This window comes from Nycticebus coucang, chromosome 17, assembly GCF_027406575.1.
Source record: "Nycticebus coucang isolate mNycCou1 chromosome 17, mNycCou1.pri, whole genome shotgun sequence".
Taxonomy (NCBI): Eukaryota; Metazoa; Chordata; class Mammalia; order Primates; family Lorisidae; genus Nycticebus; species Nycticebus coucang.
In genome coordinates, this window is record NC_069796.1 from 29,270,677 (window position 1) to 29,342,765 (window position 72,089).

The following is a 72,089-nucleotide window of genomic DNA, read 5'->3' on the forward strand; positions in this document are numbered from 1 at the left end:
CTTGAGGAGTTTTTCAAAATCCCCGTGAACGTGCCCGCTCAAATCTATTACATAAAAGGGTCTGGAGATGAGACCCAGGCATCAGTAATCTGTAAACCTCCCTAGACTGTTGTACAAAGAATTCTTCTCAGCAGTAATCAACATAATGTAAAATGCCCCTGAAAGGAGTAAAGCCTTCCTTAATCCTCCATCCCTCTCCATATCTTTGCTCCTTTATAAAAGTTTTCTAAATATTGTGTCCACTTTCTCATCTTTCAATTATGAGCCCATTTCCCTCTTGTCAAGGTCACTAAGGATCTCGACTTACAAAATCTTACAGGCAATTTCATTTACCATCACACTAGACCTCTTGGTATCATTTGCCACAATTGACCACTACCTCCTTTTAGCAATAGTCTTCACTCTCCTACCTCCCTGGATCTTATTTCTCTTTCACAAGAAGCCTTCAGTTCCAGACGTCTCAATGGGTTCCCTTCTTAGTCCTCTAACAATTACAGACATTCCCTGGGTTAAACCAACTAGATAGGTTTTGTACGTTTGTTCCTAAGTTGAATTTGTAAGTTGAGAAACAGGTACATTTATCTATTACCTGTGATAACCTCCATTCGTATGCGAGAGTTGAACATCATTCAGATATTTGTAACTTGGGGACTGCCTGCAATCTCAAGTGTCCTTATTAAGAAAAATGACACCTCCTGCACTGCCTTATACGATTACACTTTACCACTTTATCTTGGCAAAATTAATGGTGGTTCCCATTAATAGTGTCCTATTCAGTACTTTTGCTATGAAAGACTGGAACAATTGGTGAAATCAAAATAATGTCTACAAATTAGACAATATTATAGTTTTGAAATCATGTTAATTTGCCTTTATAACCACAGTAAAATTATCAAAATCAGTTGGTCTGGGAGGGACCCCAATAGTTTGAGTTTCTAACACGTTTTCAGGTGATCCAGTTTCTGCTGACCCTGGAACCATACTTTGCGAACCACTGATGTAAGGTAATGTGTTAGAAGGAAACAAAAACCCCACTGAAGTTTTTAGGGATATAGAGTATCATGTTTGCCACTCATTCTCATGTTAGCAACTCATTCTCAAACAGTTCAGAGGGAAAAAATGTCCACATGTAGATGAATAGTAGAATGACAGAATAGGATAAAGCGATCACAGCAAAATGTTAACATCTGGCAAATCTGAGTGAACGTTACATGCAAATTCTATGTATTATTCTTGCCACTTTTCTGTAAGTCTGAAATTGTCAAAAGGTTAAAGCAAAAAATATGCCTCTGGAATGGTGGCTAGCTCAGATGGGCAGATGGCTTCCCACGCTAGGATGCTGGGATGCCTGGGTGAAGGGGTGCCAGACAGGGCAGCGTGCTGCTCTGAGCCTGGTGAAGCATCCACGTTGGGGTTCAAGGGTATCTGACTGTGAACACATAGATGGTGGCAACCTGGCCTAGGCCACTTTATTTGAGGGACCTCCAGAGAGCCACAGGCAGCCTTTGGCCTGTGTTCCTTTGCTGGGAAGTGGAGATATTCATTAAATGGATTTGTGTTCAGTGATCATCGACTGTATGCCAGGAAATTTTTTTTTTTCCAGTTTTTGACCGGGGCTGGGTTTGAACCCCCATCTCCGGCATATGGGGCCAGCGCCCTACTCCTCTGAGCCACAGGCACCGCATTTTTTCTTTTTTTTTTTTTGAGACAGAGTTGCCCTGGGTAGACTGCCATGCCGTCACAGCTCACAGCAACCTCAAACTCTTGAGCTTAAGAGATTCTCTTGCCTCAGCCTCCCAAGTAGCTGGGACTGCCCACACCCGGAACAATGCCCAGCTATTTTTTGTTGCAGTTGTCATTGTTGTTTAGCTGGCCTGGGCTGGGTTCGAACCCGCCACCCTCAGTGTATGTGGTTGGCGTCATAACCACTGTGCTAGGAGCGCCGAGCCTGAATTTTTAATATAAGCAGTTTGTTTTTTTCCTGTGAGTAGAAAATCTTCACTGTATAACTGCTTTTATGCCTTTCCCATCTTGGTGTAAATTAGTGTAGAAGCAAAGTGCCATTTAGTATGTAGATGATTTCAACCATTTATAGGTGAAGCTTTGTGGCTATTGAGTATCGTCAACTCTGCAGGTGAAAGATGGATGCTTGAAGCATAGACTGTTGCCAGCTGAGTACCATCTGGTAAGTCACAAAAGTGACTTAATATAGCAGCTGTTCCTGATTTATTTCTCACAGTCTTAATTCCCAGCTGTCTCAAATTCAGCCTATTTTATGCTTTCTCCCCTGCTCATCTCTCAGCTGTTTATAACATGGAATCACTTAGCAGTTCTAACATCTTAAAGAAGTCCTTGGTGAGGATTTTGAAAATTTGATCTTGATGACAGTTGACTGGATCACTTAAAATTTCCAGGAGCCTGAAGAGTACTGAAATAATTGCCTTTGAATGGTCCATAAATATACATTTAAGAAATGAGGATATGAATAAATGTTGATGTACTTGAAAAATGTATGCTGGTATGGATAATAAAATATATAGTCAACTTTCAGTCTGAGGGCTTTATTGTCTATAGAGTTATGACTCTCAAGTATTTGTCTCCTGACCTACCTCTTCCCTTAATTCCAGGCTAATTTTGATATACATTACTGCCTACTCACCACCTTCATTTGGATGTCTACCAGGCACTTCAACTTTATTTTTACTCCCCCTAAACAAACAAACTGAAATCTCTTCCTTCAGCATTCTGTATCTACTATACTAACATTCACCCAATTGCTTAAGCCAGAAACCTTAAAATCATCTCACCACATTTTCAACATATATGAATCACTTCTCACCTCTTCCACCCCCACTACCCTAATCCCAGCTACTATTACAACCTGCCTCCTATTTTGAGAACCTCCTAGTTGAAAAAGCCACTTTGCTTCCACTATAGTCAATCTGCCATACATCACCTAAAATGATCTTTACAAATATAATGTCATTCTCCGGCTGGTATTCCAGTGCATTCCATCATAGAATAAAATCCAAAATCCTTATCTTGATTTATTGGATCCTATGTGACCAGGCCCATGGTTCTTTCTCTTTATTTCCTACCCTTTCAACTTTATTGACTGTCTTCATCTATATTGAGTGTAGTAGGCAGAAGATGCTCATGTCCTAATGTATATGTACATGGTAAATGGAATTTTGCAGATGTGATTAAGTCAGGAATTTTTTAAATTATGCATTTGCATTTAAGAATTTCTTCCATTAACATTTTCAAGAGATGAGAACTGCAGATATAATTAAACTTTCAAATGTATTATTCTTTTGTGTAAGTCAGTTTTCATTTTAAAGTTAGGAATCTTAAGAAGAGTCCTATATTATCCAGGTGGGCCTGATATAATCATAAAGGCCTTTGTAAGTGAAAGACACAGAAGAGTGAGAATGAGGGGAAATACAATAGAAGCAGGAGGGAGAATCAAGAGATTTTAAGATGTTCCTTTATTGGCTTTGGAGATGGAAGGGGCCATTAACAGGTGGCATTTTGGAAGTCAGAAGTCCAAATTACCTTTCACTAAGCTAAATTCAAGGTGTTAGCAAGGGTGCATCACTTTCAGAGGCTTTAGGGGAAAATCAATTCCCTCACCTTTTCCAGTTTCGAGAGGCAGCCTGCTTTCCTTGGTTTGTGGCCCATTCCTTCATCTTCAAAGCCCACAGTGGAACATCTTCAAACTTCTCCCTGACACTGCTTCCTTCTTCCACTTATAAGGATCATTCTGATTACACTGGGCCCTCCACACAATTTAGGATAATCTTCTCATCTCAAATCCTTAATTTAATCACATGTGCAAAGTCCCTTTTGTCATATAAGGTAAAATAATCAGAGGTTCTAGGCATGTGAACTCAGACATATTTTGGAGGCCATTATCCTGCCTATTACATACTCCCATGAACTTAAATGATAAATATGTTGGAACTGCCTGTTTAGTTCTGGGATACACTTTGAGATGTAGAAAACTAGGATATGTTCCCAGAAAAAAAAAAAAAAAGAAAGAAAAAGAATAGCAAAGAACTTCATTTGTGAAACAGTTGAAGTAAAGATACAGATGTATCTAAGAGAAGCAACCAGACTGAACTAATTTTGGCATTATAGTAACTGTATTTTCAAATATTGCCAGATGAAGGGTTTTAGTTAACTGAATACAGGACCCTAGTTAGCCAGAATTATTAAAATGTATTACAAATTTTGAGGAAATTAGGCTGATTCTGAACAGGAAATGAAAAAAAAAAGCATCCTTTAATCATTGTAAGCATTCAGAAGGCACAATGTGATGTCACAAAACCACCTAACTTGTTTCCTAGATAAAAAAAAAAAATACCTGGTTTAATTGCTTGATAATATGATTATATTAAATGCTCTTCTGAAAATCAAGTGTACTTTTAAAAAATACTATCATCTTGCTATTCTCCTGATGATTTACGACATTCTTCAAAATGACATTAAGTCACAGAAAAGCAAAGGGCCTTGGAAACCCGTTGATCCAAATCTTTCATTCTTAATTTTTTTAAGTCAATTTTACCAAAAAGTTAAATATGTCGTGGTAGGGAAGGCAAACATGGATTATTCAATAGAACAATATTAAGGCTTTTCTTGATCTTGGCAAGGTCTTAAGTTAAAAACACAAATAAATGGCTTTGTAATTGTCTATGATTATGATGTTGCTAATAAATATTCACTTTCAGCCTCTATCAGCAAAACCAAAGAGTAGAGCAATTTGAGTAGGCAGGATGTAGTACCTGGTAAGACTAGGGCTTGGGGTCAGGTGCAGCAGATTTCTATCACTGAGTTGCACTTAACTAGCGTGTGAACTTGAGCAAGTAACTCGACCTCACCTCATGGGAAAAATAAAAAGAATGTAGAACACAATTTCTGTTTTTGAGGCAGATCTCACTTTCTCCCTGGAGTTAGAATACAGCTACAGCATAACTTACTACAACCTCAAATGCCTGGGCTCAATTGATTCTACCACATAGCTGACACTACAGGTGCACGCCACCACGCCAAGCTAGTTTTAAATTTTTTTCTACAGACGGAGTCTTCTCTGGCTCTACTGCTCTGGCCGGTCTCAAAGTCCCATACTTAAGCAATCCTCCCACCTTGGCCTCCCAAAGGGTTTGGATTACAGGCATGACCCACCGCGTCCGGCAACAACAGAACTTCTAAGAGCATTCCAATAAACGCCCATTGTAGTTACTAGAGCTTGGCTTTTATTTATGCATATTTCCAAGGAGATTGTCGCCCTTGGGAAACATTAAAACAAGACCCTTAAATAGACGATTTTAACTATTCCCACATAGGAGGAAACAAAACTACACGTTCCAAAGCCATATGTAAATACCAAGCCAGCCTGTGCATCAGAGGTTCCCTGGGTCGGAAGTGGCCCTGCCCCTAACAAACATGGCATCCAGAAGATTTCCGTTCTCTTCTGGCCAATAATTGGGCTTCGCGACTTCTCGCGGTTTTACCAGCTGCCACCGGCTTAGCAAACACCTGGTCGTTTCGAGGAAGGAGGGTCTACAAAGGAAATGCTACCTAGTGATTGGTTGTGGCGCGTTAGGAACATGGCTACAGGAACTTGGACAGTTCAAACCTGGCATTGATTGGTTTGCGAAGAGGCGGGGCCCCTCGACCGCTTGAGAAGTGGCCGCAGCGGCGAGAAGAGCCATGGGTCATGCGGCCAAGGTGACAGGGCCCAGGGAGGGGATGGGTGCGATGCAGACAGGGAGGGTAAGTTCGCCGCCTTATGAAGGTTGTCTGGAGTCTTTGCAGGCTGGGGTTTAAGACCCTTCATGGAGGATGTGGCCGTTGCCCCAGAGGAGCCAAATGACCAACCACGTGGGGCAGTCGAGGGTTTGTGCAGGTGCGGAGGATGGGGCAGCTATGTAGTTGGATTCTGCTGACCATACTGACAGAGTATGGGCTGTTTATCCGTGATACAAGCCCGCGACTTGACTTTTGCCCCCATTTCATCTCCAGAGTATTTGTCTGAGGGGCCCATTTCACATTTCTGGAATATATAGGAGAAGCTAAAGGCAATCCTGAGGTACAACCGTCCAATGTAGAGAAAAGTTTGTTTGGATAACCAGAAGGTTCACAGACGTTTAGCAACCGAGAATACCGAGTCCTTGCAAAATTACTTGCCAAAAGTAGCATCAGCAGGGGCCGGTGAGAACTGAGTGTCCTAATTGAGCTTGGGATTTGCTGGCCCCGCCTGGGTCACCCCGAGGATCTGGTCTGAAATTCATTTCTTGTCAAGCAGATTCACATTCCTGACAGGTGCACATTTCTCAGGAGCAGCCATCCCTTAACCTTACATGTTATCAGCATGGCTGATTGGGACTTGCAGTTGTCAGTGGCTGAAACATAGGCATGGAAAAGGGGAAATAGCCTGTTACAATAGGGTGAGGAAAAACAATGCTAATGGTTGGTTGATCAATAATAGGTAGCCACCAAGCGGTCCTCATGTACTATTGAACTTGGTGTTCTCTGTACATTTTAATACACATCGCAACACCAATAGAAACAATTGTACGGAGTTATTCAGTCAAAAATTTACTGTGTCCGTACAACTTACCAATAATAATAGCCAGACCAGGTGCAGGCTCATGCCTGTAATCCTGTCGTTCTGGGAGTCCAAGGCTGGAGGATTGCTTGAGCCCAGGAGTTTGAGATCAGCCTCCCCCCACCTCAACCTCCCAAAGTACTAGAATTATAGGCATGAGCCACTGCTCCTGACCAAGTTTTCCACATTTTAATAAAATCAGCTCCATGGCAATAATGATGACATTTTCTTTTTCTTACACCAAGCCTTTCTTTTTTTTTTTTCCTTAAGTAGCATGTATAACCGTTAGGTTATTTCTTACTTTCTTCTTTCCAATATGTCTTCCATTGTTCTTGCATTATTAAATTCTCTGGGTTTCTGTGATGCCTATAATGTCCATGTTTCTACTGGCAGTCTCTTCAAGGCAATTTGGGTATTTACTGTTGAGGACTTCAGAACTTGTACAATCACTACACATTAATTCCAAAGCCACTTCTCTATTTTTAGGTACAGGCCTACCTCAGAGATATTGTGGGTTCAGTTCCAGACCACTGCAGTAAAATGAATATCACAAAGTGAGTCACATAGTTTTGGGGTTTCCTAGTACACATAAAGGTTATGTTTATATAACACTGTAGTCTATCAAGTGTGCAATAGTATTATCAAACATCCAGTGTACATATCATAATCAAAAATTATTTTGTTGCTAAAAAATGCTAACGATCATCTGAGCCTGCAGTACTTCATAATCTGTTTGCTGGTGGAGAGTCTTGCCTCAGTGTTGTTGGCTGCCAACTGATGGGGTGGTGGTTGCCAAAGGTTCCTGTGGCAATTTCTTAAAATAAGACAACAATAAAGTTTGCCACGTTGACTTTCCTCTGAGGATAGATTTCTCTGTAGCATACATAGGATGCTTTTCATAGCATTGTAACCACAATAGAACTTCTTTCAAAACTGGAGTCAATCTGTCCTCTTAAACCTTGTCACTGCTTTATCAACTAAGTTAATACAATATTCTAAATACTTTGTTGTTTTTTCAACAATGTTCATACCATCTTCCCCAGGAATAGATTCCATCTCAAGAAAGCACTCTCTTGGCTGGGCACCTGTAGCACAGTGGTTATGGCGCTAGCCACATACACTGAGGCTGGCAGGTTCAAACCTGGCCTGCACCAGCTAAACAACAATGACAACTGCAACAACAACAACAAAAAAAATAGCCGGGCATTGTGGCAGGCACCTGTAGTCCCAGCTACTTGGGAGGCTGAAGCAAGAGAATCGTTTAAGCTCAAGAGTTTAAGGTTGCTGTGAGCTGTGACACCATGGCACTCTACTCAGGGCAACAAAGTGAGACTGTCTCAAAAAAAAAGAAAGAAAGAAAAAGAAACCACTCTCTTTACTCATCTATAGGTAGCAATTCCTTGTCTGTTACAGTTTTATCATGAGATTGCAGTGATTCAGTCACATCTTCATGTTCTACTTATTCTGTTCTCTTGTTGTTTCCACCACATCTGCCATGACTTTCTCCAATGAAGTCTTGAACCCCTCAAAGTCATCCGGGAGGGTTGGAGTCAATTTCTTCTAAACTCCTGTTAATGTTGATATTTTGATCTTCTCCCACAAATCACAAATGTTCTGAATAGCATGTAAAATGGTGCATCCTTTTCAGAAACTTTTCAGTTTACTTTGCCCAGATCTGTCAGAGGAATCACTGACTAGCTATAGGCTTAGAAAATGAATTTCTTAAATAATAAGACTTGAAGGCCAAATTTGCTCCTTCCTCCATGGGCTGCAGAATGGATGTTGTGTTAGCAGGCATGAAAGCAACATTAATCTTATATATCTCCATCAGAACCATTGGGTGACCAGGTACATTGTCAATTAACAGTAATATTTTGAAAGGAATTTTTTTTCTGAGCAGTATTGTGTCTCAGGGACTAGGGAGGCCCAAGGAGAGGGAGAGTGACAGTAGACCGCCTGCCAGGGGAATGGTCAGAACATATGCAACATTTATTAAACTCACCCTTTATTGGTACATTCTATACATACTACATACTACGTGTAACAGTTCTTGGCACTCCACAACAGTTAGAATAATAACATCAAAGATCAGTGATCTCAGAGCACCATAACAAATATAATAATGAAAAAGTTTGAAATATGGTGAGAATTACCAAATGTAACACAAAGACATGAAGTGAGCATTTGCTATTGGAAAAATGCCAAGAGAGTTACTCAATGTAGGGCTGCCACAAACCTTCAATTTATAAAAAATACAACAAAGCAAAGTGCGATAAAACAAGGTATGCCTGGACTTGTTACAGCAGCACCCAATTTTTCAGTACCAAAACTTGTATTAATTACCTATGGCTATTGTAACGAAGTACTGCAAACAAGATGGCTTAAAACAACAGAAATACACTGTCTCACAGTTCTGGAAGCTAGAAATGCAAGCTGTCAACAGGGCGGTGCTCCCTCTATTACTCTGGGTAAAATCTTCCCTTTCATCTTCCTAGTTTCTGATGGTGGCTGTCAATCCTTGGTGATCTTGCCAGTCTCTACCTCTTCTTCACATAGTTGTCTTTCCTCTGTGTGTTTGTCTTCATGTGGTATTTTTCCTCTTATAAGGGCATCAGTCATATTGGATTAGGACCTACACTAGTGACCTCAATTACATCAGCAAAGAGCCTGTTTCCAAATAAAGTCACATTTACAGGTACTTGAGGTTAAGACTTCAACATTTCTTGTTGGGAGAGACACAGTTTCAGCCTCTGTTCCACATTTTATTTACCCATTCGTGAGGTGATAGACAATTGGGTTGTTTCTACTTTTGGCCTATTGTGAATAATACTGCTGTGAACATTAGTATACAGGGTTTTGTGTGAATATATGTTTTCATTATCTTGGGTATATACCTAGCAAAATTTCTGGGTCATAAGATACCTGTTATGTTTAACTTTTTGAACAACTGCCACACTTTTCCAAGCCAAACTGGTACCATGCTACATCCCCACCAAAAATGTATGAGGGTTTCAATTTTTCCACATCCTTGCCAACTCTTGTTATTGACTGTCCTTTTGACTATAGCCATCCTATTACCTATTATTATGATACTATACTAAGGTGAAGTGGTGACTTGTTGAGATTTACATTTGTATTTCCAGATGGCAAATGAAATGAATATCTTTCTATTGTCTGTTTCTGGTTTTTTGGTTTTGTTTTTTTCCTAGAGAAATACCTACTCAAATCTTTTGCCTTTTTTTTTTTTTGAGACAAGGTATTGCTGTGTTTATGTTCCTGCTATATTTATGTTACTCAGGCTAGTCTTGAACTAACACCTGGGCTCAAACAATACTCCTGCCTTAGCCTCCCAAGTAGCTAGGATTTATGTGCTCCAACACCCAGCAAAGTATTTTAGCTATTTTTTCTGGAATTAACCTTCATGTTTCTAAATAATGTGTTCAAACTGCTGTTTACTTTTTCCTCTTTGGAGATATTATTTATTGACTTATAACTGTGGAAGGTAAAGAGTAAGCTTCGTCACACCTCCTATTCTCTCAGTATATAAATTTTGTCAAATCAGTTTTCATCTTTGATATTATTAGTAAATAACAATTGCTAACAGCTGAGCCATCTAATACATGATTACATTGCCTTTCTTTAGCACCATTTTTGGACTTAAGTGTGAAATGACCTCAGCCTATTATTAAAGCCTCTTTACAATTTTACTAAAATACCAAGTTCTTTTCTCTTTAAAAAAAAATTTTTTTTAATGTATTTTATTTTTATTTCAGAATAGTACGAGAGTACACACATTTTGGTTACACAGTTTGTTTTTGTATATTTTAAGTCAAAGTTATAATTGTGCCCCTCACCCAAATCTGTTTTTTTAATTGAAACTAAGAATATTCATAAATCTCTGCATTCCACTTCTTCTTTAAGAAATTGCAATTAAACTTGCTTAAATTATCTGAAATGCCTTCCTTCTAGACTCTAAGATATAATAAGTGAAAAAAATGTAATAAGCGCATGATTTAAAGAAAAGATAAAAGCCTCAATATGTTAAGAAAAATGAGAATAGTTACAAACCAGATGGATAAAGTTGGTTACCTTAGCAGACTGGTTTTTAGCAGGAGAATTATTAACTTTTTAACCTTGCTTCAAAGAACTTTGTATTTTTATAAAGCTAAAAAATGTTTTAATTTAAAGGTAAATAATCAAGCCCTGGTTTTTGCCCCCTATTTTGAAAAATAGTCTAAGACACAAACAGAAAGAAATACTATTTAATCCTTATACTTCTGTAAAATGTGAAATTTTTTCTTTTGAGGTCTGAATTCTGATTTTCATAACAGGTTTTACAGCTCTTTAAAACATTGCACAGGACCAGACAGCAAGTTTTTAAAAATGATGCCAGAGCATTAGAAGGTTAGTATATTTTTTACCCCATGGGACCAAGTCTTTTTTTTTTTTTTTTAAGAGACAGCATCTCACTTTATCACCCTCGGTAGAGTGCCATAGCGTCACAGTATGACAGCTCACAGCAACCTCCAACTCCTGGACTTAGACAATTCTTTTGCCTCAGCCTCCTAAGTAGCTGGGACTATAGGCACCCGCCCAATGCCTGGCAATTTTTTTGTTACAGTTTGGCCAAGGCTGGGTTCGAACCTGCCACCCTCGGTATATGGGGCTAGCACCCTACCCACTGAGCCACAGGCATGCCCCCAAGTCTATTCTTGAGGTAGCTGCTAATCTATCTGAGTGCCTCATGTGGTCAAGACCCATCTTAGGGAATGATCTTCACTCTCTCTCCCCTAATGTTATATTTTACGAAGATTTGTTTACATTATACTTCCTTGAGGAGTTAAGAAAATTTCTAAAAGATGAAATTTTCATAAAGAATCAGCAAAAGGGGGGGTGGAATTTCAATATTTTCCATTGCTTGCCTTATGTTCAAGCTATTAAACTTTCTCTATAACATAATCAGATTTTCACACTCTCTAAGACCGGATACTACTGTGTTATTAGTGTTTTGTGTCAGTCTAGAAGTCACAGCACCTGGGAAAGAGCATCCATTGCAAATGATTGTAAATTCAGTATCTCATTGGTTTAAGTAGTTTCTGTTTTTTCTGGTGGTCACAGGTTCTAAAGCTTAAATCCTATGTTGATCATATTCAGTTCTGCTCCTCATACCTTTCTCAGCCTCCATAAGAGGTCACCTGGGTAGTGTCCTGGTCCTCAGGAATGGTGTATATGTCATATTATGTATACTTTACATGAATTCCTGATTTAATTCTTATAACATGGCTGTAAGGTAGTTTATATTATAATTCCTATTTTTGCAAATGAGACAACTGATGAAAGATTTGCCCCATGTCATACTCCATAAGAGGCGGAGCTAAGGCAGGGGTGTGTGTTGATTTTATGAGGATTTATTTGGCTTCTCTGTGGTATCAGATTTCATGAAAATTATACCTGGCTTTTTTTCTGGCTAATCAGCTGTCATTAGTGTTTGTGTATTTAATTGTGTGACCCTAGACAACTCTTCTTCCGATGTGTGGCAGAGAAAAAAAAAAGGTTGGACATCCCTGATTAGCAATCTGATTCTAAAACGCAAATTTTTAACTGCTTTACATATTGAAATGTATCAAGCATAGTAGGAAGTTTTATTGCTTTAAATTTTTTAAGTGAAATAACTATAAAAACATTTATTATGTATTTGCTAAGCACTTTATATGAATTGTTTTATTAAATGCTCACAACACAATAAGGCCAGTCGGATTAGACTAAATTATGCTACTGTAATGATACCAAAGTCTCAGAGGTATTTGTGAACAGATTTTATTTATCGCTCACTTTACATGTCAGATAAGGCACTTAAAGTTTTATATATAGACATAGACATATGTATCCTCTTTGCTGCTGTCTTTAAGTGTATGTATAGTTTAATACACTTGTATGTGTTGAGCTTTGCCATCTTAAAAATCATTTTGAGCCAGGTGCAGTGACTCACACCTGTAATCCCAACACCTTGGGAGGCTGAGGTAGGATCACTTGAGGCCAGGAGTTTGAGACCAGCTCGGACAACACAGGAAGGCCCCATCTCTACAAAAAATTAAAAGCAAACAAAAATTAGCCAGGTATGGTAGCACATGCTACTCAGGAGGCTAAGGCAGGAGGATAACTTAAGCCCAGGAGTTGGAGATTATAGTGAGCTATGTTCACTCTACGTCCCTCCAGTCTGGGAAAAGCAGTGAAACTCTGCCTTAAAAAAAGGACACTTTAACCTAAATCCTTAGATGTATCGAAATAAAGCATTAAACTGTATTTGTTAGAAACCAGTAGTTTTATGTACACAAATGAAATCGGAAGTAAAAATCAGGGGGGAAAAGTATTAGAGTACCAGAGGTCAAAGGTTTATAGTAAGTTTGCTTACAAATTTGACAGCCTGTCAAAGATTCTTCAGGAGATTTCTTATGCTTTGTTTTTTATGGATGCAAAATTGTTTCCTATTCTAGAGAAGTAATCATTCATAATAAATAATATAATGAATAACATGTAAATTAGTGAAACAAGAATTATAGATTAGAAAAGCAAATAACTGTATATATTTTTTTCTCTCTCTAGCAGCCAGAATAAAAATAAATGAAGAATTCAAAAGTAATAAAAGTGAGACTTCTCCTAAGAAAATAGAAGAGGTATAGTAATTGAGTTTTTCACTTATAATAAAACTCATAAAGGTTTCTTGGCAAAGAGGAAGTGATAAAAATAGAGGAGTTACGTGAGATAAAATCTATTTTGTAGTTAAGGCCATCACACTCGTAGATAACCTTCCCTTGTTTGGTATGGCTCACTTCCTCTGGGTCACCTGCTTATACCCGAAAGACAGCAAGTCATCCTGTGAAAAGAATTTGAAAGTAGTCATGATCAAAGCAAGAGAAGTTGGACCAACCTAGAAATCCACAGAAATTCTATCTTTACCTAAGGCAAGTGACTAAAACTAAGGAGAGTAAGTGTTGTAGTAACTCAGAATGACAGAGAGAACGTCCACTCTTTCAGCTCAACTTGGCAATAGATTTTTTTTTTTTATTCCTATTTTGGCAATGACATAAACAGCCACAAACAGCATGGATTGAAACAAATGAAGCCCTCCCAGCAACACCAATAAGCCAAGCAAGTTGAAACTTGCATGGGTTGAATCAGAAAGGTCACTGTCAGCAGTGTTTCTTGGAAGTGAAATAATGGACCATAACACAGTCTGTCTCAAAATTTTTATAACGACCCATGTATATACATACCTATGATAAAGTTTAATTTATAAATTAGGTACAGTACACAATAATGCTTTGGGGGCATTATTAAATAAAATAAGTTGTTTGAACATAAAGCAGTGCTTACACGGCAGCAATTAACCTGATAACTGAAATGGCTACTAAGTGACTAAGGGGCAGGCAATGTATACAGCGTGAATGTGAATACACTGGACAAATGTATGATTCACATTCCAGGCAAGATGAAATGAGACAGCATGAGAATGGCATGCAATTGAAAACTTATAAATTGTTTATTTTTGGAATTTTTCCATTTAATATTTTTGGACTATCGGTAAATAAAACTGTGGATAAAGGGGAACTACTGTATTACCTAAAAAGAAATTATAGTAAGTGATAGTTTTCAAAAACAGGACATTAGTATGAAACACTCAAAGGATTTATTCTATTTGTTTGGTTTTCTTAACAGCTAATGAAAGTAGGTTTCGATGTTGAATTGTTACTCAGAACATCTGTTATACAAGGTATTCACACAGACCACAATACACTGAGTAAGTAAAATTAAATAAAAATGTTTTCTGGCTGCAATCTGTTTTAAAATATTGAATAATAATAGCACTTTTAATGCTGGGTAATAAAACAGCTTGATTTTGCCAGGCAACAAGATATATGTGGTATTGTATATATTTATATACAATAAAAGATTATATATATAATCTTTATAAACTGTTGTATATAAGATAACAGTTTATAATGCTGAATTACAAAACTAGTTTTACCAGATTGTTTTTTCTTTTCAATTAATTAATTTTTTTCTTTTTTATCTTAACTCCTGATTATATTGCAAAAATGCAGTTACCTATTTGTATCATATTTATTTGCAGTTCTTAATTTTGGGGAGGTCATTTATCACTTACCCAGACTCTCTATTTCATTACCTTTTATTCTATAATTAATTATTTTAATTCAGAAGATTATGAATTATGGGAAATGAAAATACAGTTAAAAATCCTTCATTATGCTTCCAGACTTGTGGGGCTTTAGCAAAATCTCATTTCACATTAAATTTTGGTTTTATTTCATAAAGTATCTTTGGGGACAACAACAACAGAAGATGACATTCAATAGGCTGGGTGTATGTGGTGCCTCATATCTGAAATCCTAGCATTCTGGGAGGCCAAGGTGAGAGGATCCCTTGCGGTCAGGCGTAAGCTGTGTTCAGAACATGAGCCAGAATACCACCCAATCTCTACTAAAAATAGAAAAATTACTAGCATACTGGGAGACTGAGGTGGGCAGATTGCTTGAGCTCACAAGTTTGAAACCAGCCTGAGCAAGAGCGAGACCCTGTCTCAAAAAAAAAAAAAAAAATAGCCAAGCATTATGACAGGTGCCTGTAGTCCCAGGTACTCAGGAAGCTCAGGGAAGGAGGATCGCTTGAGTCCGGGAGTTTGAAGTTCCTGTGAGATATGATGCCATGGCACTCTACCTAGGGTGACATAGTGAGACCCTGTCTCAAAAAAAAAAAAAATTTAATCCTGTGGGAAAATTATACAGAAAACCAAAAGATAAAAAGAAATGTAACCCAATATTGTCATATCTAAAACCAGGCTTCTGAAATAGACACCAAATTTAGTTATTTGAAATAAAGTTGTATTCACATAATAAAATAATAAAAATAATATTTAGTTGTGATTACCTGTATAAAATGTTGGCTTTATTACACAGAAACTCTAAAGATCATTATTAAAATAATGATGGCAAGAGGATCACTTGAGCCCTAGGGTTTGAAGTTGCTGTGAGCTATGATGGCACTGCACTCTACCAAGGGTGACAGAGTAAAATTCTGTCTCAAAAAAGTAAAAATAGATAAATTAGCTGGGCATGGTAGTCACCCCTTTCTCACAAGAGTAACCACTATCCCATGTTAACATCACAGATTTTGAACTTTGTATGATAAAGCGTTTCAACTTTATGGAAGTGGAGTCATACAGGATTACTCTTTTTTCTGGCTTCTCTCTCTCTCAACATAGTTGTGAGATTGACCTAGATGTATATAGTGATGTTATGAATATTGTTTAAACATAATTTATCCTATTACTGTTTGAGTTATTTCCAGTTATGGGCATAATGAATAATGATTTATGAACATTCTTCTACGTGCCTTTTGGTGAAAAAAAATGTGTATATATAAAATGCATTTCTCTTGAGTCTAGGTGTACATAGAAGTGAAATTTTTCTGGATCATAGGATATGTGCTTATTTGGCTAACCAGTTTTCAAAAGTGCTTGTACTAATTTATACTTCCCAGCAGCAGCATCTGAGAGCTCCAGTTGCTCTGCATCCTCACCAACATTTGTTACTGTGTGTCTCTTTAATTTTAGCTTTCTTGATGGATATGTAGTGGTATGGCATTGTGATTAATTTGGATTTCTCTGGTAATTTATGAAATATGAGCACCTTTTCAGTTGTTTAGTGGACATTGGGATTTTCTCTTATATGAAGTTCCTATTCAAGTCTCATTTTTCTAAGGGTTTTTCTGCCTTTTGATTTGAAGGAGTGCTTTATATGTTCTGAATACAAAATAATTGTTTCTATCACAAGAATGGAGACACAAGAATCAAAGGTACTCAATACTAATATTAGCCAGACAATCTAATACACACCCACATAAAAGAAAAACTCAGATCAATTCAAGGTGGGGGGCAAGGGAATGAGAGAGTGGGGAAAGGGTGAGGGTAGATGTTAGGGTGTATGGCACACCTCTTGGGGGCAGGGCACAATTATAAGAGGGAGTCTACTTAACACATGCAAACATTATAACCTTATTCTTTGTATCCTCAAATTAACCTGAAACAATAATTTAAAAAAAAATGAAAAAAATATTTATCAGATACATGTATTACAAGAATCTTTTATTTTGTGTTGTCTTTTCACTTTGGTAGTATTACTTTTTGATGAGAAGTTCTTAATTTTAAGGTAGTCCTGTTTATCAGTTTTTTCCTTTATGATTAGTACTTTTGAGTCTTGTTGAAGAAATCTTTGCCTATCTCAGCAAGATCTTTAAGAGATTCTCCTGGGCGGCGCCTGTGGCTCAGTCGGTAAGGCGCCGGCCCCATATACCGAGGGTGGCGGGTTCAAACCCGGCCCCGGCCAAACTGCAACCAAAAAATAGCCGGGCATTGTGGCAGGCGCCTGTAGTCCCAGCTACTCGGGAGGCTGAGGCAAGAGAATTGCTTAAGCCCAAGAGTTGGAGATTGCTGTGAGCTGTGTGAGGCCACGGCACTCTACCGAGGGTGGTACAGTGAGACTCTGTCTCTACAAAAAAAAAAAAAAGAGAGATTCTCCTATGCTTTCTTCCAAAACTTTATTGTTTGATTTTTAACATTTGGTTGTTTTTATCAGCTAAAGTTGATTTTTATATATGGTATAAGATAGGAGGTCAGGATTTTTTTTTTTTTTTTACATATGAATGTCCAATTGTTCCAGTATCATTTATTGAAAAGACCACTCTTTTTCCTGCTGCTCCTACAGGGTCACCTTTGCCATAAAATCAAGTGTAGGTATACATTTGTTTCTGGACTTTATACTCTCTTCAATTTGTTTTTCTTTTCTTGCATCACATACCCTAATATCTTGATTACTACAGATGCATGTTTATCTTTATATTTGGTAATATAAGTAAAAAGAGCTTTTAGTTAATGAGGATTTATCAGAATATATTAGAGCAGAGTTATAAGAGCAGCAAACATCTTATTTAAAATTTGTAGTCATCAGCTTTTATTTTAGTAATGATCTTTAGAGTTTCTATTTAGGATAGATAGCCAACACTTTATCCAGATAACCACAGCTAAATATTATTTTTTATTTTATTATGTGAATAAAACTTTATTTCAAGTTTATTTCAAATAACTAAACTAGTATCTTTTCAAATGCCTGGTTTTAGATATGATATTATTGGGTTAGATTTCTTTTTATATTTGGTTTTCTGTATAATTTAATTTTCCCACAGGATGAAAATTTTTTTTTTTTTGATATTTGAAATACAACTTTATTTTAATTGTAAACGAAAGGAATAGGAATAACAATGACAAACAAGATTTCACCACTGTATATTGTGATGTGACTGTAGCAGTCTTATATTTGAAACTCAAGAAGGAATCAACTGTGTTCCCAACAGCGAAATATGCAGGTCCAAACAATGAAAGTATTTTTATTTTTTTTTTAATTTTGTAGCCAGGGCTGGATTTGAACCCGCCACCTCTGGCATATGGGGCCACCTCCCTACTCCTTTCAGCCACAGGCACCACCCGAAGGTATTTTTTTAAACTGCCACATTCACTCCCAAGCCCATTCATCTCCTTCAGCATCCCAGATGAAGCACGTGTTCTGCTTAGCTAGATAATAAAGTGGCACACACGCTGCACTGCTCACATCACAGGACAGCCTATAAAACTAGACTTTTGACGCTGGGCTCCAGCTTCATTCTCACAGGTCATCATCCTCATCCGGGAAAGCAGTTGTCTGAGCAACCTCTAAGTCACGTTCATATTGTGCTGCCAAAGCTGGGTCCATGACCACCTCTGGCCGGGCAAGAGCAGGCATGGCAACAAACTCCATGTTAGGGTCTCCAATTAGCTTTCTAGCAAGCCAGAGGAAAGACTTTTCAAAGTTGTAGTTACTTTTGGCAGATCTGTCGTAGTACTGAAGATTTTTCTTTCAGTGAAAGACAATAGATTTTGCCTTCACTTTCCTGTCCTTAATATCCACTTTGTTTCCACACAACACAATAGGGATGTTTTCACATACTCTTACCAGATCTCTATGCCAGTTAGGCACTCTTGATGTTACATCAAACATTATAATGGCACAGTGGGCTTGCATGTCATAGCCATCTCTTAGTCCACCAGATTTCTCCTGGCCAGCTGTATCCCATACATTGAACTTGATGGGTCCTCTGTTGGTGTGGAACACAAGGGAATGGACCTCAACGCCTAAGGTGGCTAAATACTTCTTAAATTCACCAGTCAAGTGGCGTTTCACGAATGTAGTTTTCCCAGTCCCACCATTACCAACCAGTATGAGCATGAACTGGACCTGGGGCTCTCCCTGGGCGGCCATCGCAGTGTCCTGCAGAAAAAGAGCACCCTGTATGCGGGCCAAGCAGGCCGCGGGCACCTGGCAGCCAGGAGCCTATGCCCCCACACCACCTTTTTTTTTTTTTTTTTTCTTTTTTGAGACAGAATCTCACTCTGTCATCCTGGGTAGAATGCCGTGGCATCATAGCTCACAGCAACCTCAAACTTTTCTGTGATCCTCCTGCTTGAACCTCCTAAGTAGCTGGAACTACAGACACCCACTAAAATGCCTGGCTAGTTTTTCTCTTATTTTATCACTCAGTTACCTGGGGGTTGGTTGCTATCATAGCTCACTGCAATCTTAAACTCTTGAGCTCAAGAGATCCTCTTATCTCAGCCTCTCAATTAGCTGGGACTACAGGCCCCCATGGCAATGCCCAGCTAGTTCTTCTATTTGTAGAGATGGGGTCTCACGCTTGCTCAGGCTGGTACTGAACTCCTGAGCTCAGGCAGTACCCACTGTGGCCTCCCAGAGTGCTAGGATTATAGGCATGAACCACCCCTTTGGGCAGGATTGAAAATTTTAACTTTTTCATGATTGTTAATATGTATTGCTATATTACCTTAATAATGCCTTCCTTGTTCTTTCTACTGAGATACATCTGAGTCTCTTTTTTTCCCTACTTTATTTGTATAGATCCAAAATGTAACAAATTTGATTCTTTTAATCTTTTTCTTTCTTTGCTTTTTTTGGGCGTTGGTCAGTTGATTGGTTGTTTTGAGACAGTGTCTCACTCGGTCACCCCAGCTGTGGCATGTTCATAGCTCATTGCAACATCAAACTGCTGGGCTCAAGCAATCTTCCTGCCTCGATCTCCTGAGTAGCTGGGACTATAGGTCCACATCACCACAATGGCTGATTTTTTTATTTTTGTAGAGACAGGGTTTCACTCTTGCTCAGGGTCCTGAGTCAAGTGATACTCCTACCTTACCCTCTCAGCATGCCAGGAGTGCAGGCATGAGCCACCATGCCAGGCCTCTTTTTTTGAGACAGGTCTCTATGTTACCCAGGCTGAATTCAAGCAATTCTCCCACCTCAGCCTCCCAAGTAGTTGGAATTACAGACACAAACCACTATACCCTTAATTTCTGTTTCTAAAACTTACATTAAGCAAAAATCCTCCAAATATTTTAGCAATGTCTATACTGGCACATAGAGATGAGAAAAATTGGGATTCTGCTTCCTGTTTAAAAAAGAATTATGATTATGCATTTCCAGAAAATATCATATAATGTCCCAATATGAAAAATAATAGAAATAGAAAATAATAAAATGAAACTTCATCTGTGAGAGTAATCACCTCATATACATAATTCTAGTTCAGTCTTTTTCTTTCATTTCAAATTATATTTATGATAGAAATTACATACTGAGTCCAATTAATAACTTCTTATCCCAAATAATAACTCATTTTTTCCTTTTTAAATAAATCACTTCCAGCCATCTCTCAAAAGAAGACATACACATGGCCAAAAGGTATATGAATAAATGCTCAACATCACTAATCATCATGCAATTTGATTAGAATGGCTATTATACCCTAGTTAGAATGACTATTATCAAAAAGATGAAAAATAACAAATCCTATCCAGGATGTGGAGAAAAGGGAACTCTTATACACTGTTGGTGGGAATGTAAATTAGGATAGCCACTATGGAAAACAGTGTGTAGGTGCTCTAAAACTAAAAACAGAACTACCATATGATCTAGCAATCCCTCTGTTGAGTATGTATCTCCAAAATAAAGGAAATCAATGTATCAAAATGGTATCTGTACTCCTGTGTTTATTGCAGTACTACTCAACAATAGCTAAGATAGAGAATCAGCCTGAGTGTTCATCAGCAAATGAGTAGATAAAGAAAATGAGGTATTTGTACACAAGGGAATGTTATTCAGTGAGGCAAAAGAATGAAATCCTGTAATTGGCTGCAACATGGATGAGCTTGGAGGACATTATGTTAAGTGATATAAGCCAGGTACAGAAAGGCAAATACCTCATCTTCTCGCTCATGTGGAAGCTTAAAAAAAGTTTATCTCATAGAAGTAAAAGATAGAATAATGGCTACTAGAGGCTGGTTAAAGGACACAAAATTACAGCTAGATAGGAAAAATAAGTTCTAGTGTTTTATAGCACTGAAGGGCTACTATAACCATTTATAGAAAAGGGAACACTTCTGCACTGCTGGTGGGAATGCAAATTAATACATTCCTTTTGGAAAGATATATGGAGAACACTCAGAGATCTAAAAATAGATCTGCCATTCAATCCTGTAATCCCTCTGCTGGGCATATACCCAGAAGACCAAAAATCACAACATAACAAAGATATTTGTACCAGAATGTTTATTGCAGCCCAATTCATAATTGCTAAGTCATGGAAAAAGCCCAAGCGCCCATCGATCCACGAATGGATTAATAAATTGTGGTATATGTACATCATGGAATACTATGCAGCCTTAAAGAAAGATGGAGACTTTACCTCTTTCATGTTTACATGGATGGAGCTGGAACATATTCTTCTTAGTAAAGTATCTCAAGAATGGAAGAAAAAGTACCCAATGTACTCAGCCCTACTATGAAACTAATTTGGGGCTCTCACATGAAAGCTATAACCCAGTTACAACCTAACAATAGGGGGAAGTGGGAAAGGGGCGGGGGGTAGTGGGTAGAGGGAGGGGGATGGGTGGGATCACACCTGTGGTGCATCTTACAGGGGTATTTGGGAAACTTGGTAAATGTAGAATGTAAATGTTTTGGCACAGTAACTGAGATAACGCCGGAAAGGCTATGTTAACCATTGTGATAAAAACGTGTCAAATGGTCTATGAAGCGAGTGTATGATGCCCCATGATCATATCAATGTATACAGTTATGACTTAATAAAAAAAAAAAGAAAGGCGGCGCCTGTGGCTCAGTGAGCAGGGCGCCGGCCCCATATACCGAGGGTGGCGGGTTCAAACCCAGCCCCGGCCAAACTGCAACAGAAAAATAGCGGGCGTTGTGGCGGGCGCCTGTAGTCCCAGCTGCTCAGGAGGCAGAGGCAAGAGAATCGCGTAAACCCAAGAGTTAGAGGTTGCTGTGAGCCGTGTGACGCCACGGCACTCTACCCGAGGGCGGTACAGTGAGACTCTGTCTCTACAAAAAAAAAAAAACAATTTATATTTTCAAATAGCTGAAAGAGTAGATTTTGGATATTCTCAGCACAAATGATTAGTAAGGTGACTTATATGCTCATTAACCTGATTTGGTCATCATATATACATGTATTGAAATATTCTGTACTCCCCCATAAGAACAGTTATTATGTATCAATTAAAAGAATAAGACCAGGTGCAGTGGCTCACCCCTATAATCTCAGTACTTTGGCAGTTGAATTGGGAGGATCGCTTGAGGCCAAGAATTGGAGACTAGCCGGGACAGCCAGCCTACTGAGACCCCATCTCTACAAGAATTTTTTTTTTTTAAGTAGCCAGGCATGGTGCCATAAGCCTGTAGTCCCAGCTACTCAGGAGGTTGAGGCAGGAGGATCAGGGGTACCTAGGAGTTCGAGGCTGTAGTGAGCTATGATTGTGCCACCATGCTCTAGCCTGAATGACAGAGGGAGACTACCTAAAAAAAAAAAGTAAAATAATAATAAAAAAAAAAACTGTATCTTTACAGATGAGTTCAAGGTTCTTTATTATACTGTTATAATTTCATCATTTGAAAAGTATTTTAAAAATACTGTGTTTGACTTTTTTCCAGATATTCCCTACATTTTTTTATGACCTCAAATGTGTGAATTTGTATTAATCATAATTTTTTATTCATATCACTCTCATCATTGGTCTATATAAAACCCTTTTCCTGTGATTTAGAAAAATACTGAATTTAACTCACTGTTCTATACTTGCTTTCTCTGTGATTATTGACATTTGTCAAACCCTTCCTTCTAATATTGACATTAATCAACTGGTTTCATTGTTGGCCCTTAGCAAACATATGTTCTATAGGCAGTTACCGAATTTATGAATAAAGATGTTACCAGGAAAACGTAGGAGTCACTATATTTTAATGGTACTTAGCCTTTTAATAGGATCATCCATATTTTTTTAACTTATCTCTAAAATATATAAGACTAAGTAGGCTGCTTCTAAGAACATGGGATACTGTAAGACCAAAAAGCTCTAGGAAAGTTGTCTTCTGAAGTTTTTTAAACTTCTGCCTTTCGGTTTATTTATATTTGTCACTGCCCAAAACTATCTTTTCATTTATATTATAAGGCATGTTGATGTGATTCAACAAAAGTTGAATCCTGATTATGATAGAGGCTGAGAACAGAACAATGGGCAAGATAGGTCTGGTCCTTGTCCTGTGGTACATTAGAGTGCCGTGTCAATGATGAACAAGTACATGTTCAGTCAGTCAGTTGCAGTGCCGTGTTAAGAGAAGCAGAGGTGGTGTTGAAGTGCAAAAGCAGAGCTCCAAATCCAAACTTGGAAGGTCAGGAAGAGATTCTTGGAAGAAAATACTTTTGTGTTATAGGTTCTCTAATTGAACTTATCTTTATATTTATGTGCTTGATACATTTAGCAATGTTTTTATAACTTTAGAGTTAAATAGTTTAAAGTCCTATAAATTATTTATATCCAAAATGTCTGTGACTGCCACACTATCATAAACTGTGCTATCTATAATAATTCTTTTTTTTTTTTGGTAGAGACAGAGTCTCACTTTACCGCCCTTGGTAGAGTGCCATGACGTCCCACAGCGCACAGCAACCTCCAGCTCCTGGGCTTAGGCGATTCTCTTGCCTCAGCCTCCTGAACAGCTAGGACTACAGGCGCCCACCACAGCACCCAGCTATTTTTTTGTTGCAGTTTGGCCGGGGCCGGGTTTGAACCCGCTACCCTCGGTATATGGGGCCAGCGCCCTACTCACTGAGCCACAGGTGCCGCCCTATATAATTCTTTAAAACTCTTGACATAAATTTTTATTTTGGTCCATAATTGAACTAAACCTTTTATTTCAAAAAATTACTTTTTCTGGCCAGGCACCTATAATACTAGTACTCTGGGCGGCTCCTGTGGCTCAAAGGGGTAGGGTGCTGGCCCCATATGCCAAAGGTGGTGGGTTCAAGCCCAGCCCTGGCCAAAAAAAAAAAAATACTAGCACTCTGGGAGGCCAAGGCAGATGGATTGCTTTGGAAGTTTGAGACCAGCCTGAGTAGGCATGAGACCTCATCTCTACTAAATTAGTGGGGCATAGTGGCAGGTGCCTATAGTTCCAGCTACTCAAAAGGCTGAGGCAAGAGGATCTGTTAAGCCCAGGAATTTGAGGTTGCTGTGAGCTATGGTGCCATAGTACTCTAGCTTGAGGCAACAGAGTGAGACTGTCTCCAAAAAAAAAAAAAAAAAAGAATACATATATATATATATATATATATATATATATATATATATACACACTTTTTCAATAATATATTTAATGTGACCAGAGTAGATAAGATTTTCCAGGAGCCTAAAACATAGGAAACAAACCATAATGTCAGTGCACTTCCTTGTCAAAGATCTAGCAACTTCTATAAATTAATGTTGTTATAGTACTTAGTATCTAATTTCGAGCAAAGTCAGGGATTTAAAATCAATAAAACAGAATTATGGTTAAAAAAATAGTATAGAGCATGTAAATATACTTGTAGTACATTTGGCCTAAGTAAAGTGTTAGCAATTAATGAATATTAAAACATTCAATTACAGGGTATCTTCTGATTCCAGAGATTACTAAGTAAGGTGAATTGGGTGAGGGATTAGAGGAGTGGATTTTTGACAGATTTTCTGGTTATTTATCACTCTTTAAATCACTTTGCTTAGTTTGGGAATTTCTATCTGCCTGAGTCCTGAATTCCCAAGATAGAATCTAAAAAATTCAGTTCCTCAGTTTCCTTTGCGGCCCAGGCACAGGCGGTTGAGAAGGTGCCACACACTCACCTGTATTCAGAAAGGAACTTGAGGAAGAGTGTGGCGCAGAGTCTACGTTGCCGGGAGGAGTAGTGCCAGTCGTTACAGGATCAGGTTCCTCAGGAAGAAGTGTCACTGATGTGGTGTCAAGAGCAGGTTGTAGTAAAGTTGAGTTTCTGGCAGCGTCTGAAGTGTAGCATCTTGTGTTCCATGAGGGTAGAAATGGTAGCAGTTTCTTCTAGTGCCCCATAGAGGAACAGCAGTGTTTATCATTTGCACAGTTATGTGGCACACGTTTGATCATTGTTCCTGGAAGCTTAGTCTCAAGCTTGCCTGATTATTTAACCCTCAACAATTTTATGAGTTAGAACAGTAACCTGCTAATAAATGATAAATGCCTTTTCTAGTTAATCAGCCAGGGTCTGTTTATGTGACTTGTAACCAAGACCAGCAGTAGTTACCAGAATGAGGTGCTGAAAATGATACAACCTAAAATATGAAATCACTTGAATAGAAGGCGTGAGGGGGGAATGTCATGGAACTGACCATTATATGTGTCAAGCTGGTGAACTTTGTGTTGGTGAAATGTAAGGTCAGTGCCTCTTACTGCTTGGGTACAAACCAAGTACCACCTGAGGCTACAGGAGTAAGAAATAACTAGAATATCAGTACATGCTGGATAGTTCTTCCTGCTTTCAGCAAAATATTGAAAAGGATGCAGATTAAGCTGTTTGCAGAGATGGAAGAATTATATTGCTAAGGGGCACTCTTCTATCTACAGCCTGAAGTCTAATTGATTGATAGTCCTATAATTTAGAACTTTACAGAGTTAAAAATGCCAGTTGCTACTATCTGCTAAAACTAAAGCCAATATAAGCCGGAAGCTTCTGAGCTCTAACATAACGTAAGATTTATGCCCCAAGACTTTCTTATTCTGCCAAAGATCAGATATATAATGCATTTACTGTTTGGAATTTATTGTTTTTCATTGATTTAAGCAGTGGCCATTAAGTAAGGTTTAAGGAAATGGGCAGAATATGAGGCTGTTACCAAAAGATGACAGTCTTTATGCTCAGAAACTGTGTGTCAGATGTCTGCTGTAGCTGCTTGCACACGGAAATTCCTGGAAACATATTTGAAGTTTGTAAAGTTTTTGAGTGATTTGTATTGCTAAGAAACCCCAGGCTTGACCAGCTCTCTTTAACTCTTAAGGCCATCCCTAGAACCCCAATCCTGGAGTTCTTATTTCAATAGGAAATAGACTATGAGAACTTTCAGAGCCCCCCACAAAGCCATCTTCCCTAAAATCTCTACCTCTGGACAAGGACGCTGCCCCAGCAGACAGAACTAGGAAACTTAAAGGACAGTGAGCCAGAGAGGATCTTTCAGTCTCCCAGAAAATCGAAGTAGGTACTGCCAGATTGGCTGATTAGAGAATGGATGTCTTGGCCAAAGCAAGGAGTCCTTATTCTTCCTGACTAGCAGGATTTAGGATTTGCTATGGACAAGTGACTGCTGTATATTTCCCATTCCAAGTTTTTATTGCTATATCCTATTTATTTTTTACTGAGGTCTAATAGGTATTTACCATGTGATCTACCACAACTAGACCTGATGGAGGAGTTAGCACATCAACCAGAAATCCTTGACTGGAGTCTGGCTGAGATTTTAGGGAACAGGTAGTGAATGGATATATTCTATAAATGGGAAGAAGGGGGGGTGTGTGTGTTTAGCAAAGGGGATGGTGCTTATTGCTTCTCCAATATCCATTCTCCTGTTTTTTCTTACTAACTAAAAAAATTGTGTTCAGAGTACAGTGAGCCAAGCCAAAAAAAAAAAAAAAAAAAGGATTTCCCAGACAGCATGACACCGACCTGGCCTACATAAGCAAATACTGGCACTACTTCTAAGAAAGCCAGTGAAAAAAGAATAGGCTGAGCTGAACTCTTCCTTTTGCACTTTTCAGCGCTCTCTTCTTCCTACTTGGAGTGCAGGTGTGATGTGACAGGAGCAGTAAAGACAACCACACACAGAGGGTAGCAGAACAGGAAAAGAGAAAGCGCCTCAGCACCTGCACTAGCCCAAGGCTGCCTTAGTGTGTATTTCTTAATAATGTGAGAAAATTAAATCCCTTACTTATTTAAGCCACTCTTTGTTGTATTTTTGGTTATTCAGAGATGAATGTATTCTAAAATAATATAGGCAGATTTAGCCGTTTATTCTTCTGTTCTCCCATAAAAAATAATATATTGTATCACATTATATTATACTGTAATTTGTTGTCTTTTCCATTTAACTGTAAATTTCTTGAAGTTAAAGCAACTATTACATATTCACCTTTGTATCTTCATTTTTTTTGTTGTAATACTAGCATAAAAAAGGCACATGTTTGATAAATAAATTCTCGTTATTGTTAGTAAGTTAAAATCTACATTATAATTTACTCTCTGATGAAATCTCCAAAGATTTGGTAAAAGCAAGTGAGATATAAACAATGGTTAAATATACTTATTTACCTGGATTTCATTTAGGTAAGCTAGGTTTACCATCTGGCTAAAAAACTAATTAGTCAGACCAGTTCTTTTTTTTTTTTTGCAGTTTTTGGCTGGGGCTGGGATTGAACCCGCCCACCTCCAGCATATGAGGCCGGCACCCTACTCCTTTGAGCCACAGGCACTGCCCCCAGTTCTTTTTTTTTTTCTTTTTCTGAGACAGAGTCTCAAGCTGTCACCCTCGGTAGAGTGCCTTGACATTGCAACTCACAGCAACCTCAAACTCTTGGGTTCAAGCAATTCTCTTGCCTCAACCTCCCAAGTAGCTAGGACTACAGGCACCCACTGCGACGCCCAGCTATTTTTGTTGTTGTTGCAGTTGTTGTTTAGCTGGCCCTGGCTGGGTTCTAACCCCCCAGCCTCAGTGTATGTGGCTGGTGCCATACCCGCTGAGCTTTGGGCGCCGCCCCCAGTTCTTTTTCTTATTAAGTAAAAATTTCAGATTTCTAGATAGGTTGAATTTTTTTTTTTTTAGTGATATTTTTAAAATACTTTAAAACAAATTCAAAAGGTACAAAAGTTGAAGTGCATGAGAATTTCCTTTACTCATGTAAATGCTAAGATTTTACATTTGCTTTATCATCTTTCTCTCATGTTTTTCCTCAACTTTCTGAAAGCAAAGTAGACATAATGCCTCTTCACACCAAAATGTCTCTTTTGTCTTCCTTAATCTGGAGCAATCCCTCAGCCTTTGTCTTTCATGACCATGATGTTTTGAAGAATATAGGCAGGTTATTTTATAGAATGTTATTTAAGCATGTTTTCATCATGATAGCTCATCCGTATTCAGCTCTTTTGGAAAAAAGAGGCAGAAACTGGGCATCCTCTCAAAAATTTGTATCCTGGGGTGGCGCATGTGGCTCAAAGGTGTAGGGCCCTGCCCCCATATACCAGAGGTAGCGGGTTCAAACCTAGCCCCAGCCACAAAAAAAAAAAAAAATTGTATCCTAAGAGCTTTATCTTTGGTTTTTAAATAATTTTTAATTATTATGGGTACATGTGATTTTTTGATACAGGCATACAGTGTGAGTTGATCAAACCAGGGTAATAGGGGCATTTATAATTTCTTTGTGTAGGAATGTTCCACTTCCACTCTTAGTTGTTTTAACATATACTATAAATTATTGTTGATTATGTTCACTTTGTTGTCTCATCAAATATTGTTCATTCTATCTAATTTTATTTTTGCACCAACTAACCATCTCCATTTTACCCCACCTCCCTGTTACCCTTCCTAGCCTCTGATAACCATCCTTCTATTCTGTTTCCATGACATGAGCCGTATTTTATAATTAGATATGACATATTAGTGAAAACATCTAAACTCTGTCTTTCTGTGCTTGGCTTAGCTTACTTAACATAATGTTCTCCACTTCCATTCATGTTGTTGCAAATGGCAGGATTTCATTTTTTGTGTGTGTGGCTATATAACATTCCATTGTGTATATATGTACCGCAGTTTATTTATCTATTAATGGACACTTGGATTGATTGCAAGTCTTAGCTATTGTGAACAGTACTGGAATAAACATGGGAGTGCAAATATCTTTTCAATGTACTGAATTCCCCTTCTTTGGAAATACACCCAGCAGTGGGATTGCTGGGTCATATGGTAGTTCTGTTCTTAGTTTTTTGAGGAACCTCCATTCTGTTCTCTATAGTGGTTGCACTAATACACATTTCTCCAACAGTGTACAAGCTTTCTCTTTTCTCCATATCTTTGCCAGCATTCAGTATTGTCTGTCTTTGATAAAAGCCATTTTAACTGAGGTGAGATGATATCTCATTGTAGTTTTGACTTTGCATTTCTCTGATGACTAAAGTTGAAAAACGTTGAACATTTTTCTCATATGCCTATTGGCCATTTGTAGAAATGTCTATTCAGATTTTGCCCATTTGTTTGTTTTATTTTTTTCCTGTTGAGTTGTTAGAGCTCCTTACATATTGTAGTTATTAATCCCTTGTCAGATGGTTAATTTGCCAGTATTTTCTCTCATTCTGTGGGTTGTCTCTTCATTTTGTTCACTGTTTCCTTTGCCATGCAGAAGCTTCTTTATTTGATGCAATCCCATTTGTCCAATTTTGCTTCAGTTGCCTGTGCTTTGGGGATATCACTCAAGAAGTTTTGGCCTAGACCAGCGTCCTGAAGCATTTCCCCAATGTTTTCTTTTAGTAGTTAAATCTCTGAGGTTTAAATCTTTAATCCATTTTGATTTGATTTTTGTATATGGTTAGAGATAAATGTCTCGTTTCACTCTTCTGCCCATGCATATCCAGTTTCTCCAGCACTGTTTGTTGAAGAGACTATCTTTTTCCCACTGTATGTTCTTGGCACCTTTGTTAAAGATTAGTCCACTAGAGACGTGTGGATTTATTTCTGGGTTCTCTATTCTGTTCCATTGGTGTATGTAACTGTTTTTATACCAGTAGAATGCTGTTTTGGTTACCTCAAAAAACTTTAACTTGACTCCAGCAGTTGTCTTCCCAGGGACTTAACAGTTTTTTGTTGCTGTTTAATGATGTTTCTCAAGGGAAGCACTGCTGGCATTTTGGACAAGACAGTTCTTCACTGTGCCAGACTGTCCCACACATTGCAGGAGGCTTGGCATCCCTGCTCCTGCACCCACCAAATTCCAGTAGCATTCATCATTTGGCATGACAACGTAAAACATCTTTGGTTAAGAACTATTGTTCCATAAAGTTTGGAATCTTTAAATTAGGAAAGTAGTCTTGTTTTTTCTATAGTAGACTTATGTATAAACAAATTTTCCCATTGTTTTAATTATCAGTAATTGGTAATTAGATGGCCAATAGTGTAAGTTTTAGATGAATTTTATTCAGTTATCTAATTTATTATATTTAATAAATAAATGGTAAAGAGTTAATTGATATATAAAAACATATATTGATATATCACATTGATATATTGATATATCACATTCAATATATTTACATATATAGATATATATCTATATTAATATAGATATATATAATATTTCTGTAGCTATCAATATATGTTTTTATATAATTTGAAATGAGAATCCTGCTGTTTTCATTTAGAATCAAAGACTCCACCTTAGATGTCAACTGAAATAAAATATCCCTGGGAGATTTACCTTAAAATTAGATATTTTACTATTATAAATTTTAGAGGGAAAATGAGTATACTTTCATTTAACTCTAATTTTAATGATGTTAATTATTTTCTGTTTTTGTTTTTCTTTCAGAATTGGTCCCTCGGAAAGACCTTCTTCTAGAAAACATGCCATATTGTGATGTACCAACTCAGAAGCAGTGAATTTTCTAGAATAAAATAAGTCTTTGTACTTTTTAATTTTAAAACACTTAACTCTGGCAAAAAGTCCTGAAAATGCAGACATTTTTCTCTGATCTGGCATATTGAACATGAATGAATTAAACAATAGCTTCATATTTAAATTTCATGTTAAAAAGACATTGCTGAGAAGTAAAGAACATAGTTGAGTATTTCTAAAGGAAATTAGATGAGAAGACTTTCCATTTCATTGAAAATCAAACTTCATAAAGCAAAATAATTAGAGAAATACATTCACTTCTTTTTGACCTTCATGAGTATTTGGTCTTACAATGACTATGTGAGAATGTAGTGTTTTGACAAGTTGGTGAGATTTTCTCTCATGTGAAATCCAATTATTAGATTTGAATTATTAGATTAAATTTATATTTAGTCCCCAAAACATTCTACTAATCAAAAAAAATCACAGTATGTGCCAGTTTGCCACTGAAGGTGGCCTTTTTTTTCTAAAGCACTGGAATTATTTCTGTAGCTAACAAATAATTATACAGTTTCTTTTTTAGAGGTAGAGAGTATCTCTGTGTTCTCCTAAAGACATTTTTTATCAGTCTTATGAAAATAGATTAATTAAATATCAAAATCAAGGCCAGGCATGATGGCTCACATCTGTAATCCTAGCACTCTGGGAGGCGGAGGCAGGTAGATCACCTGAGGTCAGAAGTTCGAGACCAGCCTGAGCAAGAGAAAGACCCCATCTCTACTGAAAAATAGAAAAACTAGCCAGGAGTTGTGGTAGGCATCTGTAATCCCAGCTACTAGGGAGGCAAGAGGATTGCTCAAACCCAGGAGTTTGAGGTTGCTATGAGCTATGATGACACCATGGCACTCTACCCATGGCTACCAAAAAAAATCAAAATCACCTAAGATCACTGTGGAATAAAGAAATCCTAATGTTTTTAGGAAATAATGGCTCTTGATCAAAGTATATAATATGATCTTAGTAGAATTAGCTGTATTTTAAGACAAATTAGATTTTTTTTTTTTTTTTGAGACAGAATCTCACTTTGTCACCCTCAGTAGAGTGCTCTGGCGTCATAGCTCACAGCAACTTCAAACTCTTGGGCTCAAGTGATTCTCTTGCCTCAGCCTCCCAAGTAGCTGGAACTACAGGCGCCTGAGACAATGCTTGGCTATTTTTAGAGAGGCCTTGCTTTTGCTCAGAGTGGTAGTGAACCCATGAGTTCAGGCAATCCACCCGCCTTGGCCTCCCAGAGTGCTAGATTTACAGGTGTGAACTACCACACCAAGTTAAATTTTATTGTGAAAATGTAATAGATGACTTCATTCTCTTTGTTTTAATCAATGAAATTTAAGTGGCTTCTGTTTTTCCATATCTCGTTCCTGATGAGATGGACAGTATCACAAAAGGACTTGACATTCTTCCATCTAACACTAAGAACTATAAAATCATATTTAATATTCTTCTTACTCCTTTTCTGTTGTTAAAACATTGGTATATCCTTGCTGGGTATAATATATCATGTTTGAAAATACTTTAACTTTAGAAGATCAAAAACTAAAAAAAAACTAAAAAAAAAAAAAAAAAGAAGAAGATCAAAAACGTTATCAGAATTATTGCACCGTTAACTACAGACTACCCTTCATGCCTCCCGACACTTGAGGAGCTCAGTTAAAGTTCTGTGTAATAACAAAGGTACATATCAAAAGATTCACTACATAATTTTTTATCTCCTATGTATATTTATTACTATGTATATAGAAATTATACCTAGAGAAAAATAAAAGTTGTTTCAAATTTGAAATTTGCCCTTATAAGAGAAGGCTGAAAATCTTTACAGAACAATTGCTATATAAATATACTGGCCTGCTATTTCAAAGTCTATATTACGTATTTTGAGAAAAGTTGGCTGATATTATTTAAATTTAATGTATATTCTATATTGTTTAATGATATAAACATTGTTTAGAAGTTCACACATTTTTTTTTCTTTAACCTGAATTCCCTGGTTCCATTCTTACTTTAGTTTAAATATTTCATCAGATTTCTTCTTCTTTTTTTTTTTTTTCTGAGACAAAGACTTACTCTGTTGCCTGAGGCTAGAGTGTTGTGGCATCTTAGTTCACAGCATCCTTAAACTCTTGGGCTCAAGCTTCTTGCTTCAGCCTCCTGAATAGCTGGGACTCCAGGCTCCAGCCACAACACCCAGGTAGTTTTTCTACTTTTAGTGGAGACAGGGACTAGCTCTTGCTCAGGCTTGTCTCAAACTCCTGAGCTCAAGCAATCCACCTGCCTCAGCCTCTCAGAGTTCTAGGATTACAGGTGTGAGCCACCGTGCCTGACCATCAGATTTCTTTTTTATAAACTAGTCATCATTAGTAGCAATAGAGATTAATAATTCAAATTTATTTTATTAAAGATAGTGCCTTATTGAAATATATGTAGACACAGGCAAATAAATATTATACTTTCATGCCATAAGATAATTCAGTAAAGTTATTGTAACATATATAAACATACCAATAGCAGGCTTGACTGTCTCAAAATTATGAAATATTGGCATTCTATCCTAATACACATGTAGCATGTGTTTATATTTCAAATGGATTTTAACTGGCTATTTAATAGTTTCATTAAATAGCTTAAAGTAATTCATGAATTCTTTCCCTATGAAAAAACAAAGAATGAGAGTCACTCTTCTAGAAATTAAACTACTACACCTGAATAGAGTTTTATCTCATAAACCATTTATAAAAACTGAGATCGGTGATTTTCTAGGTACCTAACTTCTTTTGTACAATGCTAACATTTAATTAAATCATTTTATTTTATTTTATTTTATTTTTTTAGAAATGAGATCTCACTGTGTTGCCCATGCTGGAGAGCAGTGGCTATTCACAGGAATAGTCATAATGCACTGGGGCCTGGAACTGGCAGGCTCTAGAGTTCTGCCTGCCTCAGCCTCCCGAGTAGCTAAAGGCATGCGCCACTGCATCCAGCTTTAATTAATTAAATCATTTGAATTAGTTGTTGTTTTGAAGGCTTCCCATATTCCTAAAGGGAGTTGCTTGGTTTTTAAAAAGCTTCCCATATTCCTACAGGGAGTTGCCCAAATCTAACATTTTGGTTTGACTATTGCAATCTGATGAAAGTGAGGTGTACAAATTCTAATTGCTGATACCCAGGTTCAGAGGGCCAGCAGGACTTTATAACAGTCTTTTGACAGACATTAGGAATGGTATATGGCAGGCGACTCACATTTGGGAAGCATATATAGGGAAGAATCCTTCCCTGAAGATTTGAAACTGGAAGAATATGGTAGATAGTTTATATAACATCTAATTCAAAACATTACAATTGCGATTTGCATCAAATTGTGTTTAAGTTGGTTCTTATTTTGCCTGTAGTTGCATCTTTCAACATGAGTACAGTATCCAAAAAGCACATGATATAAGTGGAATTGTTATACTCAGAGACAAAGCAGAAAATGTAACTGTAAACACAAAGGCATAGGTCAACAAACCCTGTCCTGGCCAAACTGCAACAACAACAAAAAAATAGCCGGGTGTTGTGGTGGGCGCCTATAGTCCCAGCTAGTGGGAGGCTGAGGCAAGAGACTTGCTTAAGCCCAAGAGCTGGAGGTTGCTGTGAGCTGTGATGTTACAGCACTCTATGGAAGGCAATGGAGTGTAATTCTGTCTTTAAAAAAAAAAAATTCTAATTCTTTTTTTTGCAGTTTTTGGCTGGAGCTGGGTTTGAACCTGCCACCTCTGGCATATGGGGCTGGTTCCCTACTCCTTTGAGTCACAGGCACCACCTGAAAATTCTAATTCTTCAGATGAGTTTTCTCAAGCAAAAGTGGATAGATGCAAAATTAATATAGCTGTATTATATATCAGCTGTAACCAGTCCAGGTTGAAAGGGAAAAAAGATCCTGATTATAATAGCAAACTAAGATACTTTTAACAAAAGTAAGATAGATACTTTTTACAAAAACCATAACACTTAAAAATGAGAGGTATATTACGTACCTAAAAGAAACAATTGAAAATTCTAGAGATGACTGTTATTCAAAAATTAATCTGTTGAAATCCCCATAGATGGATAGATATGTCTACTCTATCCTGAAGAAGCTACTATAAAAGTTCAGAGAAAATTATTTGCCACCTGTGTTATAATTAAAATATTAGGTGCTCCTATGAATCAGCAAAATACAACTTTGGAAAAATGGGCAAATGATATAAGAAGTTCACAAAAGAAGAAATACTAAGTCTCTCTCATGAGCAGATAAATGTAAATTTAAATGAAACATTTTTCGTAATTGCCAAGACATGGAAACAGCCCAACTGCCCATCGACCCATGAATGAATTAAATTGTGGTATATGTACACCATGGAATACTATGCAGCCGTAAGAAAAGATGGAGACTTTACATCTTTTATGTTTACCTGGATGAAGCTGGAACATATTCTTCTCAGTAAAGTATCTCAAGAATGAAAAAAAGGTATCCAATGTACTCAATACTACCATGAAATCAACATATAATCACCTACACATTCATACAAATGGTAAAACATAACTATAGTCCAGAAAGTGGAAGGGAAGAAGAGAGAGAGGGGAGAGGAGGTGGAAGGAGGGAGGGTATTTGGGGGGGGAACCTCACCTAATGTGCATGATGCAATGGTACCTTTCAAAACTATTAAGCGTATAATTGTGATGGATGTGTTAATAAGTTCAATGTAAACATTTCACATTGTATATCAAATCAGTACACTGAACCCCATAAATGCATCAGTGTACACAGTTGTGACTTAATAAAAACAAAAAGAAAATAAAAAGGAAACATTTTTGTTCATCAAATTATAACAAGTTAAAGAAACATATCCAATATATATAAGGGTAGGAGGAAGTGACCGTCTCAGATTTTTTTTTTTTTTTTTTTTTGCAGTTTTTGGCCAGGGCTGGGTTTGAACCCACCACCTCCAGCATATGGGGCCGGCACCCTACCCCTTTGAGCCACAGGTGCCACCCTCTTCAGATATTTTTTAAAAGTCTCTATATTGTCCAGGCTGGACTCAAGTTCCTGGGTTCAAATGATCCTCCTCAGCACCCTAAGTAGCTGGAATTACAGGTATGTACCACCACACCCTACCACAGGGCCTTTTTGAAAGCCAAAAAATGTTAACGTTATCAAACTTTTTTTTTGGTAGAGACAGAGTCTCACTTTGTCACCTTCAGTAGAGTGCCATGGCGTCACACTGCTCACAGCAACCTCCAACTCCTGGGCTTAGGCGTTTCTCTTGCCTCAGCCTCCCAAGTAGCTGGGACTACAGGCGCCCGCCACAATGCCCGGCTATTTTTTGTTGCAGTTCAGCCAGGGCCGGGTTTGAACCCTCCACCCTTGGTATATGGGGCCAGCGCCCTACTCACTGAGCCACAGGCGCCACCCAACATTATCAAACTTTTAAATATACATACTATTCAGTGTATTTTTCAAGTGCTCACAAGGGAACTAGAAAATGTGTACTAAGGTATATGTACAGAAATTTCTGGAACATTGTAATTTAAAAAAATGTAAAACAGGCCAGGCAGTAATCCTAGCACTCGGACAGGCCAAGGTGGGAGGATTGCTTGAGGCCAGGAATTCCACACCAGCCTAAGCAAGACCCTCAACACTACAAAAAATAGGGAAATTAGGCATTAGTAGGTTCCTGCAGTCCCAGCTACTCAGGAGTCTGAGACAGGAGGATCACTAGTGTCCAGGAGTTTGAGATTGCAGTGAGCTATGACGACGCCACTGCACTCTAGACTTGGCAACAATCTCAAAAAAAAAAAAAAAAAAACCCAAACTAAAACCAATTAAGTTTCCAAATGTAGGGGTACAATTAAAATGGAACTGGGGTGGCGCCTGTGGCTCAAGGAGTAGGGCGCCAGTCCCATATGCCGGAGGTGGCGGGTTCAAACCCAGCCCCGGCCAAAAACCCAAAAAAATAAAAAATAAAAAATAAAAAAAATAAAATGGAACTCATCCATACTCTGGAATATTACACAGGAGTTGAAAAGAAAGAGGATATATATATAACACACATGCTAGATATTCCTAATCCAGAAATGCAAATGCTCCAAAATCCAAAACTTTGAGCATCAACATGACACTCAAAAGAAATGGTCATTGGAGGATTTTGGATTATCAGATTTGGGGTGCTCAACTGGTAAGTGTAGACAGGTAGTTCTGAGTTACAAACATCTGACTTATATACAACTGGCACAAATGGAGACTATTACAGAACAGGTAGTAGGTAAACGAAGCTGTTCCAACTTACATACAAATTCAACTTAAGAACAAACCTACAGAACCTATCTCATTCATAACCTGTAATGCAGTTATGCCAAAATTTAAAAAAATTGAAACATTTTCAGTCACAAGCCTTTTTTTGTTTGTTTTTTTTTTTTTTGGCCGGGGCTGGGTTTGAACCCGTCACCTCCAGCATATGGGACCGGTGCCCTACTCCTTGAGCCACAGGCGCCGCCCTCACAAGCCTTTTGAATAGGAGATATTCAGCCTGTGTGTGTGTGCATGTATAAAATCAAGTGAAAAAAAGCAAGTGATAGACTATATATTTGTTAATGTATTCATTTATGTACAAAATAACTTTTTGCACATGTGTATATATGTACAAATGCACAGAAATGATACATGCTAAATGTCAATAGATAATTAAGGAGGAAAGTGAGATTTGAAGAAGGAAGTAGATTTGTTTTCTGCTTACTCCTGCATGTTTAAATACTATTTACCTGTGGCCCAAAGGAGTAGGGTGCTGGCACCATATACCAGAGGTGGTAGGTTCAAGCCCGGCCCCAGCCAAAAACTGCAAAAAAAAAAAAAAGAAGAAGAAGAAATAAATACTATTTCCAGTGAGTATACCGACGTGGTTTTTAAAAAACAAGATACTAGTGATTATTAATTCAAAATTATTAACTATTTCACATATAGCAAATAATAAGACACTCATGAACCCAATTCCCACATTTGACAGATGTTATATTTAGTTGTATTTAAGTCAGTTTTTTGGCTGGAGCCGGGTTTAACCTGCCACCTCTGGTATATGGGGCCAGCGCCCTAAGTCATAAAATCTTTTAAAGCTAAAGTCCCACCTCCGTTCTCCTCTCTCTCTAGGAATAATGACTGTAATTTTATCATTTGTGAATGTCCTTCCCATACTTGTTTTTATACTTTTACCAAACATGTATATATTCAAAGAACAATATGTAGCATTGTTTTGTAGTTTTAAAATGTAAATGAATGGAGTTAGGTTCCGTGTAGTCTGCAACTTGATTTTTGTCATACATTAGATTCTGGAGATTAATCTGTATTGTAGCATGAACAGCTAGGTCTTTCACTTTTATGTTTTATCCCATTGTAAGACTAAACTGGCTTGTTTATCCATGTCTCTATTGATGAATATAGCATTGTTTCCAGGTTTTATATTGCAAATCAATTTTCAAAAAACCCTAGCACATGCATTCTTACACTCATGCAAAAGGTTATCTGAATATATACCAAGAAGCAGAATGGTTGAGTCATAGGATAGGAACATACCAAATTTTCAGAAATTTTTTAATAGCCCTTTAACGTTGATATACCAGTTTACACTTCGATATTGTGCAAGAGGTTTAATTTCTCATCCCACTGTTATTGTTATATATGATCTTTCCCATTGTCAAACTAATATGTATAAAATGACACAGTGTTTTAATTTGGATTTCCTGAGTACTGCTGAGGCAGATCATCTCATGTGTTTTGGCCATTATTGTCTTCCATTATGAGTGTGTATTCATGTCTTTTGTCCTCTTTTCTCTTTTATCTAACTTTTTTAACAATCCTTTATATATTTCTGAATACTAATCCTTTGTTGGTTATCTTCGTCCAATATGTGACTTGTCTTTCAACTCTATGATAAATTTGACTGAACTCAGGGATCCCCATATAGCTGATAAACATGTGGTTGTTTCTGGAAGAGAGTTGCATTTCACTTCATTGACTGAGTAAAGAGTGTTATGCTCTCCAATGTGGGTGGACATCATGAAATCTGTTAAAGTCCAGACTAGAACCAAAAGGCTGAGGAAGGGCAAATTCTCTCTCTTGCTTGAGCTAAGACATTCATCTCCTCCTGACATTACTCTCCCGGTTCTCAGGTTTTCAGGCACAGACCAGGACTTACGTCATTGGCCCCCAATTCTCATGCCTTTACACCTCCAGCTTTCCTCATTCTCCAACTTGCAGATAGATGGAAGATTGTGATATTTATTGGCTTGTGTAACTGCATGATCCAATTTCTATAGTAGATCCCTATCAGTCAATAGGTAAGTACAACTATAAATATATCTTATTGATCCTCTTTCTCTGGAGAACCTTGACTAACACAATGTTGCAAACAGAGTAGGTTTATGAAAAAAGATCAGTTTAGTTTTGGACATGTATTGACTGAAATGCCTATTAAAATATCCAAATGGAGATATTAAAGAACGTTGGATTTAACACCTGCAGTTTAGTAAATGATCTGAACTGGGGATATAAATTTAAGAGTCATTAGCTTAGCGCAGATAAGTGCTTAGGCACCAGGTTCATGCCTATAATCCCAACACTTTGGGAGGCTGAGGCAAAGGGATTGCTTGAGACATGAAGTTTGAGACCAGCCTAAGCAACAAACAAAATTGTTTTAATTGCCTGGGCATGGTGGTGTGTGACTATAATCCCAGGTACTCAGGAAGGTGAGCCCTTGAGCCCAGCAGTTTGAGGCTGCAGGTAGCTATGATTGGGCCACTGCACTCCAGCCTGGATGGCAGAGTGAGACACTGTCTCTAAAAAATAATAATAATTTTAAGTACTTAAAATGATGACATTGGATGATATTACCAAGAAACTGAATGTAAATAGAAAAGTAAAACATCAAGCAAAGATTGGGTCCTGCGGTCCTGTGGTGTTAACAGGTTAACGAAATAGGGGATAACAAGCAACAGAGTTCCCTGTAAAGTAGCATGAGAACAAGGAGAGTATAGAGCAAAATTTAGAAAACTATGGCTCACAGGGACCAAACCTGACCTTCTGCCTTTTTCTACAAATTTTTGCTGCAACACTGCCACATGTTATGTATTCTCGGTGGCTGAGTTCATACTACAGTCAGTACAAGGGCATAGTCGAGTAATTGCAGCAGAGACTGCATGGTCCACGAAGGCTAAAGTTTGATCTGGCCCTTATGAAAAAAAGTTTGCTGATCCCTAGAGTAGAGTCCTAGAAGCCAAGTTTCACTGAAGACAGAATGAAACTCTTTGCTGAATGCTACTGTCAGGTCAAGAAAGATTTAGACTACAAACTACTAGTGGACTTAGCAACATGGAGGTGACTTTGATGACTCTGGCAAGAGAGTTTTAGTGAAATAATTGGAGAAACAGTTTGTTTTATGTTGCTTCTCCCCAAATTTCTCTCTAAATTAATTGCAAATGCAATTAAAAAAATTTTTTAGAAACTGGAAAAACTGACTCAAAACTTATGAGGAATAACAAAGGTCCATAAATAGCTAAATCAGTCATGACAAAGAGAATTAAAATTAGATAACCATATGCAAAAAAGAGAACTTTGATCCATATTCACACCATGCACAAAAATTAACTCAAAATCAATCATAGACCTAAATGTAAAACCTAAAACTACAAGACTACTTGAAGTAAACAGGAGAAAATCTTGTGACCTTGGTTAGGCAAAGATTTCTTAGATAGTAATACCCAAAGCACAATACATAAAAGAAAAAATACATAGCTAGACTTTATCAAAATTTAAAACTGTTTGCTCTGCAACAGTTTTTATTAAAAAGAATGAAAAGGCAACCCACAAACGGAGAAAATATTTACAAATTGTGCATCTAATAACTTTTACCTGGAATATATAAAGAACTTTCTTTCAATAAAAAGAAAATGAACCACCCAATTTTAGCAAATAAATATTTAAACAGTCACTTCACAGAAAAGATATACAAATGGGAAATAAGCATATGAAAATTTCAACATCATTAAAGTTCATTTTTAAAAAATCACAATGAGAGGGGGCGGTGCCTGTGGCTCAGTGAGTAGGGCACCGGCCCCATATGCCGAGGGTGGCGGGTTCAAACCCAGCCCCGGCCAAACTGCAACAAAAAAATAGCCGGGTGCTGTGGCGGGCGCCTGTAGTCCCAGCTACCCGGGAGGCTGAGGCAAGAGAATCGCTTAAGCCCAGGAGCTGGAGGTTGCTGTGAGCTGTGTGATGCCACGGCACTCTACCAAGGGCCATAAAGTGAGACTCTGTCTCTACCAAAAAAAATAAATAAATAAAATCACAATGAGATACTACTACATCCCTGTTAGAATGGCCAAAATTAAAATGATTGACCATTCCGTGAGACTATGAAGAAAATGAAATTTCACATATTGCTGGTGGAAATGTAAAACAGCAGAACAACTTTGGAAAACTGTTCAGTTTCTTTAAAGTTAAACATATACCTCACACATAATCCAAAATTTCCACTGCAAGGTATGTGGTACTTACCTAACAAAAATGAAAGTATCAGCTCAGCTTGGCACACAGAGCACAGTGGTTACGGCGCCAGCCACACACACCAAGGCTGGCGGGTTCAAACCCAGCCTGGGCCAGCTAAACAACAATGACAACTGCAACAAAAAAATAGCCAGGCGTTGTGGCAGGCGCCTGTAGTCCCAGCTACTTGGGAGGCTGAGGCAAGAGAATCACTTAAGCCCAAGAATTTGAGGTTGCTGTGAGCTATGATGATGCCACTACACTCTACCAAGGGTGACATAGTGAGACTCTGTCTCAAAAAAAAAAGGAAGTATCTATCCACACAAAGACTCTACTATACTATGTTTGTATTTGCCCCAAACCGGAAACAACCAAATGCCCATCAACAGATGAATGGATAAACACATTCTAGTATGTCCATATCATGAAATACTTCTTAGGAATAAAAAGAAATAGCAGTAACTACATGGACGAATCTCAAGATACTTAACCCTGAGTGAAAAAAGGACCAAAAAAATATGTATTGTATCATTCCATTTATATATAATTTTAGAAATTTCAAACTAGTTCCCAGCAACAGAAAGCAGATCCGTGGTTGCCAACGGATGAGGGCAGGGGGACAAGTGTGAGGGAGGGTTAAAAATGGGTATGAGGACATTTTGGGAAGTGATAGAGGCAATTTCTTTCAATATATTTGTCAATCCCCTCACATGTATTTCCACTTTGCTTCTAACCATTCCACTTTCATTAGTCATTAACTTTTACTTTACATTAAATCCTATTATTAAAATAAAATTACACAAGTACCCTCTCCTTTGTTCACCATTGTTTCTTGAATCCTTTCTCCTGAGTTCAGTTTCCTTCTTCTTGAAGTGCATTTTGAACAGTTCTTTCAACGAGTATGTGTCTCTGAAAATATTAATTTTCACTCTTAAATAATTTAGCTTGGTATAGTATTCTATATAGGCCTTATTTTCTTTTAGCATTTCACAGATACTGCTGGGTTTTCTCTTAATGTCTTATTTTACTGCTGAGAAGTCTATTATCTCTTTGTAATTCCTTTTGGCTAATCTGTCCTTTCTTTATGATTGCTTTTAAGATTTTTTTTTCCTTTGGCATTCTAGGTAGAAATTTTATTTGTATTTATCCTACTCAACTCTTTTGGTGTACTTCATCTTTCTGAGAATTCATGTTGTGTATCAATTCTAGAAATTTCTTAATCTATTTTCAACATTGCCTCACAAACATTCCATTCTTTCCTACTATAGCTCCTGTTAGGCATATTTCATTGTGCTTTCTTCTGGTTATTTTGCTAAATTTCACTACCTTCTTCAGTATAATCTTTTATTTATCCACCCATGTATCTCTTTTAATTTCAGTGAATTTATTTTTAATTTCTAGTCATTATATTTGGTTTTTATATCAAATACATTGTCTGTTTCTTACAATGATTTGTTCTTAATTTTGGTTCTTTATGTTTTTCATCCTTTAAAGGTTTTGATTTTATAATCTTTTTCAGAATGTCCTATCTTATCAAGTGCCAGATTATTCATACTCCTCTTGTTCATGATACATTCTTTTGTCATGTGTTTTGTCATGTTTGACTGTGTGTACATCTTGAATGGCGATTGTTAATTCTGCGAGAATCCCATGTGGGCTTGTGGATTGTGGGAATGTCCCCGGCTCTGAAGAGATGTTGTGCATGCCTTTCCCAGGCAGCCCAAGTGTACCTTGGAGATTCCCAAACCACTCAAGTAATGTAAAATTGATTCCAAATTACCACATGGTACAGCAATTTTTCTCCCTACTCAGAGTTCCTAAAAAAAACTTGCTCTCTCCTTGGACTTTGGGTACAGTTTTTCAGCCCCTTTCACGGTACTCACAATTCTTTGGAGGGTCCTAGCTTTATGCAAAGAGCTCTGTTCTATCCCCTGCTATACTCAAGTCCAGAGAGCCATCTCCTGTTGATATGTGTAGCAATTAGGGTTTATTTCCAAGTCCTCCAACAACCTCAAGGACCACATCAGTGTCGCCTTACAATTACTCAACGGCTGTGGTTTTCAGATCGCTTTTCTTCCGAAAAGAGAAGGGGATTTCCTTGTCTGTGAGGTCAGCCATGTAGTATGTGCCAGAATGCAAAAAAAAAAAGCGGAAAGGACAATGGGCTCATGTTAAAAGGACACAGATGTCAGATTGAAGGGACTCATGCTAGTCAAATTTGGGACAACTTACACATTAAAAATAATAATGACCATAACAGACTAACCCATTGCATACAAATTAGAATAATTCATGAGTTCATTAATACTCAAAGGAGACAAGGGGGAAAAGCACCCCCCACACACACTTTTAACTTTTCTCTAGCTTTGAAGTTTTTCAAGATAAAATATTAGAGGTAATTAAAGTTGAATTTCTTAACAGTATTTTACTGTGGGAAGGACTGCTTCTACATTAGCTTAGTCCACATGTTGCTAAACTCAGAATTCTAGATGCTGCTTATTTTAGAAGAAGTGGCTTCTTGGCCATCCATTGTTAATATCACTAGCCTTCTGAGGATAAGAAATTTTATTTAAAAAAAAAAAAAGAAGAAGAAATCTTAGTCAATGAAACATGATTTGGGCTTTAAGGGCTTATTTTTTCCGCTGTAATCTGTTTCCTTATTTTAACTGAACACAATCTCTCCATTTATTCAACCAACATTAACTGAGATTGTCCAGGGTCAATCTCAAAGATAGATGCTGGGCACTCAAAGACAAGACAATCTAGGGAGGAAGACCAGCAAGGAGGTGGACGGTGGTAATTAATGCTAAACAGGAATTAAGTACAGAGTTTTCAAAATATAAAAATAATTTATTAGACTTTTAAAATATATAACAAATATACAATATGATATGTTCTTAGTCTCTTAAAGAAATAAGCAGATATGAAATAACTCACACCTAATATCACTTTAAATATAAGTTGGAGCTGGATGCAGAGGGATGCACCTATGGTCCCAACTACTTGGGAGCAGAGGCCAGAGGCTCTCTTGAGCTCAAGTGTTCAAAGCTTTCGTGCACTATGATTATTTCTAAGATTAGCCACTGTACTCCAGCCTGGACAATATAGCAAGACTTTGTCTCTAAAAAACTATCTAGCTATCTGTCTTTCTATCTATGTATAAATTGGAATGAGAAAAACAAAATCTTGTTTATAAAGGAAGAGTACTTTGAGGGTTCTTAAGCTTTCTGCCACAAACTTTATGTAGATTTTTTCCATCTCATATCTTTTACACTGGCAACAGAACAGTGAAAACTCTACTGTTGTAGATGGGATTCCCAGGGAAACAGACTCTAATATAGGGATTTTCTTGTAAGAGGTTTAAATTAGGGGATGCTCTCAGGAAGTGAGGGAAGCACAACTGGGTGGAGGGATAGTTGAACTGAGATGCAGCTTCAAAGGGGCCCAAAGCTGAAAGGGCCTTAAGAATTGTTCTGATTTGAGGAAAGGGGACCAGGCACTCCTCTACCTCAGGGAAGAGGCATAACCTTGGTGAGATAATTCCCTCCAGTGGGACAACTCCTAGAAAGAGCCATAAATGTCAATAGCCAACACTACCAGGAGCTAGGAAAATGAAAGCCTGCTTCTGAAAGGGACAAGGTAGGGCACAGATGTCCACTACACCAAATAAGGCCTTTCCATAATTAGCTCAAGTTGCTTGGGCAAAATAAGCTGAGTATTTTTCTTCTGGGCAGTAAGTAGCCCAGGGATAGTTTGTTACTTGTTCAAACCAAAAGAAAGAAGGCAAATTGATTAGAAAAGAGCTAATTCCAAGTTGAGAGTCAAGTTGAGTTTATGCATGGGGTCATTCATTCATTCAGTTAATACCGATCTTGCATCACCTGAAGAAAAGTTCACCACAGAAAGAGAAGAGTTAGTTCCAGTCACAGCTCTGTCACTGAAAATGGGGTCTCTGAGTCAGTCATTTATCATCCCTGGGCTTCTGTTTCTCTTCCTGTATAATGAGGAGTCTGGACTAGGTGATGTATTAGGTAGAATTATTTTAATTGCAAGTAATAGATACCCATTTTAGCTAGCCTTAACAAGACAGAGAGCAAGAAAGAGAAGAAACAGAAAGGAGATACTGTTTTAAAGAATAAATTTGTGTCTCACAGACTCAGGTGTTGGAACTGGGCTTCCAGAACCATGTGGAGTGCTATGGGCAGTCCAGGGGTGCCCTGTACCCTGGCCTCTGCACCTGCCTCATTCTTCATTACAGCTGCAGTCCAGCTCCCTGTGTTTTTCACTTCGCATGAAGGAAACAGCTAACAGCAGTAGCTCCTGAGTTTTCAACTCCTTTATTCAATAGAACAGCCATGTTCAGGCTAAAATCTCTTGATCTCAATCCCAAATTGTCTGAGAACAGTGTTCGTTGACCTTATCAAGATCAAGGTTGCAACCTCTAATTCAAACACCTGTCTGTAAGTAAAGAACTCAATGGAGGAAGACAAGTTTGCAGAAAAGCTCTAGAAATGTTGGGCAACCAAGATGCCCACTATCTGTACAATCCTCTGGTTTGATTAAAGAAATTAACTACCTAAGTAAAATTCAATTAATTTACCACTAATCCTTACATGATGCTTTAAATTGACATTTTCAAATTAATTAGGGTTAATTAAAATACATAAATTGCTAGTGGAAATGTGACAATAACTGAGGGAAGCTGAAACAGAAAACCCTCAGCAAAATGCATTCATAACTTCACTTTTCTTTTTAGATCCATAACAAAACTGTTCAGCTGGTACTAACACATCAAGAAGTACACACGAAAAAAGTATGTTCAGAGGGGAGAAATGCTCAGTATTTAAACCACTTGGTCTACAAATGGTTTTTCCTGGTTCCTCATTGGTTTATGGCTTAGGCCAATTTCTGATACTCCCTTACAATGAAGATCACAGTATATAACCAGGAGTGTAGTTGTCATAAGGATTTGTGAAGAGATTGATACAAAGAGGCCTTTGACAAAGGATGAGGACGCAGTCTCATTTAATTCAGCTACAGGACACGCCTAGTGTACACGCAGAGCAGGGGACATAGGAGTGTTTCCAGTCTTGGACTTCCCTAACCTTCAGGTTCCCACAAAGATGTCAGACTGCCAGTGGAATGACCCAAGTCCATTATCTTCCATCCATAAAGAACTTTACACCACATCAATCTTTCCAAACTACTATGGAGATTCTCACCACATGATGTCCCAGGGATAGTTCACAGGAGACATTGATATTGATTCACTCAACATTACCCTAGATAAATTAGGAAAGAACTTTACATAGCTTAGATCGGATGAATTAATATCAACTCCACTGAATAATCAATCACTTAAGGAGGATCAGGCCAGGGGTTTGCCTGAAGTCTATTCTTATACCAGATTCTCACTGATGCAAGGAAAAGACAAATTGTGTAATTATTTGGCAATTTTGGTGGCAGACCAAATCCAGTCCTCTACCTGGTTTTATAAATAAAGCTCAATTGGAATACGCTCATGCCCATTATTTATGAATTCTCTATGGCTGCTTTCTTGCTACAGAAGCACGGCTGAGAAGTAGTGACAGAGACTTTGTGGCCCACAAAGCCTAAAATATTTACTCTCTGGCTCTTCATATTAAAAAAAAAAAATCTTCCAACCTTTTGTCTAGAAACGAATTAATTTTCTTATACTATCTATGTGGGCAATCTGGAGCATTCCAGATTTACCACATAATCTGTGCAGTTCTTCTTTTAAAGATTTTGTGTTTTCTAAATGTGGCTCTCATATAGCCTTGTCTGAAAAGCATGATTTAGAAAAGATGTTCTTTTTAGCCATGGTGCTGGGTGAATAGGATATCAATATGGAAGAAAGAAATCTTAGACCATATCTCACAATACACTCAAAAATCCATTTAGAAGGGTGTATAGATTTAACATAAACAAGAAAACAATAAAGCTTTTAAAGGAAAATATCTTCATGACTTTGGGCTAGGCCCAAAGAGTTCTTAACTCAGAACACAGAAAAAGCATTAACTACAAAGGCAAAAGCCTGATTAATTCGGCTACATTAAACTTAATAACCTGTATTTGCCAAAACACCATTAAAAAAAGGAATAGGCAAGCTACAGAGTAGAAAAAGGTATTTCTGATATGTGTGTCTGATTTATATCCAGAACATATAGAGAATTCCTACAAATCAACATACAAAGACACCCATTAGGAAAATAAGCCTAAGACTTGAAAAGACATCTCACAAAAGGGGTATCTAATTGGCCAATAAACCCATGAAAATGTGTCCAACTAGTTTAGTCTTCATGGGAATGGAAAATAAAACTGTAACATAGTATCACTGAAGGCCCACTAGAATGACTAAAATTTAAATAACAGATAATGCCTAGGGTTGACAAGGATGGGAAGCAACTGGAACTTTCATATGCTGGTGATGGGAATGCAAAGAGATAACAGCTTTGGATCTACAAGTTGGGCAGTGAGGTATGGAACAATGTTCACCAAAAGACACATATAAAAATGTTCCCAGCAGTACTATTTATATTAGCTCAAACTAGGATCAATTCACATGATCAAAACAGTAGAATAAATAAATTGTGTTACATTCGTGCCATGAGATACTGTACAGCAATGAGAATGAAAATTCAAAAACAGGTGAAACTGAAATATGATATTAGAAATCAGGACAGCGGTTGTCTTGTAGAGATAGAAAAGTAACCAGAAGGGGAGAGTAGGGGTGTCCCCTTCTGTTACGTTGGTAATATTCTGTTTATTTATCTGGGCACTGGGTTAGATATGGGTGTTAAGTTTATGCAAATTTATTGGTGGTATGCTATGACTTTTGCAGTTTGTTGTGTATTTGTTATACTTTAATTATTTTTTAAAGGATAACACCAATTGATACACAGAAGTCAGGTTGGTGGATAACTTTTGAGAAAAGGCAGATAACAATTAGGAAAAGGAACAGTAGGGTTAGCAATGTTCGTATTTTGATCTAAGTGGGGGTTACATAGTGTGTTCATTTGTGAAAATTCAATTGAATTTATATGTTTGTGATTTGTCTATTTTTCTGTATATATGTATGTTATGCTACAATGAAACTTTATTTAAAAAGAAAGTTTGATCACGCATGGTGGCTCACACCTGTAATCTTAGCACTTTGGGAGGCCAAAGAGGAAGCATTGATTGAGGCAACGAGTTCAGTACCAGCCTGAGCAAGAGCAAGAGCCACCTCTACAAAAAATAGAAAACTTAACCAGGTACAGTGGCACACGCTGGTAGTCCCAGCTACTGAGGAGGCTGAGGCAAGAGCATTGTTTGAGCTCAGTAGTTTGAAGTTGCTGTGAGCTATGATAAAGCCCCTGTACTCTAGCTGAGATGACAAGAGACCTTGTCTCAATAAATAAATAAATAAATAAGTTTAAAATTAAAAAATAAAGTGTATTCTGAAGTGATGGGCCTTGCTAAAAAAAAAGTGTAATTTATATAAAATTGTTAGTTTAGTTTTTTTGTTTGTTTGTTTTTTCAGACAGAGTCTCACTTTGTCACTCTGGGTAGAGTGCTATAGCATCATAGCTCACGCAACCTCCAACCTCCTGCAATTGAACAATCTTCTTGCCTCAGCCTCCTGAGAAGCTGGGACTATAGGCTCCTGCCACCACACCCAGCCTAAATTGTTAAATCTTATAATGTTGGCATAGTGAATTCAACATATCACATATATGAAGAAAAAGCATTTTATGTGTTGATAATGATACACCAGCAAGTGGTCAGCCTGCAATCCTGTTCCATTTCAATATTTAAAAATCAACAATAACCATTTAAGTCTGGCACTAGGAAGCTCCCTAAGAGCAGCTTATATATAAGCCTGTATTTGTTGCTTATTCTCAGTGTACCTCGATAACCTCCTCAGAAGAATAAAATTTTGACCCTTTAAAAGAAAAATAAAGTCCAATGCTCTGGCCTTTTTCCAGGAACTGGAGGGCTTTATTATTTCCCTTCGTAATAGGGAACAACTAAAACTAGAAAACACAGTTCAGTGAGGTGAGTCATTAACTCTTGTACTTAGAACTTGGACTTCTATAACATCACTTAGAAAAGCATCACATTGTGGCTCTGATACACAGACAATGCAGGGGAAAAAAGCTGTGGGCTGCCTTAGCAACTGTAATATAGATATCTATAGGAGTAAAGTTTTGACTTTTTTTAGCTGATGATCACTCTAATTCCTCTATAATATATTTTATGTCAATATGGCTGAGTAATGGTTGATCAGGAACTACTTAGAAGCATTGAATTTCTATAAATGTTGTCAGTACATAATGCTCTGGTCATATGCTTATACTTAATTGTGTCATTTGTTTTAAGAATAATCCTGTTTTAAAAATACCTTTGACTTTTTTCTCAGAAAATATTTCTAAGCAAGCAAGTAGCAGGTAACACTTCCATCAGCAGTAGCACGTTTAGCTAAAGTGACATTATGGCACCTTCATGGAATGTTCTATTATAAGATGTAGAACATGAGATAAGATGGCAGAAGATAACACATTACTGGAGACCACAAAGTGAATCAGGGCAGAACTATTACTGGAACTTTGCTCAGGATGAGCCATTTCTCCATGTGCTGTTATGTGAAACGTGCGGATTTCTAGAGGACGGTTCTACCACTGGTGGCTGTGCACTTTTGATGGCAATCTCTAAATCAGACCCACTTGTTTGTGTGTCTGCAAGACTGAAACATCTCCAGACTAAATGCAGACTAAATCCTCTGCTCATCCATTCTGTCTCCAGCCACACTCCTATACGGAAGGCTAGATTAGCTACTGTGCAAAATACAAAAGTGAGAAATGTGTCTCTCTCCTCAGCATTCACATTCTCTAGTGCGAGCACTTTATCAGTGAAAAACAAAAAAAAAAAAAAACAAAAACCAAGCAACTCTGGGACACCCACTCTCTTTTTCCAAAGGATTAAGCTTTCATGCACTCCTTGTACAAGATGGAGAAGCTTCCTGCCTAACAGAATACCCCCTGATTCGTTTGTTTCATTTTTTTCTCCTCTACAAACAATTTCTAAAGAGGAAAACGTTTCTACTTACTTGCAAAACTGAATTCTTCTTTCTCACTTCCCCCTCCATCTGCAGCTTTTTTATTTTTTTAACTCTCCCTTTTCCCTCTTCCCGGCAGCCCTTTTCAAGAGGTGAATTATATAAACTTGATATTTTATATTTCTTTCTCTTTCTCTAGTCGAAAAATTATATTCATTGTTAAGTATTGGTATTAAAAAAAAATGGTGAGATAACGTTGGTATATGTATACCTGAAGTCAGAAATCACTTAAATAACTAATAAATGAAGGATATTCACAGTGAACATTATATTAAGTTATAATTTTAGCATGATTAGACAATTAGCAATGTGAAAAAGATAACACTCCCCAAATCTTTCAAAGGGCTCCAACTCATCATTATATAAAATTCACATAGGCGAGTGACTATTAGAGAAATTGTTTGAATTCATAAGAAAGAGCAGCTAAGTTTTTCAACTTTAATATCTCTGTGATGACAAGAAATAACCACTCAATCAAATTTTGCTGATTTGGGAAGTGATCTCATAATGCAGAGATAAAAGTGATTTTTCATATTCACATACAAAAGTCAGGAGTTCTTAGCAACCTGAAAGTGCTTAAGCCCTGAAATAAAAGTGTTCCATATTGGTTAAATGCATAGGCTTTTGCCTCTAGACTGCAGGGGTCAACTCCCAGCTTCCCTACTAGCTATTTGTACAGGGGAAGGTTACCTAACCTCTCTCTCTTCTCACCTTTAAAGGGAGAATGATAGTCCCTTACCTGAAATTAATTGAGATCTTTGAACTACTTAGAATAGTACCTGGCACACTGTAAGAATGTATTAGCTATTCTTTGCATTACTTGATAGTGACACTGAATCAAACAAACAAAAACTATTGCTAAATGAAACTTAATGGAGGCGATAACCCTCAACCACGCTGCACTTGCGTCTGTCTATCTCTGCTGCACGTACACTACCAGCTGAGCGGGCTACAATCAATGACACACTACCTGCTCCTTACCCAGTTGTTCTACCTCAGCAATGCGGACACAGGGGAGGACAGCAGTGGTGGACAGGGCTCGCTTCACTTCTCAGTACCATTCCCAGTGATCCTTCAGAAACATACACACAATGACAATATCATTTTCCACCTTCATTGGGCTGCTTAACTCTGATCTGTGTTCTCACTGCCACGCTTCCAGCTTAGTCCTAGATTCAAGTCTTCAGCCTTCTCGCCCTGAAAAGCATAATAATCAGTACTGACTGGTTTCTTAGCTAATGGAATTAAATCATTGCCACCTCATCTGTTTTCTTAAAATAGCAGATTATTTCTCTCCTTCTCAGCACCGTTTCTCAGCTAATTTGATTCATTATCACCCTATCCATTTACTTAAAATGGAAAACTGTTTTCTTCCTTTTTTCTTCTTTTTTTCCAGTCCTAAATAGAGCTCAGTTGACTGTAAAACAATTGTTTCTTTCTTTCTTCTAGTCCTCCTGAAATTTTATATAGTCTGAAGCATCTTTAGACCAGAATTGAGTGCAGCTGACCAGGAGAAAGCCCCCTTCTCTGGACCAGCTTGAAACATGACCAAAAACATGCACCAGGTATACTGAACTTCCCTTTTGAGACAGGGCATATTTCTGCAGGAGGATGTCCTGGGAGGCACAGCTGCCACTTTTGAAACCTACTTTCCATTGATCTGACAAACACACTTGCTTTTTTATTTTTTAAAGACTAGTCAAGTGCAGTCGTGAGAAAGGAAAGAGCAGAACAAGGAGTTCGATCTATGGCTGACTGTGATCAATCAACTGAGACAACTCATTACCTTCGGACCGGCCAAACGCTCTTGCTTTCTTATGATCAGTATTATAAACCAGATCGAAAAATGCAACTTTAAAGCAGCCTGAGCAACATAATGAGACCCCATCTCTACAAAAAAATGGAAAAATCAGCTAGGCATGGTGGTGCACACCTGTAGTTCCAGCTACCTGAAAGCGTGAAGGAGGAGGTTTGCTGAGCCCAGAGATTTGAGGTTGCAGTGAACTATGATGACACCATTGCACTCGAGCCCAGGCAACAGAACAAGCTCCTGTCTCAAAAAAAAAAAAAAAAAAAGCAAAACAAAACAAAACACTGCAATTTTCTATGTAAAACTAAAACTTCCCCAAATGGCTTGCAAACTATTTCTATTCTATTTTGAAACAGTCCCTCCACTTACACACTAGATCCTATCTTCTCTTACCCAATAAAGCAGTGGTTCCCAACCTGCCTAATGCTGTGACCCTTTAATACGGTTCCTGTGGGTCACGACCCACAGGTTGAGAACCGCTGCAATAAAGGATATGCCCCTTAAGTTCCTGCTCCCTATCTCACAGTATCCATTTTTCACCCTCCAGTAAATCGTTTCCATCAGCCTACAGGATGCTGTTATTCATGTTATCTTTAATAAAATTAGGCAAAAACCTTTTTGATCTACTCTCTCTGCTGTCTGCCATCTAATTATTTTATAGCTAAACTTCTTAATAGTCGTCTGTCAATTCTGTCTCCAGGTTTTTTCCTTTTACCACTCTTTCTTGAACCTAATCCAATAAGCCTCTTGCCCACATGATTCCACCAAAACTGTTCTTGTCAAGGCCACCAAGTGGCCTTTATGTTGATCGTTCCAATGTGCAGTTGTCAGTTCCTATCTGACCAGCAGCATTTTACAACATCAGTCTTCTTCCTTCTTGATGTACTCTCTGCTCTTGCTTCACAGGATATCACACTGTCTTGGTTTTCCTCCTACATCCCTGGCTATTTCTTAGTATCTGGCTGACCTGGTCTCTTCTCTCTAACCTCTTGGTGTTGGAGTACCCGGGCTTAGTGCTAGTCCCTCTCTTCTCTACCCACCCTCACTTGCTTGATAAGCTCCTCTGTTCCCTGGGCTGTAAATGCGCCTCTAACCTGACAACTCCCAAATGTGTCTCCCAGCTCAGACCTCTTTCTCTTGAGAGAGATCTTTCAGAATGTTCACTTTCATAGCAACTTCATCCTTCCATCTGCCCAGGTCAAAAATCCTAGAGTTAGCTATGAATCCTCTCACAAACACACACACATCTCGCATCCAATCTGTCTGGGCCCCCCCTTCAAATAAATGCAGAATCTGACCTCTCAGCAAGCACCTCCTTAGTTACTACCCTGTTCTGAACCACTGTCTTCTCTAACCTGGCCTAACCTATAACCTCATTCCCTATCTCACTTACCCTGGCTTAATCCCATAGTCTATTCTTAAAATAGCAGCCTGAGTGAACTTTAAAAAAGTAAGACATACTCAATATGACGAGATCTCAATTATTAATATCTATGCACCCAACCAGAATGCACCTCAATTTATAAGAGAAACTCTAACAGACATGAATAACTTGATTTCCTCCAGCGCCATAATCGTTGGAGATTTCAACACTCCCTTGGCAGTGTTGGATTGATCCTCCAGAAAGAAGCTGAGCAAAGAAACCTTAGATTTAAACCTAACCATCCAACATTTAGATTTAGCAGACATCTACAGAACATTTCATCCCAACAAAACTGAATACACATACTTCTCATCAGCCCACGGAACTTACTCCGAAATTGATCACATTTTAGGTCACAAGTCTAACCTCAGTAAATTTAAAGGAATAGAAATTATTCCATGCATCTTCTCAGATCATCATGGAATAAAACTTGAATTGAGTAACAACAGGAATCTGCATACCCATACAAAAACATGGAAGTTAAATAACCTTATGCTGAATGATAGCTGGGTCAGAGATGAGATTAAGAAAGAAATCACCAATTTTTTGGAACAAAATGACAATGAAGACACAAACTATCAGAACCTATGGGACACTGCAAAGGCAGTTCTAAGAGGGAAATTTATAGCACTGCAAGCCTTCCTCAAGAGAACGGAAAGAGAGGAAGTTAACAACTTAATGGGACATCTCACGCAACTGGAAAAGGAAGAACATTCCAACCCCAAACCCAGTAGAAGAAAAGAAATAACCAAAATTAGAGCAGAATTAAATGAAATTGAAAACAAAAGAATAATACAACAGATCAATAAATCAAAAAGCTGGTTTTTTGAAAAGGTCAATAAAATAGATAAACCTCTGGCCAACCTAATCAGGAAAAAAAGAGTAAAATCTCTAATATCATCAATCAGAAACAACAAAGACGAAATAACCACAGACTCATCAGAAATCCAAAAAATCCTTAATGAATATTACAAGAAACTTTATTCTCAGAAATATGAAAAGCTGAAGGAAATAGACCGATACTTGGAAGCACGCCACCTTCCAAGACTTAACCAGAATCAAGTGGAAATGTTGAACAGACCCATATCAAGTTCAGAAATAGCATCAACTATACAAAACCTCCCTAAAAAGAAAAGCCCGGGACCAGATGGTTTCACGTCAGAATTCTACCAAACCTTTAAAGAGGAATTAGTACCTATATTACTCAACCTGTTCCAAAATGTAGAAAAAGAAGGAAGACTACCCAACACGTTCTATGAAGCAAACATCACCCTGATCCCCAAACCAGGAAAAGACCCAACAAGAAAAGAAAATTATAGACCAATTTCACTAATGAATATAGATGCAAAAATATTCAACAAGATCCTAACAAACAGAATCCAGCAACACATCAAACAAATTATACATCATGACCAAGTTGGTTTTATCCCAGGGTGTCAAGGCTGGTTCAATATACGTAAATCTATAAATGTAATTCAGCACATAAACAAATTAAAAAACAAAGACCATATGATTCTCTCAATTGATGCAGAAAAAGCTTTTGATAATATCCAGCATCCCTTCATGATCAGAACACTCAAGAAAATTGGTCTAGAAGGGACTTTTCTTAAACTGATAGAGGCTATCTACAGCAAACCCACAGCCAATATCATATTGAATGGAGTTAAATTGGAATCATTTCCACTCAGATCAGGAACCAGACAAGGCTGCCCATTGTCTCCATTGCTTTTCAACATTGTAATGGAAGTTTTAGCCACCGCAATTAGGGAAGAAAAGGCGATCAAGGGTATCCATATAGGGTCAGAAGAGATCAAACTCTCGCTCTTCGCAGATGATATGATTGTGTATCTGGAAAACACTAGGGACTCTACTACAAAACTCCTAGAAGTGATCAAGGAATACAGCAGCGTCTCAGGTTACAAAATCAACATTCATAAATCGGTAGCCTTTATATACACCAACAACAGTCAAATTGAAAAAGCAGTTAAGGACTCTATCCCATTCACAGTAGTGCCAAAGAAGATGAAATATTTGGGAATTTACCTAACAAAAGACGTGAAAGATCTCTATAAAGAGAACTATGAAACTTTAAGAAAAGAAATAGGTGAAAATGTTAACAAATGGAAAAACATACCATGCTCATGGCTAGGAAGAATCAACATTATCAAAATGTCCATACTACCCAAAGCAATATATAATTTCAACGCACTCCCTATTAAAGCTCCACTGTCATATTTTAAAGATCTTGAAAAAACATTACTTCGTTTTATATGGAATCAGAAAAAACCTCAAATAGCCAAGACATTACTCAGAAATAAAAACAAAACAGGAGGAATCACACTACCAGACCTCAGACTTTACTACAAATCTATAGTGATCAAAACAGCATGGTATTGGCACAAAAACAGAGAAGTAGATATCTGGAACAGAATAGAGAACCAAGAGATGAATCCAGCTACTTACCGCTATTTGATTTTTGACAAGCCGATTAAAAACATTCAGTGGGGAAAAGATTCCCTATTTAACAAATGGTGCTGGGTGAACTGGCTGGCAACCTGCAGAAGACTGAAATTGGACCCACACCTTTCACCATTAACGAAGATAGACTCTCATTGGATTAAAGATTTAAACTTAAGACATGAAACTATAAAAATACTAGAGGAGAATGCAGGGAAAACCCTTGAAGAAATTGGTCTGGGTGAGTATTTCATGAGGAGAACCCCCCGGGCAATTGAAGCAGCTTCAAAAATACACTACTGGGACTTGATCAAACTAAAAAGCTTCTGCACAGCTAACAACACAGTAAGCAGAGCAAGCAGACAGCCCTCAGAATGGGAGAAGATATTTGCAGGGTATATCTCTGACAAAGGTTTAATAACCAGAATCCACAGAGAACTCAAACGCATCAGCAAGAAGAAAAAAACAAGGGATCCCATCGCAGGCTGGGCAAGGGATTTGAAGAGAAACTTCTCTGAAGAAGACAGGCGCACGGCCTTCAGACATATGAAAAAATGCTCATCATCTTTAATCATCAGAGAAATGCAAATCAAAACTACTTTGAGATATCATCTAACTCCAATGAGACTAGCCTATATCACAAAATCTCAAGACCAGAGATGTTGGCGTGGATGCGGAGAAAAGGGAACACTTCTGCACTGCTGGTGGGAATGCAAATTAATACATTCCTTTTGGAAAGATATATGGAGAACACTCAGAGATCTAAAAATAGATCTGCCATTCAATCCTGTAATCCCTCTGCTGGGCATATACCCAGAAGACCAAAAATCACAACATAACAAAGATATTTGTACCAGAATGTTTATTGCAGCGCAATTCATAATAGCTAAGTCATGGAAAAAGCCCAAGTGCCCATCGATCCACGAATGGATTAATAAATTGTGGTATATGTATACCATGGAATACTATGCAGCCTTAAAGAAAGATGGAGACTTTACCTCTTTCATGTTTACATGGATGGAGCTAGAACATATTCTTCTTAGTAAAGTATCCCAAGAATGGAAGAAAAAATACCCAATGTACACAGCCCTACTATGAAACTAATTTGGGACTCTCACATGAAAGCTATAACCCAGCTACAACTTAACAATAGGGGGAAGTGGGAAAGGGGGGGGTGGGTAGAGGGAGGGGAATCGGTGGGATCACACCTGTGGTGCATATTACAGGGGTATTTGCGAAACTTAGTAAATGTAGAATGTAAATGTTTTGGCACAGTAACTGAGATAACGCCGGAAAGGCTATGTTAACCACTGTGATAAAAATGTGTCAAATGGCTTATGAAGTGAGTGTATGATGCCCCATAATCATATCATTGTATACAGTTATGATTTAATAAAAAAAATAAATAAATAAATAAAAAAAGTAAAAAGTAAGACAGCTCATATCATTTGTCTGTTCGAAAACCTCCAATAACTTCCCAGTGCATGCAGAGTGAAAGCCAAAACTCTTGTAACGACAGGCTCAACATTGCATGAGGCAGAGTGGTGGTGACAGTGGAGTGTGCCAACCCCTGCAGAGGGTAGGGTGATGTCAGCAGAAGCAGGAGCCAAAGCAGAAGGTCAGGGAACGGAGGAGGACAAAGCAGCAGGGCCAGCAGAAGCAGCATAGGGCGGGGTGACAACATGGGGACAGCAGCAGCCCATGTAGAGAGACCCAGCGGGGTCTCTGGGGCAGCAGCAGCAGAAGCAGAAGGCTAGGGGAGTGGGAGAGGGAGTCTGCAACTAGACCAGGCATGACGGGTGAGAACGTAAGCAATGGCCGCTGTTTATACAGTGGCTTGAGCGAGACTGTGATGCCACTGTGAGCAGCAGTCTGGATGGTATCCAAATAGTAGCCCTGAATCCAGGGGAGCCCAAAGCAAAGGAATGTCACACACAGTGCCTTCTCTCAATTTGTGATACTATGTGACAACCTCTAAAAAAACCCAGATATGTGTCCAAAGGAGAGAACCTTGAAAGAGCTCTAGGGTTTTACAGTTATGTGCAAAAAGAGCTTTCAAACCAATGGAATTTCAAGCCTAAATATTATGGTGACTTTATTTATACCCATAATCCAGAGAGTCTTGGGAACATTCAGAATTACCTACTTGTTTATTACTGTCCTACAAGAAACTATCTCTCGTGCAATAGCAAGGTTGACATTTCTAGAAAACAAACACAGAGGCTAATCCTGTGGGTGAGTGAATTACAAGACAATTTGAATTTACAATCCCACAAGGTCTCTTTGTTCAAGTAGAGCATTGACTGGGAAGTGGGACTTTGTAAACTGGTATGAGTACTCTATGGAAAGATTTGAAGGAAGTATGGTCCTTGACCTCTAGATTCTGCCCAATCTCCTTTGCTTACTCTTGGTCCCTACTGAGAAGGCCAGTCTTCCCTTGCCTGAAGATACTCTCCTCCTCAGGATCTACCCCCACCATCTCTCGGTGTTGCTAGACCTGTAACCAGACTTAAATCCCAGCAGGTCTCAGGAGGTGAGTTACAAAGTGGACCTCTGAGAAGGAACTAAACACACCAATGAAGAGCAAGATCTTGCCAATTTTGATTGACTGAAATGTATGGACAATGTTTGGGATTCTAAGAGTGCTGGATCAGGGTGAGAGTGTATAGCAGGATGAGGCCAAATTTACTGATATGGGTGCAGGAAGCAAAGATTCTGAAATTGATGTTAGCTCTAGAAACTGAAAGTGGTTTTAATACTCTGCTTAATTGTTCACTGGAACCTGGAACCAAAGGATAATAGGTTCCTGGGGTGGCAAGAACGGGGCACTATTTAATCACCAAAGACAAGGTGGGTGTAGGTAACATAATACGTGGCAAAGCCAAAGTAATAATCAGAAAGGGTTTACCTGCTGAGATCTTTGGTGTTGGCTAATTGCTCATGGAGTCCTGCATCTGGTTAGTTGGGCAGTCTATTGAAGTGTCACTTTAGTGTAGTCACTTTGTTATTGGTATGTAGCACAATTTGAATAAGCAAGAAATCTCTAGGCTTGATGAGATGTCTGACTTTAATCACACAATAGATTGGAGTCTTGGCCTTTACCCAATTCCCAGACTTGAGCCAATTCACAAACGTAGAGTCCTTTGAATAAAGGGCAGGGCAGGTTCCAGAAGAAGAATTCTGATATATAGCCAAAAATTTATACCATAAATATTCCTCCTAACCTTCCCCAAGAGACCTGAAGTCATTTACTAAAGTGATATGCTTTGGGGAAGATAGAATAACTAAACTTTGTGGAGATTACAGAATATTAGCTCTAAACTGGCACTAATTCCTAGAGGACCAAAGCACCACTATGGTCCACCAGCCAGAGTAAGGGCTTATGAAGGTCAGGTGATTATTATGGTTTAGGTCTTGGTCTGCTTTACAGCAATCCCAGTAGGTTCTTGAACTCACAAACTCACCTTATGGTTATTTCTCCAGTTCTGGAATTCACAGTTGGAATAGACATACTCAGCTGTTAGCAGGAGCCCCCTTGGTTTCCTGTCTCTTAGAGTATAGGTTATTACAGTAGAAAAGCTCCAAAGTGGGCCAGGCATGAGCCACCTTGCCTGCCTCACCATCTTGAGTAGCTGGGACTACAGGTGTGCATCATCATACCCAGCTAATTTTTGTTTTCAGCAAAGATGGGGTTTCATTTTTGCTCAGGCTTGTCTGGAACTCCTGAACTCAAGTGATCCTCTTGCCTTGGCCTCCCAGAGTGCTAAACAACAATGACAACTGCAACCAAAAAATAGCTGGGGGTTGTGGTGGGCACCTGTAGTCCCAGCTACCCAGGAGGCTGAGGCAAGAGAATCACTTAAACCCAAGAGTTGGAGGTTGCTGTAAGCTGTGATGCCACAGCACTCTACTGAAGTGACATAGTGAAACCCTGTCAAACAAAACAGGACATAGTGAAACACACACACAAAAAAGAGATTACTTTGAAAAATGTGGTTTTTTAAAGAAGTAGGACTTTACAGCTGTGAAATCTATCTTCTATATTTAGTAAATCATGGCTCGAACTCAGGTTGAGTGCATTTGTTTTATAAAACTAAAATTACACATTCATTTATAGAATTTAATTTTGAACATGTATGTCAGTATCCTTTGGCAACATTTCTTACCAAGCATAAAAGTAAAAAGTTCTGTTTATTTGGGTTATTTAAAACCAGTGGCTTTCTAATATGGGGCAATTCAGCAATTCCAGAATTCTAGAATTGAAGGTGGTATAAAGAAGTTTGGAAAAGGAAATTTTAGGATTAACAATGGCAACCAGGATTTTACTGATATATTAAACATGTGAATGAGTGGGAATTTTGGTAGGGGACATAACTACCTTCATGACTAATAATCACATTAGACATGTCTTTCATTGTCTTCCCAACCTACAGCAAGAACCTGTCCCACAGACTATAAACCTAGATCAATCTGATCCTTTACAGCTTTTTAGTTCCCATGAAGTCCACTGCCATTTTGGCCTCGGTCTTTGGCTTCTGTGAGACATAGTCTTTATTTGAGTTATTTAAAGGCTTTGTTCCCTGCAATAAAAGACACTTGCCTCTAAAAGCAATTAAAAATATCTCAATTTTGGGCGACGCCTGTGGCTCAGTGAGTAGGGCGCCGACCCCATATGCCGAGGGTGGCAGGTTCAAACCCAGCCCCGGCCAAACTGCAATAAAAAAAATAGCCGGGTGTCATGGCAGGTGCCTGTAGTCCCAGCTGCTGGGGAGGCTGAGGCAAGAGAATCGCGTAAGCCCAAGGGTAGAGGTTGCTGTGAGCTGTGTGATGCCACTGCACTCTACCCGAGGGCGGTACAGTGAGACTCTGTCTCTACAAAAAAAAAAAAAAAATCTCAATTTTTCTAGAATGCAGACAATCTAAGATAGCGGCTGAGTAACAGCTTCCCTCCAATAGGGCAGGGTGAGTCTGGGGAGATAAGACTCCAGGCATCTCTGGATGGTGGGATCTGCCTATAATCATCCCTTTGAGGATACAAGGAGTCAGCAAGGGACTTCTGGACCCCAAGAGGAGGACAAAAACAGTGGAAAACTGACAAGTGGTTGCGTGTGTTCGATCGACCTAATCCCATCGGCAGCCGTAGCACAAGCAGCAGTGAGACTGCAAACCGGAAAGGCCTTACCTGTGAACTTTTTTGGTGTTTTTGGACTTGGCACTCAGTTGAACTGCCTTGGGGAGAGCTTGAGCAGGAGTGCGGAGAACTTTGGGCATTGTCTAGGGCCCCAGACAGAGCTGCTGAGCCGCAGGGAGCCATTGTGAGAGAACTGCCCTGGCAAACTCCACCCTCAGGGTAGCAGAGCAAAGATGGGGCAAGAGCTAGTAATCTAGTGACTGAGCAGCCTAAAGGCAGGGACTGAGCTGCCTTACGGCCTTAACTCTCAGGGGCAGAGTGAAACTGGTTTTGGCACACTGGAGCCTTGGACTGTTGCCCCAGGTACAGTGCTGTGGTGTCACAGCTCATAGCAACCTCAAACTCCTGGGCTTGGCACCGCCTGGACCTCCATAGGAGCTGTGCTGCAACTCCCAAACTGTGACCCATGCCCACCGGGCCTCTGCATGCCCTAACCAGGAACTGCAGGAGCCACAAAACCCTGCGTCCTCCCTCCTGTACCCTCCCTGCCTCCACAACAGCCCGTTCGTCTGGCCAGAGACTCTGGTAGCCGCATGCCCTCCGGAGCCCTCCCTGCCTCTGTGCAGAGCCCTTCTCCTGGCCAAAGACTGCTGGAGCCTTGGGCTCTCTGTGCCAAAGTCACTGGGCACCAGGCACTCCCAGAACTGTGCACCCCACCTCCCGCACTGTTGCTGGGTCCAGGTGTGTCACACTCCAGAGATGCTTCCACAACCAGAACTCCCTGGCTGGGGCAGCCCCAAAGGAACTACACAGGTCACTCCCTACAAAGATCCAGCAACAATAGAGTGATCCTGCTGAGGTCTAATCTTGGAGAGACACCTCCCCAACTCTGAGGACGGCCAGAAGCAATGGTGAAAAACAATCATGAGGCGAAATCAACAGAAAAACTCTGGCAATATAAAAAATCAAAGTAGATTAACTCCCCCAAGGATGAATGGGGCAGACACAGCACAAGATCCCATGCACGAACGAATAGCTGAGATGTCAGAAATCGAATTCAGAATACGGATATCAAGTAAGATCGAATTAGAATTCCAAGCAGTAACCCAAAAGATATCTCAAGAATTCAACAAAGTCAAAGACCAAATGACCAAAGATTTTGACACATTGAGACAAGAAGTTACAGCCCTCAAAGATCTGAGAAACACAGTAGAATCCTTCAGTAATAGAATGGACCAAGCAGAAGAAAGGATTTCTGACTTGAAGACAAAGCTTTCGAATGCTCCAAAACTCTCAAAGAAGAAGAGAAATGGAGGGCAAAAACAGATCACTCTATCAGAGGGCTCTGGGATAATTCAAAGAAAACCAATATTCATCTTATAGGGATCCCTGAAAGCGACGAAGTGGCTTGACAAGGCACAGAGTCTCTTCTCCATGAGATGATGAAAGAGAACTTTCCAGACATGCCAAGAGATTCTGAAATTCAGATAGCAGACAGTTTCAGAACTCCAGCACAACTCAACCCAAAAAGACATCCCCCAGACACATCATAATCAATTCCACTAAAGTTAATATGAAGGAGAAAATTCTGAAAGCAGCCAGATGAAAGAAAACCATCACCTACAAGGGCAAGAATATTAGAATAACTGCAGATCTCTCTGCTGAAACCTTTCAAGCTAGAAGAAGATGGTCACTGACTTTTAATCTCCTAAAGCAAAATAACTTTCAACCCAGGATCTTGTCCCCAGCTAAACTGAGTTTCATTTATGACAGAGAAATTAAATACTTCAATGACATTCACATGTTGAAGAAATTTGCCATAACTAAACCAGCTCTCCAGGATATCCTCAGACCTATCCTCCATAAAGACCAGTGTAATTTTCCACCACAAAAGTAAACCCACCCAGAAAATTTTGATCAAATTCCAACTTCCACAGTCGCAAAAGGATTAAAAATGTCCACCGGACCCTCAAAAGGCTTATCAATATTCTCAATTGATGTGAATGGTTTAAATTGTCCTCTAAAGAGGCACAGTTTGGCTGACTAGATACAAAAACTCAAGCTAGATATCTGCTGCATACAAGAATCGCATCTTACATTAAAAGACAAAAATAGACTCAAGGTGAAGGAATGGTCATCTATATTCCAGGCAAATGGAAAGCAGAAAAAAGCAGACATTGCAATCCTATTCGCAGACGCAATAGGCTTTAAACCAACCAAAATAAGGAAGGATAAGGATGGACACTTCATATTTGTTAAAGGTAATACTCAATATGATGAGATTTCAATTATTAATATTTATGTACCCAACCAGAACGCACCTCAATCTATAAGAGAAACTCTAACAGACATGAGCAACTCGATTTCCTCCAGTTCCATAGTAGTTGGAGATTTTAACACCCTTTAGCAGTGGTGGATAGATCCTCCAAAAAGAAGCTAAGCAAAGAAATTTCAGATTTAAACTTAATGATTCAACATCTGGATTTAACAGACATCTACAGAACATTTCATCCCAAAAAAACTGAATACACATTCTTCTCATCAGCCCACGGAACATACTCCAAAATCAACTACATCCTAGGCCACAAATCTAACCTTGGCAAACTTAAAAAAATAGAAATTATTCCTTGCATCTTCTCAGACCATCATGGAATAAAAGTTGAACTTAATAATAACAGGAACCTGCATACCCAAACAAAAACATGGAAGCTAAACAACTTTATGCTGAAGGATAGATGGGTTATAGACAAGATTAAGAAGGAAATCACCAAATTTTTGGAACAAAACAACGATCAAGACACGAATTACCAGAACCTCTGGGATACTGCAAAGGTAGTCCTAAGAAGGAAATTTATAGCACTGCAAGCCTTCCTCAAGAAAATGGAAAGAGAGGAAGTTAATAACTTAATGGGACATCTCAAGCAACTGGAGAAGGAAGAACACTCCAACCCCAAAACCAGCAGAAGAAAAGAAATAACCAAAATAAGAGCAGAATTATATGAAATTGAAAACAAAAGAATTATACAACAGATCAATAAATCCAAAAGTTGGTTTTTTGAAAAGATCAATAAAATAGATAAACCTTTGGCCAACCTAATCAGGAAAAAAGAGTAAAATCTCTAATTTCATCAATCAGAAATGGTAACAATGAAATAACAACGGACTGCCCAGGCCCGCGGGGAATTCAACGGGGACCTGGGAAACAAAGGGGTCAGTCGAATGAGGGGACAAGAGACACGAAAGAATGAGAGCAAGTCAAGAGTCTGATCAAGCTCCGAAGAGTTTATTTTTCAGCTGGGCTTATAAGCACACAAACGAGGAAGTAACTAAGGGCTATTCCTAACAGGGCGGGGAGGGGGCTAGTTTCTGGAAAATTACTAGGAGAAGGACCCTAAGGCAGGGGGTGCATTTTTGAAGAGATACGCAAGGGGAAAGTACCATTGCTGTTTACGGTTGAATTCCTGAGAACAGTTTGCCTGTAAAATCAAGATAGCAAGGGGTATTCTTGTGAGATGTTTTGGCTCCTGGCAACGGACCTCTCAGAAATTCAAAAAATCCTTAACGAATACTACAAGAAACTCTACTCTCAGAAATATGAAAATCTGAAAGAAATCAACCAATACCTGGAAGTACGCCACCTACCAAGACTTAGCCAGAATGAAGTGGAAATGTTGAACAGGCCTATATCAAGTTCTGAAATAGCATCAACTATAGAAAATCTCCCTAAAAAGAAAAGCCCAGGACCAGACGGCTTTAAGTCAGAATTCTACCAAACCTTTAAAGAAGAACTAGTACCTATATTACTAAATCTCTTCCAAAATATAGAAAAAGAAGGAATATTACCCAACACATTCTACATAGCAAACATCACCTTGATCCCCAAACCAGGGAAAGACCCAACAAGAAAAGAAAATTATAGACCAATATTACTAATGAATATTGATGCTAAAATACTCAATAAGATCCTAACAAACAGAATCCAACAACACATAAAAAAAAATTATACACCGTGACCAAGTGGGATTTATTCCAGGGTCTCAAGGCTGGTTCAATATACGTAAATCTATAAATGTAATTCAGCACATAAACAAACCAAAAAATAAGGACCATATGATTCTCTCAATTGATGCAGAAAAAGCTTTTGATAATATCCAGCATCCCTTTATGATCAGAACACTTAAGAAAATTGGTATAGAAGGGATATTTCTTAAACTAATAGAGGCCATCTACAGCAAACCCTAAGCCAATATCATATTGAATGGAGTTAAATTGAAATCATTTCCACTTAGATCAGGAACCAGGCAAGGTTGCCCATTGTCTCCATTGCTCTTTAACATTGTAATGGAAGTTTTAGCCATAGCAATTAGGAAAGAAAAGGCGATAGGTTCAGAAGAGATCAAACTTTCACTCTTCACAGATGATATGATCCTATATCTGGAAAACACTAGGGATTCTACTATAAAACTTTTAGAAGTGATCAAGGAATACAGCAATGTCTCAGGCTACAAAATCAACACCCATAAATCTGTAGTCTTTATATATACCAACAATAACCAAGCCAAAAAAACAGTCAAGGACTCTATTCCTTTCACGGTAGTGCCAAAGAAGATGAAATATTTGGGAGTATACCTACTAACAAAGGACGTGAAAGATCTCTACAAAGTGAACTATGAAACTTTAAGAAAAGAAATAGCTGAAGATGTTAACAAATGGAAAAACATACCATGCTCATGGCTGGGAAGAATCAACATTGTTAAAATGTCTATACTACCCAAAGCACTATATAATTTTAATGCAATTCCTATTAAAGCTCCATTGTCATATTTTAAAGATCTCAAAAAAATAATACTTCGTTTTATATGGAATCAGAAAAAAACTTGAATAGCCAAAACATTACTCAGCAATAAAAACACAGCAGGAGGAATCATGCTACCAGACCTGAGACTGTACTATAAATCGATAATGATCAAAACATCATGGTATTGGCACAAAAACAGAGAAGTAGATGTCTGGAACAGAATAGAGAACCAAGAGATGAATCCAGCTACTTACTGTTATTTGATCTTTGACAAGCCAATTAAAAATATTCAGTGGCGGAGGGAGGGAGGTGGGGCCTTGGTGTGTGTCACACTTTATGGGGGCAAAACATGATTGCAAGAGGGACTTTACCTAACAATTGCAATCAGTGTAACCTGGCTTATTGTACCCTCAATGAATCCCCAACAATAAAAAAAAAAAGAGGAAAAAAAAATATTCAGTGGGGAAAAGATTCCCTATTTAATAAATGGTGCTGGGTGAACTGGCTGGCAACCTGTAGAAGATTGAAACTGGACCCACACCTTTCACCATTAACTAAGATAGACTCTCACTGGATAAAAGATTTAAACTTAAGACATAAAACTATAAAAATACTTGAAGAAAGTGCAGGGAAAACTCTTGAAGGATATGGCCTGGGTGAATATTTTATGAGGAGGACTCCCCAGGCAATTGAAGCAGTATCAAAAACACACTACTGGGACCTGATCAAACTAAAAAGCTTCTGCACAGCCAAGAACATAGTGAGTAAAGCAAGCAGACAGCCCTCAGAATGGGAGAAAATATTTGCAGATTGTATCTCCGTTAAAGGTCTAATAACCAGAATCCACAGAGAACTCAAATTTATTAGCAAGAAAAGAACACATGATCCCATCTCAGGGTGGGCAAGGGACTTGAAGAGAAACTTCTCTAAAGAAGACAAATGCACGATCTACAAACACATGAAAAAAAGCTCATCATCCTTAATCATCAGAGAAATGCAAATCAAAACTACTTTGACATATCACCTAACCCCAGTAAGAGTAGCCCATATAACAAAATCCCAAAACCAGAGACATTGGCGTGGATGTGGAGAAAAGGGCACACTTCTACACTGCTGGTGGGAATGCCCACTAATACATTCCTTCTCGAAGGATGTTTGGAGAATACTTAGAGACCTAAAAATAGACCTGCCATTAGATCCTATAATTCCTTTACTAGGTTTATACCCAGAAGACCAAAAATCACAATATAACAAAGACATCTGTACCAGAATGTTTATTGCAGCCCAATTCATAATTGCTAAGTCATGGAAGAAGCCCAAGTGCCCATCGACCCACGAATGGACAAGCCAATTTTGGTACATGTATACCATGGAATATTATGCAGCCTTAAAGAAAGATGGAGACTTTACCTCTTTCATGTTTACATGGATGGAGCTGGAACATATTCTTCTTAGCAAAGTATCTCAGGAATGGAAGAAAAAGTATCCAATGTACTCAGCCCTACTATGAAGCTAATTTATAGCTTTCACATGAAGGCTATAACCCAACTATAGCAGAAGACTATAAGGAAAGGGCCAAGGAAGGGGAAGGGAGGGGGGAGGTTAGGGTGGAGGGAGAATAATGGGTGGGGCCACACCCACAGTGCATCTTAGAATGGGTACAGGCGAAACTTACTAAAGGCAGAATACAAATGTCTTCATACAATAACTAAGAATATGCCATGAAGGCTACATTGAACAGTTTGATGGGAATATTTCCGATTGTATATGAAACAAAAAAAAATAAATTTTTTTTTCTAGACTAAAAACACTAGTAGTCTTAGTTCCTCACCCTCTTTTAGGGCAAACGAGATCAAGCAATTCAGTTCACGAACTCATCCTAGAAAAAGTGCTTTGAAGGGTGGAAGGTGCTGATGTTGTTGCATAGCTTCCCAAATGGATTACTTGAAAGATGACCATAATCACATTCAGCAATGAGGTATGTAACACTTTGTCTGAATTGTCCAACCTTATACATCCTTATCACAGATTGAACGCTTGCGTTCCCCAGAATGTATGTGTTGAGGCTCTAATCCCCAGTGTAGCTGTATTTGGTAAGAGACCTGTAAGGTGGTGGAAGTTAAATGATCCTAAGTGGGACCTTATAATAAGAGACACCAGAGAGCCTGCTGGCTTGCTCTCTCGTGCACCTGGCACTAAGGAAGGTCATGGGAGGATACATTGAGAAGGTCTTCCTCACCAGAAACCAAATCAGCTAGAACCTTGATCTTGGACTTCTGTATTCCAGAGCTCTGAGAAAATAAATTTCTGGTGCTTAACCATCCAGTCTGTGGTATTTTGGTGTGGCAGCTCAGGCAGACAAATACAATCTTGTCAGAAATATATCCTGAAGTTTTTGATGTCCTGAATGCTAAAGTCTATGTGGAACAAATCAACTTATAATCACAGAGAGAAGCAGTCTTTCATTCCTTTTAACAAAGATCATATAGAATTATAATTACCTCTTCTAAATCAGACTGTGAAACAAGTCATGAAATGGTACAAAGCAAAGGACATCTACATCATGTAATACTCTCTAATTATCGTGACTGGCCCCCAAATATTTTTTCTTTCTTTGAATATTTACTAATAATTAATACCCTATACAACTTCCCCCATTTCCCATAATTTGGTTTACTCTATAATTGTCTTTTTTTTTAGAGACAGAGTCTCACTTTGTCGCCCTCTGTAGAGTGCTATAGCGTCACAGCTCACAGCAACCTCCAGCTCTTGGGTTTAGGTGATTCTCTTGCCTCAGCCTCCCGAGTAACTGGGACTACAGGTGCCCACCACAATGCCCAGCTATTTTTTGTTGTTGTTCTTGCAGTTTGGCCAGGTTTGAACCTGCCACCCTTGGTATATGGGGCCAGTGCCCTACTCACTGAGCCACAGGCGCTGCCCCTATTTTTTTTTTTTTTTTGAGCCAAAGTCTCCTTATGTCACCCTCAGTAGAGTGCTCTGGCGTCACAGCTCACAGCAACCTCAAAAACTTGGGCTTAGGTGGTTCTCTTGCCTCAGTCTCCCAAGTAGCTGGGACTACAGGTGCCTGCCACAACATCCAGCTATTTTTGTTGTTGTTGTTGATGTTGTTGCAGGCTTGGGCTGGGTTTGAACCCGCCAGCCCTGGTGTATGTGGCCAGCACCATAACCACTGAGCTACAGGCACCAAGCCTATAATTGTTTTTTTAGCTTTGACCTAAGATCTTTTTTTATTTAAAAAAAATAATAATAATAAAGGGAAGAAAACTATAACATACATCTATGTACCCAGCCCCAAGATTAAACACTGTCATTTTACCATATTTCCTTTTAATATCCTCTCTTTTAAGAAATGAAATCTTTTCAATATAATTTACAAGCATGCTATTGGTTTCTGTTTAATGATCTAGTACCCAGAAGCACTAGATGTTGTCAAACATCCTATTTGTTAAAATGACAATTCTGCTGTCATCTTTTAATTCCATAATTAAAAGTGGTGTGGTTTTAATTTCCTTTGGATTTATCCTATTGCCAAGACTAAGGCTTCCAGTACAGGGTTCACTAGAAAGCATTGAGGGTAGGCATCCATTTCCTCTACTTGTCTTCACAGGAAAGTTTTCTAATGTCTCACCACTAATAATGATGTTTGTTACAGAGTTTGCTGGATGCCTACTAACCAATTGGAAAAACCAAAAGCACTTAGATATTTCACACAGAGGGAAGTTAGCACTCACTGAGAACTAGTTACAAAATTAATGAAAAGATAAAGGAGCAAAAAAGGTGAAAAATGGTGTGACTCCAAGCCCACAAAGACTATACTTTTGGGCAGTTGGGGCACAGCTGTTTCAGCTGCTGCTGGGGCGGCTGCTGGAGCCAGAAGCAAAAGTAGGAAACAAATGACTTCTCTCCCTGTGCCACCTTTTAAATTCCCAGCACTGCCTCCCACTAGCAGAATGGAACCAAACCATAGCCAGGGAGCATGAGAAATGCAGTTTCCTGCCATTTGGTCTGGTCTCTCAGTCCCATTCTCCTCTGAGGCTAGCTGTAGAAACTAGAATCCCTCTTCCCCAAGGTGATCAAGGAAACTGCACCCTCTTTCCCCCACAGCTAGCCTTAACACCTGAAAATATTAACGTAAATTTCCCTCCATCTTTCTGTGTAAAAAATGGCCTTAAAGAAATTATCTGACCTACCTCATTTGACTACAGGTCATAAGGTCCCCATTCCAGAGAGTCCTGCCCCCTGCCCAGAAGGAAAAAATGCATGTTTAGAGAGGCCAAGAAGAATCTAGACTGACAGGTCTTACTGGGTTTCCTCACTCAGTCTATTAGCATTAGATCATTCTCTTTTTGCATTTCTACAGACTGTCCCTACTGTGATGAACGCAAGCATAAAAATGGACGGTTTCCCCTGTATCTTTGGGTCTTCATTCTGAAGGCTCCCCTGCATACACGTTAAATAAATCTGTAAGCCTTTTCTCTGATTAATCTGCCTTTTGCCAGTTGACTTTTCCGTGGACCTTCAGAGGGCCCAGGGGAAACTGCCCCCTGGGCTCCTACAAATATGTTTTCTACATATGTATTTAGGTGCTTGATTTTATTTGCTAACATTTTATTCAGGGGTTTTCATCTATGCTTATCAGCAGTATTGACCTTTAATTTTTCTTTTTTTATGCTGTCCTGTATAATTTTGTATCAAACTTACATGTATAATTTTGTATCAAACTTACAGCAGTGATACCAGCCTGTGTTTTTCCCTACTTTTTAATTATCTGGAAGGTTAACTGTTATTTGAAGTGTGGTTTAAAAAATATCTCCTCCAGTACTTGAATGTTTGTGGCAGCACAATCCACAATTTCAAAGAGATGGAATCAACCTAACTGCCCATCACTTGATGAGTGGATAAAGAAAATGTGGTATGTATGTATGTGTGTGTATACACACACACACACACACACACACACACACACCATGGAGTACTACTTAGCCATCAAAAGGAATGAAATAATGTCATTTACAGCAACTTGGATGGAACTGGAGAGCATTATCTTAACTGAAGTATTTCAGAAATGGAAAAACACCACATGTTCTCACTATAAGTGAGAGCTAAACAATGGGTACACCTGGTCAGAAGGGTCTTATAAAGGATGTTGGAAACTAACAAGGGGAGGGGGGAGTGATAAAAACTTACCTACTGATTCAATGTACACTTTTCTGGTGACGGACATGTGAAAAGCCCTGAACTCAGCATTTCACCATTCATCCAGGTAAAGAACACTTGTACCCTCTGCTATTTTGAAAGAAAAATGATTTTAAAAAATTTAAAATCTCCTATAAAACTCTAAACTTAGTGTTTTAAGTGAGGGTATATTTTAGGTAAATGGTTTTATGTTCATTCATATTTTTCTCTTTCCTTTTGAATCTCTTTCTGGAATTCATATTTTTTAGAAAATTATCTTTTTCAAGGTTTTTTTCATTTAATAGCATAAGACTGTTATAAGTTTTTATAATTTAAATATCCCAACTCTATCACTTAGCTTTTGCTGCAGGAAAAAACCATTCCAAAACATAGTGGTTTCAGACAACAAACATTTATTGTTTGTTCTGATTCTACAGGTTAGCAGAATGGTCTCTTTTGGGCTGAGCCATTTGGCTGAGACCAAGTGGTCTGATCTAACATTACCTTTCTCATGTCTCTGGTGGTTGGCAGGCTGCTTAATCTAGAGGGACCTGAAGGTAATCTGAAATTACCTTGTCTTTACTTGTTAGTTTAATCAGTTCACATTCAATGTGATATCTGATATATTTGAATTTATTGGCACTAATCTTATCTTGTACCTTTTATTTCTTTATTGCAGTTCAAATCATTAACTTTTCTTTAACCATCCTCTATTTTAGAATTATAGATTTTATATCTATTCTTTTAATGGTTAACTTAAAATTTTATCCTGTCCTTAAAACATATTAAGTTTAAAATGTGTTTCTTTG

The 72,089-nt window shown here is 38.4% G+C and overlaps 1 protein-coding gene and 1 pseudogene across 2 annotated transcripts; one reads left to right on the forward strand and one right to left on the reverse strand.

Moving 5' to 3' along the window:
- Nucleotides 1–5,538: 5,538 nt before the first annotated feature.
- On the forward strand, nucleotides 5,539–36,651 carry LYRM7 (LYR motif containing 7). Of its 2 annotated transcripts, none has more exons than XM_053566119.1 (5): nucleotides 5,539–5,775; nucleotides 10,942–11,014; nucleotides 13,214–13,284; nucleotides 14,327–14,408; nucleotides 30,715–36,651. In XM_053566119.1, exons 1-5 carry the CDS (start codon nucleotides 5,713–5,715, stop codon nucleotides 30,783–30,785), a joined length of 360 nt encoding a protein of 119 aa, XP_053422094.1. In that variant the 5' UTR covers nucleotides 5,539–5,712; the 3' UTR covers nucleotides 30,786–36,651. The 2 variants fall into 2 exon arrangements, with proteins under 2 accessions (XP_053422094.1, XP_053422095.1); XM_053566120.1 differs by having other exon boundaries at nucleotides 5,540–5,730.
- LOC128568449 (GTP-binding nuclear protein Ran-like) lies at nucleotides 17,340–20,700 on the reverse strand (annotated as a pseudogene).
- Nucleotides 36,652–72,089: the final 35,438 nt, after the last annotated feature.

Excerpts from the sequence above, each read along its gene's own strand:
- LYRM7 (XM_053566119.1), top strand. The coding sequence starts at position 5,713 with ATGGGTCATGCGGCCAAGGTGACAGGGCCCAGGGAGGGGATGGGTGCG. Across the intron at positions 5,776-10,941 it reads GTGCGATGCAGACAGGGAGG|GTTTTACAGCTCTTTAAAAC; the intron begins GTAAGTTCGCCG and ends TTTTCATAACAG. Across the intron at positions 13,285-14,326 it reads CTCCTAAGAAAATAGAAGAG|CTAATGAAAGTAGGTTTCGA; the intron begins GTATAGTAATTG and ends TTTTCTTAACAG.